This window comes from Cryptomeria japonica, chromosome 8 (genome assembly GCF_030272615.1).
Source record: "Cryptomeria japonica chromosome 8, Sugi_1.0, whole genome shotgun sequence".
In the NCBI taxonomy this organism is placed as follows: domain Eukaryota; kingdom Viridiplantae; phylum Streptophyta; class Pinopsida; order Cupressales; family Cupressaceae; genus Cryptomeria; species Cryptomeria japonica.
In genome coordinates, this window is record NC_081412.1 from 203267960 (window position 1) to 203340048 (window position 72089).

The window sequence follows — 72089 nt, forward strand, 5'->3', positions numbered from 1 at the left end:
AATTTTGTTTACTCTGGTCTTACTTCAAAATTTATCCTTAGCTAACTCAAGTAACCTTGCAATCTCCTCTTCAATAATCACAATGGATAAATTAACTAATACATATTCTTTCAATCTTTCATCATCTTTGCTTGCGATTAGCCTCCTTGCATCCAAAATTTCATACAAACTCTTCATAATCTTGGACATTAATTCTATCAAGGACTTAATCTGGTCTTACTTCGAAATTTATTCTTAGCTAACTTAAGTAACCTTGAAATCTCCTCTTCAGTAATCACAATGCATAAATTAACTAATACATATTCTTTCAATCTTTCATCAGCTTTGCTTGCGATTATCCTCCTTGCATCCAAAATTTCATACAAACTCTTCAAAATCTTGGACATTAATTCTATCAAGGACTTACTATATATGTTCATATATTCTACAATGACTTCTTCTAAGGCTCTCTTACCATTCTCATCACAATTGTCAAATCATTCAGTCAAAGGCTTCAAGTTTTCATTCTTGATAACCTCATCTATAATTTGATGCAGTGTTATAAGAGCTTTCAAAGTAAAATTTCCTTGCTTTATTATGTCATCAATTTCAGATTTTGATTTCTTATTGGATTTAGCTCTACCAAATGGTTTCTCCTTAAAGACTTTGGTGGTCTTTGTAGCTCTAGCCTTCACCTCCTTGACAACTTCATTTAATTCAGTTTCTTCATCATCTACCATCAAAAACATGTCTGTGTTCCTCTTCTTCTCACTACCATTGCATGACTTGACTCAAGATTTGGGCTTGCTTGTAGGCTTTGTAGGACTAGAGGAGGGAGTTGTGCTTCTGGTTTATCTAGGCTTAGGCCTAGATTCTTTCAGTTTAGTCTTTTTCTTCATAGTTAGCTCCTCAGAGAGAATGTTCTTCTCTCTATCTTTCCAAACCGATTCCTTTTTTATTTCCATGCTCTATGTAAGAGACTCCACCTCCTTCCTCACCTTCTTCTGAATCACTGGTTTCTTGAACTATTGATACAATTTCAATCTCTTCTATTTGTATGTTCCAAACCTCTCCTTAGATGGATTCACTAGTTTACTCAAGAAATGTTGTGCATATAGTTCCAAAATATGTTCTTCAACCTCATAACCCATAGGCATAATCCATACCGTCCTAGGTTCTACTACTTCCATTAAACATTGATCAGTATCCACCATAAAATAGATGGTGTCTAGATATTTCTCTACAATAGACTTAGGGATCCTTTCCCTCTCATGCATCTCCTTTTCAAAAATTTTGAAATAACCCCATAAATTCTTATTCTGAACCTTAGTGTCATCGAAATTATATAAGTATTCCAGGATCTGAACTCCTACTAGTCTACCAAATGCCTAGTGCACTTGCCCAACTCTTGAAACCTCACTCATGAAGTAGAAGAATATGCATAGAATCAGGGTTTCGTATTTGGACTGATGCTTCTTATTTTCCTCTATCTTATTCAAATTATTAATAAGCTCACTCTGGAAAAACTCACAAGGATAATATTTCTTATTTTCTCTCATCATTTCATAGGAAACATGTATAGCAATAATAGAAACATAATTTTCTCTGTTGGAATAGTAAATCTTGTAACCAATGACCATTGATGCAAACTTGATGTCATGCTCCCGGATGTCATTAATTTTAATTTCTCATTTGTCAAATTTTTACCCGGTTGCATTAGTAACAATGTGATTCTTGGCCTCTTTTAATGATGGTAGCTCATCGGATGCACACAATCCTGTCATAGCTTGAATAACTATCTTGGGGATCTTTTGGAGATTTTCCAACCACATGAATTCATCATGTACTCGGCTCAATATTTATCATATCCATTCCTGTTCATAGAGCATCGAAAACCTAACAAACTCCGTGAAACCTTTGTCTTCCAATCCTTGAATTTCTGGTTTTAATATCAAACTCTTATTGGATAACTAATTATTGTAAAGATTCAACATGTTAGAGCTTTCCAATTCCTTAATGGGTGTGTGTAAACCCTAATGTCTTCAATGTGGAATACTTCATAGGGAACCAATGAAAATGCACTCTTAGGATCATCTTCCGTCAAAATGAATGGATGATTCTTGAAGTTTGGTCATGCACGCTCAGTGATTTCAACAACCAAAGGGGTTGTAGTACCAGATGCAACCATCTTACCAATTTCAAATTTTAAAATTCAATCGAAAAGGGTTTCATAGGTAAATACATTTACCACCGGAATTTATTTTTGCTTTGGAAATCAGTTTAACACTTTGATCTCTCTTGTCAACCTTCTCGCAGAGCTCTCCAAAATTCTTCTCTTCAAACACAAAGTGAGAAATGAAGTAGTAAAATCACTTTTTATCCTCAATGAACCTAACTTTTCATTGCAATAAATGCACTTTTCCCTAATACTTTTGAATACTCTGTATCTCTCAGGAATTCTTACTCGGATCTTCAAATGTGCTCAAAATCTTCCAGAATTCCATCATAAAAATCTATGATTATCACATACTCCTCTACAACCTGCCATAATTAGGCATAGATCTCAAGCAGGGGGTTTGTAAGGTTTGCATGATAACTTCCCCCAAGGTCGGATGCCTTTGGCTTAGTTACTGGATGTAGTTCAAGCATCGGAATCAGGTGCAGACCCACTTCCTACCTCTGAATCACTCTTCTTAACCCATGTCTTCTTCATTTGATCTCTTCAAATTTTTCTTTTGTAGGTCTTAAATTCATCTGATTTCTTCTTGATATGCACTAATTATCAACATTTCCAAACATACCACATGCATAACATTTGACATTTCTTCTATTCGAAAAGTTATTCATCACACTTTTGCATACATTTGCCTTATGACAATAGTTGAATTTGAAACATTGATCGATAAAAGATGGAAAATTATTGATCATCCTATCTCTACATTGACTAGCCATATGACCAAATTTATTGCAAACAAAACAATTACCATTGAATTTATGAGCATTAGGCTTCCTTACCAGAGGCTTTCTCGAGTTGTTCTTCTGATATACCCATTTTGAGCTTTCACCCTTCTCAAATCCAAGACCTTGTGTGTCATTGGGATTCTTCTAACTTGCAAGCATCTCATCTAGTCTGACTGAGCTGATCCATAACTTCTCCTTGTTTTCATTTGCAACTTCAAGATCAAACTTAAGAAGTAGGATCTTCTTTCCAATATCTTCCTCATGTTCTCTAGCATCTTGAAGGTCACTCATCAACTATCCATTCTCATTCTCAAGTCTGCAACATTCTTTAGATTTGTCTTTCAAAGTTTGAGAAAGGTTTTCCTCATTATTCTTCCTTTCTTCTATATCCCTTGTCAATTTCATCACAGTGGCTTCCATCTCATTCTTCTGAACAACATTATATCTAGAAAGCTTCTCACATTCTTCTGTCTTTTCCTTTAGGGCTTCATCATCCATGTTTAGACTTTCTTTCTGCCTAAGCTGATGAACAAGCTCCTTTATTTTTTCCTTGGACTTATTTAGTTGCTCCTTCAATGACTGAATGGAATTTTCAGCATCCTTAAGATTTGTTTTCAATTCTTGGACTTTGGCTTTGGATTGATCAAGATCATCAAGTAAAACAAGTAGCTATTGTCTAAGACTACTGGAATCCATTAAAACACCTTCCTCGATCTTCTTCAAGCTGTTAGGCTCCTTCCAAGGAACTAGGATTTGATACCAATTGTTGGAATCAAGGAACACTGAGAGGGGGGTGAATTAGTGTTCTACAAACTTTAACATTATTAACCTGATTCTTCAACCATCTAATGCAAATCAATAAAAGAAAAATGTAAACACATGAGGCAAACATCCACAACACCTTAACACCAGATTTATATATGGAAAAACCAGTTAAGGGAAAAACCATGGTGGGAACCTACCCATAGTGAGACAATACCCTGTTAGGAATAAGTGTAAATATTACAATGGGGAATGCACATGCATTCAAGCACATTTCCTAGAGCTCATTGCTCAAATTACAAAAAGGGGTACAACCCAGAAGGCTCACTTTCTTACAAAATTATTAAAAAAGATACAAGAAGGTATGAACTATTGAATAGGATCAACAAATGTCAGAGTATAGTTCTGGTTAAACACAAAACACATAATCTTACTCTACTCTTCTATACTTCTTTATTATGATATTTCGTTGTATTTCAAAGCACAAATACTTCAATTGCACATGTGAAACTAGCACAATCACTCATACACACATCTTCACACATAACCATCGATATAAAAAATGATCAAATCAATCGGTCTTATATATCCCACAACATCAAATTAGATCTTTTTCATGTTGGCCCAAAAATGCATAACACACAAATGAAACGTGTTACCCAAGTCAGCTCAATCCGATCCAAAACAATGATGCAGACCAAAACAAATTGTCCACTCGCTTTCGACATGTTGGTTCACTAACCTCAAACACACAAACAACTGCCAAAATTGATCTGTAATATCTGCACAATGAAGCTTCACATAATACTATTGATGAACATTGTTCTACTGAAAAACCTTTCTATTGGATCTTTCAATTTACACAAGACTCTTCACTAGAGGCCACAAACCTAGAATAAGGTAATTTACACATCCACAATGCTTCTTCAAGATCCAGAACACAAAATACTCAACACAAAAGATCTGCCTACCATAACACTATACCCTCCGCCGGATTTCTCGTTCTTCTCATCGGACCTCGATCAATCTTTTAGTATGAACTATGAACTGTGGATGGAATATATGACATTAGTTGCCATAAATGACAATATTTGAACATCAATGTAGTGTCTCTTGCCAACAAAAAAGTCTTCAGTTTCACATTTAAGGGTCATTGGCTGTGTTGATTTTGTTCATGTGCCTCAAGGAAAGTGATCTAAATTGGATCCAACAGCCTAGAAATGCATCTTTGTAGGATATAGTGAGAATGTAAAAGGTTATAAGCATTGAAATCATCTAACCTGTAAAATGATTTTTTCAAAGAGAGGTGATTTTCAGGGAATTTAGAGCCAACTCAGTTGAAGAACAACCAAAGGAAGAGTAAAATATAGTGTATTTTAAAACTAAGCAAGGAGATGCAAACATGGAAGAATAAAGAGATTGACAAGAAGATGGAGAAGAAGTAGAGAGTTCAAGTGAAAGTTTTGAAGATTCAGTTGTGACAAAAGAAGTTGGAAATAATGAAAAAGAACATGGGAACGAACCTCTTACTCTAAATTTGGGAAGGCCCATAACATAGTGGATCCAGTTGACAGGTATATCACATCAAATTTTGTTGTAATTTTTTTATATTAAGTACAAATGATAAACCTAGATCTTATAGGGAATCACTCTTTTCAAAGGAAAGTGAGTCTTAGATGTAGGCCAGGAAGGAGGAGATGACAACTTTGGATAGTTGTGACACCTGGGATGTTTGTTAGTTTTTCCAAAGGAAGAAAGCCAATTTCATGCAAGTGGGTATTTAAGAAGAAATTTGGAGCAAATAGTTAGTTAGAGAGGTAAAATACCAAACTGGCGGTCTACTCCTAGAGAGAGGGGATTAATTTTGGTGAAATATTCTCTCTTGTTACTAAGATAACTCTTATTAGATTACTAGTATCTATTGCTATTGCTTGTAATTTTGAGATAGAGAAAATGAATGTTAAATTTAATTTCTCACATGGGGATTTGAAGAAGGGATTTATATGTGACAACCTGGCGGTTTTATTGAGAAAGGAAAAGAAAACGTGGTTTGCAAGCAGTCATTGTATGGTTTAAAACAATTAACCAAGATTTGGTACCAAAAGCTTGATGCATTTGCATTAAAAATGGGTTATGTTAGAAGTCAAGAGGATCACCATATTTAAGTGAAGGTTATTGATGATTGTCTTATATGTTGATGACATGTTGTTTATTGGTAACAACAAGGCAATGATTATAGAGCTCAAAACTCATCTTTCGGGCACATTTGATATGAAAGAATTTGGGGCTGCTAAATATATTCTTGGGATGGAAATCAGTAGGGATCAGGCTCATAGAAAAATTTGGTTAAGTCAATGTAAGTATGTTGATAGCATTTTGCAAAGATTTAAATGTTGGACTGTAAGCTAGTAAGTATTCCATTTATGGCTGGTACTAGGTTGAGTTTAGACATGTGTCCTAATTTTGATGATGATATTGAAGAAATGTCTAATGTCCCTTATGTTAGTGTCGTTGGTAGTTTAATGTATGAGATGGTTTGTACTAGACTAGATATAGCCAAAGAAGTGGGAGTTCTAAGAAGGTTTATTTCTAACCGAAGCATATACAAAAATACATGTATATATTTGAGTATACATGCATATGTATATAGTAGATAAAATGCTAAAAATCTTAAACGAGTGTTTATATATTTTTCTGCTTCTTAGTCCTGTTGGCTAATATTTTTATGTATCTTTTATTTCCTCCCTTTCTCATGTTGTCTTCTCATTTAGTATTTTAAATGTGCCTATCTATTTGTTATTTTTTCTAACTTATTTTCTATCCTCCCTTTCTCTTATTGGTTTCTTATTTAATATTTTAATTGTGGTTATTTATTTATCGAGCTTCCCTTTTATTTTTGTTGTTTAATCTTTTTATCATTTTATTTAGTATATACATATGCATGTATACTCAAATATATACATGTATTTTTGTATATATATATATATATATATTTGTATGTATGTATGTATGTATGTATACACACACACATTAACATACATACATACCTATTTATATATATGCTTTTTCTTTTTGTGTTAGGTTTTCTCTTTATTTTTATTTTTATTTATTTATTATTTTTAATATATATTTTTTCTTTTGTAATGTGCTTTGTATTTTGGGCAATATTTTGTCATTTATTTTACTTTTTAATGGTATTTAAAGCCTAGCCTTTTCATTTTATTTTATTATTATTATTTTTTATTATTTATTTATTTATCCTACTCCTCATTCTATGTGCTTGGGTCTTTCTCCTTCAAATACAATCTTGAGCTTGTCTTAGTCTACAATTGACCTTGTTTCATATCCTGACATTCTCTATACATCCTGATGATGAATCATAGTGTGTGATCCGAAATGTTGATGCAAAAAAAGTCACACAGTCATATCCAGAAGCAACTACATATACTCTCTCATAAAGTTCTCTAAAACATTTATCAACAGATGGCATACAACAACTCTTTAGCACCCGTGATAAATGACTAGAATATGATTTAAACAAATCTTTAGTAAAGTCCTAGTAGAGTCGTCAATCTTTTTGTTATTCCAACTGATTGTCCAAGATTTTCTATGGAATAGCCAAATTAAATTCTTAGAATCTTGGGTCAGTGGCCAACAAACAAGACTCAATTAAAATATCTATTTCTTCTACACTTTTGTCTTTACAAGACCAAGGTGGGTTCTCCTTACAATATCCTATGATCTACTCTAGATTTTACAAAGACATTGTACTATCCTAGATGGTTCTCAATGAAAATATACCAAGGAATATATAATTAAACCTTGAATTGGTTCCATTCTTGGTTATTTAACATCTATTCAACAATTTAGAATAATCTTTCTAACCTGGACTACATCTGAAAACATGAAAATAAAATGATTTAATAATTTTTGGTTGTTTTTTTAATCAAGTCCAAACAATTCATCACATCAGTGCCTACCCTAGGATATCAAGTCTAGATGTAGATATAAAATATATCTTTAGACAAATATAATTCGAATAAATAAAAATGATACATTAATGCCAAGTACATTAATGATTACCTTATGTGAATTTTCTAAAATTTTAATTTAAATCCTTGACATACATGCAAATTTACTATGAAATGTTTAAAGCACTTAGTTCTTTCCTGAAAAGAAATAAATAAATAGTACACATCACAATGAAACTATAAAGATGAATCCCAAAACACCCTTGATATTTGTATTCATATAAACTTTTGTGTACATCCATGGAGACAATGTTCCCAAAAATCATTGTCTTATCGAAACTTGATTTGATATTGACATTCAAACATACAATTGTTGTCTACACAAATATTTTATAATACTATTCTAGACACTATTCTATCCTATTCACCAAAAAAAAAACATTTAGAAGGCTTGAAAATGGCCTTGAAATCTCTTTTATAAGACAAGGGAGCAACAAGCATCAAGCCATGTACACATGTCACTTTCTCACTTGACAAACAATTGCAATAGGAGAATATGCCACAAGGCATCTTGGATGGCACATGAGACAAAAATATGGTTGTACTAACCTGAATGGAATGTTGAACTAAAGAGCAAAATTTTTTATGTAGATATCGCATTCATGAATTGATTGTAGTTTCAAAGCAACTGAAAGAACTATACAAAACTTGGTACATGAGCATTTAAACCTAAAAAATAAAGGAATAGGAATCTAATAACCCATTGAAATGAAAATCAAGTATATTTCAGTTTCATTTAAAATCATAGGGTACTCATGATCAGGTGATCTAGTAAGGTCCCATTTAAGATAACTTGAAATGTAACTTAATATTGAATTTATTTCATTTTCTACTCAAATATACTTAAGTATGAATGGATTTATATTGGCTATATGATTCACATACTCCTAGATAGCATGTGTAACTTTGGTAGAAGTGGTGTACACCATCCCATACTCAAGCATTGGCAACTTATCTAATTGAAAACTCAAATTATCCACAACTTTCTCCTCATTATTATCAATGGCAATAATAATTTGAGTATGAACTTGTGAAAACTCTTCTTTTAATTCTACATGATTTTTGTCTTTTCCATCTTCCTTCCAAAAGGATGACATATGAGACCCCTTAAGCTTGTCATAACATTTAAACTTCTTAACAACATCATATGATTTTTTTTATGTTACCTCAACATACTTTTAATCACCTTCAAATTATCACCAATCTTTACCAAATTTTTAGAGTCTTGATCAAAGCAATTCTTTTTCCACACTAGAATGATCAGAAGCTCCATTTTGGAAGACAAATTTTTCTCCATGCATTTCAATTTTATCTCACTTATCCTCTTCTCTACAAATATGTTCTTTGTTGCCATATGTTTTACCCATAATTTATCTATAAGTGTCATTAATTTCTCAAACTTTTTACTGATCAAACTTGAAGCCATATTAAACTTTGATAACTTCAACTCATCGACAAGAGCTTTTTCTTTCTTTCTCAGCTCTAGCAATTCCTTTTGCCATTTTATTTTCTCAATGGTCTCCTTCAACTCCTTTTCTAACTCAGTTTGTGATAGGGGAAGTGGTGGATGCATATCAACTATAGAAGAATTTAGCCTATCATTCAATTATAGGATTTTCTATATGTACTTCTCATTTTCAACATACATTATTTTCACAGTTGCTTCAATGAATTTGGTGCATGTGTAGTTAATTGAACAACTTCAATAGGACTTGTATCTTCTAACATGTGAACAACAAGATGTCCTACAATATTATTTGTATCATGAATGGTGATTGGTCTTTTATTTTGTGGATAAAATGACAAAATTGTAAGGATATTTGAATCCAAATCAAAATCTGATCCAAAATACAACTTGTCTTCTCCCTCAAGACTTAATTTTATCTTTATGTTTTTTTTATTTTTTCTCATATTATCAAAAGCAATGGAAAATCATATATTCTAACTTGATAGAATCATACATTCTTCTTTATTAATAAATTATCTTGCCTTTGTTATTGTCATTTCTTTCATTTCCTTTTAAACTTCTCCCCACAACTGTCAGATTACCTATTCATGCATATCAAGATTAATATCCTCTACTTGTTTCCTTATTTGTTCATCTTTGAATTGTAAAACAAATTCTTTAAATTCTTGACAAACTCATCATCAATCATAAACTTAGTACTAGCCTCTTCTTTGACATCATCAGACAACTAGTTTGATTGATCAAAGACAATTTCCATTCTTTCTTCAGGTCAGTCAACTACCATCGTTATCGGTTCTTTCAATGTCTCCTTTCCTGATGGGGCCTCCCATCCTTCACTTTCATCTATAGAGAAACTAGTCTTTGGAATATGAGGAGATACTTGACATAGAGGTATCACATTTTATGGGACTTCATACCTTGGGGCATGTCCTAACGATGAGAGGGCACTTGTAGATGGAGTTCTTATTCTCCTAGTTGGAAGATTTGACAATAATTGCCCTTGATTCACAATCATCAATTCCATCCTTTTTACTTCATCTTGAACATTTATGAAAGCACCCTGATATGAGGGATCTACCTCCATTCTTATTCTTTCTAGTCTTTGAATTTGTTTCCAAATTATTGATCTTATTTGCTCATGGTCAAAATCAAGACAACTTCTTATCAAATATTCTTCTCGAAAGAATTGGTGCTCATAACCACTAAGGCCTAGTGAAATCTTGGAATTATTGACAAAATGTTATGGATAAAATTTTCTTTTACATTCTACATATGACAGCTTGAAATAATCAAGCTTGGTATTAACAAATCCATATCCTTCTCTAGGAATAATTTTGAAATCACCAAAATGCAATTTGGCTACCAAGATATATTCTTTCCCTTTCTTCTCAACATGAAATGACCAGATTCGTTCATCTACCTCATAATATATAAGAAGGAATCTCTATTCAGAACCATTCTTGGAAATATATGGGGAGCACCTTCAAATCCCTACAATTTGATTATTGAGAAAGATCGGTATAGATATGAATCTCCTCAATTGTGCTCAATTTTAAATCTATCTTCATAGTCCGTATGCCTCAAGAAATTCATTGTTGTTCCTAAAAACCTCCAAGTGTAAGGATATCCAAGAGCCTTGTAGATATCTTTAACAAAAACCTATTCAAAGTACATGTAATGATCATGCTAGCGTCCATTGTCCCAAATGCTCATCCACTCCTGGACTAGACACAAATGACCATCTTTGTCACATGATACTAGTCTTAGGATGTTTCCAAATATGAATTTCTCTCCCTCAGTATAATAACATATGACATATAAGAGAATACCATTTAAATTGTATTATTTCATTATCTTTCTTTATTGTAGCCATGGTATTCTCATCTTCTCTTCTAAGTAATTTGCATATTCAAATGGCCCACTATTTTCATAACTTTGGACGTTTGTTGTAATTGCCATTAAAACAATTGGCATATACATGTGAGCATCATACCCAAGCACGCAATAAATCACATAGTATGTTTTTTCAAAATAAGAGTCAAACAATTTAGTAGAGAAAGGTGGCTTATCTACATTTGAGAATTTTTGTAATTGTTTATTCTTCTTGGTTTTTCAAGTAGGGATCCATTTCCTTTTATAATTTTACTCAAATATGTGATACTTTTTGTTGAATAAACCAAAATCAACCAGCATTTCAAATATAGTTACTATCCTGAACACATGGCAAATGTAATCCTTTTTTAATTCAAGCATCTCTTCACCTTGATGTGTGTAAATGGTCTTCTTCTTTGCTGCATAATTTATGGGCAAGGCTTTAATCAATTCCATATTTACAAAGACATTTGGTACCACTATTTTGGCTAACCCTAGTCTTCAAAGGTTGAGTACTAGGATCTTCCTAATAATTTTTCTATAATTATACCTAAATAGTGCATAGCCATCTGTTGACAAGATACCATCTTTGCAACCTATTTGGATGTCTTCTAATCTATCATGCTATATATTTACCTTTTGTTGGTGTCTAAATCTTTGTGCAAAGTCAGACAATTGGTCAATTAAATTGTTGCAAAATTCTCTATATTTCTTCTGCCTTTTTTCCTTAGGTCAACCTTTGATGGAACCTTTGGATGAACTAGCCATTTGATTTTAGGGTTTCTTACTTCAATACTTACACCTAATTCTTTCTTTGTAAAGAAGGCCCTAAATCTCTTTCTATTCAATTTGCAATTCTTAACAAAGTCTAATAAACTAGGGTTTGATTTTTGAATAGTAACAACCTTTCATAGTTTATCCTAATTTAAAAGCATAAAAGCCCTATTTGCAGGAGAGAAAGTTATAGTTTAGTTATTGATTTTTCACACCAAATTTCTTTAGAACTTTGAGAAATCTTTGTTTTCCTTCTTGAATCACCATGAGCTCTAAGTTTTCTTTGTAATCCAATTTATGATAAATAATCAAGAAAAATCCACTTATATCTCGCTTAGTTGCCACTATGAATGAAGAATAATGAGAAGTAACACTACTAGTAGGGCCATAGATAGTTTGAATCTCAACCATTGATAAAAATGATCAATGAATATTGACAAAGTTTAAAATTTCTTGAGTGATTTTACTCTTCAAAGTCACAACACATCGCTTTCTTATTGGAAAATTGGAACTATTTTCATGTTTTGACAATGCCTTTAGTTCCATTGATAACATTTTTATAACACTAGTTTCCTTGGTGGAATCTTCATTGGATTCCTCAAACTTTAGTAGAAATCTATCAAAGGCATAAGCTTCAGTAATGATCTTCTTCATACCACATTGCATCCATGCAAGCCTCTAGGTGTTATCACTGGAGGACTATGACATTTTACTTTTCTTAGAAATGAAAGAGACTTCATCACAAATCCAAGTCAACATCCACTTATCTCTTTTGTGTCTATCACCGGGTTGTTGGAATTTGCAAGGAGATAAATAACAACATCTTTTATTCCATTGACATGCTAAAGGGAGTTGCCCCATAATCCATGTAGACTTTTCCTTCCCTTATCAGTGGATCAATGAAGCTTGAGAAAGCCTTCCTTGATAGGTAAAGCTCCATCAATATTCATTATCCCTTGAGTGAGATCCACATCAACATCATTGGATTGCTGGGGTTTTGAGAGGGCTCCAATGAAGGATTGAGTTTCATTGATGAGCAAGCACATCACCTTCTTTGTTTAGTTGATGGATCAGTGAATCTTGAGAATTGTTTCATTGATCATAATACCTCTAACGATAGGCCAAATCACCATCCATCACTCCATATTTCTAGATCATTGAAAGGTAGAGAAAATTTCATTGATAACATAGGATTTGATTATATGGTGTGTCATAGGCCACATAAGATAGTTACTTCACATTGCTGGATCATTACAAATTGAAAGACACTTCAACAATAACAAATGTTCTAATGATAAATTAAAACACAAGGAATAGGGGCCCACTACTTAAAACCATTTGTAAAGCACATGTAGACTTAGTATGTACTAGGAACAAGGGGGATCGCCAAGGGCCATGGGCCATGAAGCTCAAAAACATTAAGCTTAGGACATAGAAAATAAAGAATTGACAAAAAAATATAAAACTTTCTAAGGCATGAGGCCAGTAATAAACATGATTGATAACCCTCAAGTCATGACTAACACAACCAATAACTAGGAGATGTTGTTAAATTTTGAAACATAATAAAAAGCCATGAAGAATAAAGGTTTTAGGGTTTATCATATTTAAAAGGACATAAATGACCCTAAAACCCTAAATATTTTAATAGTATTATTAGATCATTCTCTCCAAAATTTAGGCAAAAATTATTAGTCAAGTGTGAAAATTGACATAGTCTTATGGTTTTTTCCTATTCGAAGCCTGGAACTATATGTGTTGTTCTACTCTACATAAATATGCAACTTTTAGCTATCAGATTTGTAACTTGTAGATGAAAAAAAGAGAAAATATTGTGATGTATACGGGCTTGCCTAATTCAAACCCCATGTTGGTGTTTCCACTTCCACTACAATAATGTTGGATGAAAGAGAAATTACTCTTAGTAGAGAAGAGGTTGAAAACCTTAAGAAAATGACAGAATTGACAAATGATATCTCGATATAAAACTTGTTATGAATATGAGTTTGTGTCTATCATTGATGAATGTTTCCATCAATGACAAAGGGGGAGATTGTTCCAAATATGAAGTTGATGGTGTGTCAGTATGGTTGTCATTGATGTCAACATACCGATTCTCTATCTCAATGATTGGTTTGTGCTCCACATTTATCATATGTTGCAGTTGTAGTTATGAAGGTTTGGTATGTTGTTGGATGTTGCCATGGGATGTTATACTTATGATTTGGTGCTCAGGAAGTGTACTCAATGATGATGGTGTCTAATATTATTTGAAGTGCTCCACACTTCTTCGCATTTCCAGTTGTGATGATGATATTTTGGATTTATGCTATTTATCTCTTTATCTTTGTTATTATGATTTGGGACATGATGTTGTGCTCTAGAGACGTGGTTGCAGATAAGTTCATTTTAGGTCTAGTCGACCTTGAATGTTCTATTTTTTCTTTGGTGATTATGGCGTATGGATAATGTGTTGTTTTTGTTGATGAAGTGCATTATGGTGTGGTCCATTTCTCATTCCTTTCCACCATAGGAATGTTTATTGTAGACCTATTTCAAATTGTGTTCCTGTAAATTCTTTGGTCAACTTGGAAGACTCCTCATTCAAGAGATTTGTTTGTTATTTTATTTTTGCATAGACTCTTCATTTTCAAATATGTTGGATTACAAAGAGTATTGGAATTCCATGTGATGTTTAAAACTTAGTTTTGGATAATATTATGTGACTTTTGATGTATACAACTTTGGCTTTTCGAGTTCTTGCTATTGTCCATTTTATTGAACAATACTTGCAGGTTTTCGCTTACCTTGTATTGTTACGAATTCATCACCGAATTTAGATAATTGGTATAAGAGATGGTACACTCCTGTATGTCACATCGTACATGGTCTGGTTATCAGAGGTTGGGATTGGAAACACGTAATTCATCAATTTATCTTCCCTTAAGGTGTAATTGAGACCCAAATGCATATTCTATTAAGGACATGGTGGAAGAAGCCTTGAACAAGAAGAGAGAAGAAATGATGAGGTAATTCTCAAAGATTTTACAAAATCCCCAACAATCAAATGAACGAGGAAAATAATTCAGTGTTCATACCCCTTTCAAGCTGTAGGTAAATTTTGATATTCCAAAATTTGAAGGTAAAATTGATGTAGATACTGTGGAGGATTGGATAACAAAACTCGATACGTATTTTTTTGTGAATACCTTTTTGAATGCTGAAAAGATCCTTTGCTCTCCTAAAAGTTGAGGCATATGTGAAGCAATCATGGGAAAATAAAATCACTGCAAAGAATTTGGAGAATGGATTGAATGGAATAATAGATAACGATCCTACATGAAATGAATTTGTTGAGTTCATCAAAGAGGAGTATTTTCCTGAAGATAGGTATCGAAGAAAAATATATGGAGTGGCAATTACTGCGGCAAAAGAATGACCAAACTATATAGGATTATACCAATAAGTTTCATGCTTTATTGGTAAAGCTTGGTATTTAGGATTCAGAGAAGCACCGAGTTTTGAATATCGTAGTGGATTGCATAGATACATTCAAACAAAGATGTCTTTCTTGAATATTGAAACATTGGGGACTGCTTATAAGTATGATACAAAAATTGAGGAGAAGTTCAAGAAAAAGGGGAAGAAAGGTTTCTTTACAAATAATAAATTCAAAAGGAAGAATAAAAACAAGTTCATAGGAAAACAAGCTACCACTAGTAAGTCTGTTTCTCAATCACTAGTATGGAGCACGAGAACAAAAAAGACACCTAAAAATATTAGTATGTGGTGTGATATCCACAAAAGCTCTCGGCATGATACAAAGGATTGCAGTGTTGTAAAAATGTTGATGATAGATACACATGAAGTAGAATAAGGGGCTAACATGTTGCCCATAGACTCCTTCGATTATAAAAGTGGTGAAACAATTATTGAAGTAGATCCTTATGCTACTATTGCCACTACAAAAATTATACACTAGGAAGATGAGGAGCATTTATTTAATGTACAAATGTGGCTAAATGGGTGGGCCTTACATTTCATAGTTGATAGTGGGAGTTAGAAGAATCTAATCTCTACTGAAGTAGTAAAGACACTGAACTTGAAGACAAAACCTCATCCACAACCATAATTCATGGGTTGGGCGAGTCAAGGAAGGGACATCCAAGTAAACAAGCAGTGTTGCTTATCCTATTCCATCAAACCATTCAAAGATGAGGTTGTTTGTGATGTAGAACCATTGGATGCATGTGATGTGCTGCTAGGAAAACCATATATGTATCAATGCCATGGTTTTTATGAATCAAGGTCATATAGTATCATTTTCAGGGTGAATAAACAAAATTATCAGATTCTTGAGGTAAGCTCTGCAAAGTCTGCTTCTTTAATTAGTGCAAAATAATGTAGACGTTTGATTGCCCACACTGGTGCTTTTTTATTGCTAATGATAAGGCCAAAAGAGGATAAGAAAATCATAGGCAACAATAACACTAGAACTACAAGCACCTCTAACAAAATATCAGAATATATTTAATTTACCAGTAGGGGTTCCTGAGCACTGTCAAGTAAATCATTCAATTGACATTATTCCAAGAACACCCTTGCCAAATGGGCCAATATATAGGAGGTGGGTTTTAGAAAATGATGAGATCAAACACCAAATTAAGGAGTTGATTCAAAAGGGTCATATCTGGCAAAGTGTCATCTCTTTGTGGTAGCACAATAATTTTGGCTAAGAAGAAAGATGGCTCATTGAGACTATGCATAGACTACCGTGCTTTAAACAAGATCAATGTAAATAACTAATATCCAATTCCTTGAATTGATGATCTCATAGACTAGCTTCGTGGGGCTAAGTTCTTCACCAAAATTGATTTGAAGTTTGGATACCACCAAGTACCAGTTGATCCTGCAGATGTTTGGAAAACTGCTTTCAAGTCTAGAGAAGGGTTGTTTGAATGGTTGGTGATTCCTTTTGGGATAACTAATTCCCTTGCCACTTTCACTAGCATAATGAATGATATTCTCAGACCCTTCAATGATTATTTTGTGGTGGTCTACCTAGATGACATACTCATCTTTATTAAAACATGGGATACACACTTACAACATCTTGGGCAGGTACTTTGAATGGTGCAACAACACAAACTCTATGTCAATAGAGAAAAGTGTTCTTTTGGATTGGAGAACATTCAATATTTGGGTTATGTGGTGGACAATAGGGGTGTTCATGTAGATCCAGCAAAAAAAAGGATTGGCCATCTCCTACGAATATCCAAGAGCTACATAGCTTCTTGGGATTGGCAAATTTCTATCGTATATTTGTGCTTGGGTTCTCTCATTTGACATGGCCCATGAATCAAGTACTTAGAGGTGGGTCTAAGGCAAAAAAATTTTGGACAAAGGCACAAGAGCAAGGTTTTGAGGGATTGAAGAGTAGGTTATGTTTGGCACCAATTCTGGCACTTCTCAATTTGCAATAACCCTTTGAAATTGAGATAGATGCATCTGATTATTGTCTAGGGGCAGTCCCCATGCAACATGTTTACCTAGTGGCGTATCATACTCAGACATTTTTAGATACAATTCGTCATTATCTGACATATGATAAGGAGATGTATGAGATTGTGCAGGCCTGCAAACCATGGAAGCACTACATTCTAGGGAAAGAGACTGTCATTCACACATACAATAAACCCTTACAAATCTTGTAGACACAAGGGAAGTTGCAGATTGATAGACATCAGAGTTGTTCAACATACTTGCAACAAATCCACATTAATATTCATCACAAAATGGGTAGCAGTAATAAGGTTGCAGATTGCTTGAGTAGACCCCCAATTGCATCATTCCCCATAGTATTAGACTCTTATGGACATGAGACAACAACTTGGCCTAGTATTTATGTCATGGATGATAATTTATCGAAAAGTCTACACTCAGTTGACACAAGGTAAGAATGTTCCTAACTTTTACCTACAAAATGATATCCTTTTCTATATGGGCTATATATGTGTCCCTACAAAAGAGAGGGGGAAGATGATATGGGAGGCACATTATAGTCACACTGCAGGATATTTTGGCATTAGCAAAACTCTTTTTGTGCTTCAAAGGTATATATTTTGGCCAAATATGCAATATGATATTTCTTCTTATATTCAGTCATGTGTAGTCTGTGTAATTGAAAAGCCTACAAATCATAACAAGGATTATATATGCCCCTTCCCACTCTTGATAGACCTTGGTAGTCTGTTTCCATGGATTTCATGTCTAGTTTATGCACTACTAAGCGTATTCATGACTGTGGAAATGTAGTGGTGGATAGGTTTTCAAAGATAGTTATTATGGTAGCTTGCAAGAAAGGAATTTCTGCAGAAGACATTGCCAACCTATTCTTCACCCATGTTTGGGTTACAATAGAGCATCATCTTAAATAGGGATAGAAGGTTTGCTGGAAAATTTTGGTTAGGACTTTGGGCAATGATGGATACAAAACTCACAAAGTCTTCATCCTTTTCACCCACAGACAAATGAGCAAACAAAAGTAGTCAATCATCATCCTTGGAAGACTCCTCATTCAAGATATTACTTTAAATAAAAGATGATTGTAATGAAGAATGTATGAAATTGGATTGAAAAAGAAGCTATGTCTCCTGTTTGTGTGAATTTGTGTGAAGTTGTGTGAAGTTATGGTTGACAAGTATGGTAGTGTGTTGATGTTGTTAGGTACCAGAGGTCTCTTTTGACATTGCAAATTAGTGGCAGTTGTGCTACAATGGTGGATTCCTTCTTTTTCTTTCTTCTTCTTCTGAGAACTGAACCCTTATTTTTCTAGCAGTTTTAATTAGGTAGTAAGCCCACCTGTAGTGGGAATTCTAGTAGTGAGCCACCCTTTGTAAAAATCGCCTTAACCTAGTCACCCTAACAAGTATTTTATACTTGAGAATTAGCATTCTCGTGGTTTTCCCCCTCTTGGGTTTTCCACGTCAAATCTGGTGTTTCATGTGCATGTCTTATATGTTCTCTCTCTTATGCTTATATTAGTTTATGGTTAAGTAATTAAGAATTAGTTTACCAGATCTGTTTCTATGGAATGAGTAAAATATTGTAATTAACAACTGATTCACCCCCCTCTTAGTTGTTTGGGATGTTCAACAATTGGTATCAAAGCTTTGGTTCTTAGAAAGTGAGACTGACTGCTTGAGGAGATCTGATGGCACATAAATTGACTATTCCTCCTTTTGAAGGATCTAACTATAATATCTGAAGAGTGAAGATGGGAGGATATTTGATTTCCATGAGTTACAAGACTTGGAAAGTTATGGAGACTAAATATGTGAAGGCGACAAATGGACCTACTACCTCAGATGAGATTGAAGCCTTTGAAGAAAATGAGCAAGCAAGGTATGCTATCTTTAGTGCCCTATCTAAAAATAAATTGGCAAAGGTTGTTGCATTAGATATTTCTTATGAAGTCTAGAAAAGATTGAAAAACATCTATGAAGGACATGACAAAGTTTTAAACTAGCTAAGATGCAGACTGCTAAAGACAGGTATGAGAAATTAAGGATGGAAGAAGGTGAAGACATAACAAATTATTTTTGGAAGGTTGAAAGTGTAGTGAATGGAATCATAGATCTTTGTGGCACCTTGGATAATAAGGATGTGATAGAAAAGATTATAAGGACTTTACTAGATTGCTACAATGACAAGATTTTAGCCATTGAAGAAACTTAGGATCCATCCAAGTTCACCAAGGAACAATTGTATTGCACCTTGACTGCATTCAAGATGAGGAAGTTGGGTAAAGATAAAGAAAGAACTGAGATAAAATTTAAATCCACAAAAGCCATGGATGAAGATTCAGATGATAAGATCCTAGATGAAATGGAAGCAAACTTTGGAAGAAAGATGAAGCGAAGAACAAACAAGTATAAACGTATGTTACCTCTTAAATGTTTTAAGTGTGGAAAGATTGGTCATCATGCATATAAATGTTCGGAAAGAGGAAGAACACAAAATTTTAAAGAAAACAAAGGAAAGTTCAATAACAAAGCCTATTATTTTAAAGATGATGCTGGTATTTTAGACAATGAGTCGGATTATGAAGATGGTGACTGTTTATTCTTGGTAGAAAAAGATGAACCTAAACTTAGCAATAATAAAGAGATATAGATAAGAAAGGTAATACTAATATTTTAGAAATTGTTGCTTCAACCTTACATGTTAGAAGAGATAAAAATGAATGGTTGATTAAAAGTGGATGTTCAAATCATATGATTGGTGACAAAAGTGAGCTTGTAAAACTTGAAAAGTATGATGATGGTTATGTCAGATTTGGAGATGATCAGACTGCACAGATTGTTGGAATATGTTCTATTATTTTTGATGGAAAACATAACACTGACAATGTATACTATGAGAAAGGATTACATCATAATCTATTGAGTGTTGGACAAATGTGTGAAAATGGTTACATTGTTGTCTTTCAAGATGGTGGTTATGAGATCCAAAAGAGGTCCATGATTGTTATTTCTCAAGAAAAAAGGACAAGAGGAAACATGTATCAATTAAAGGCTACTACAGGGCATTGCCTGTTATCTCAGATCAATGAAAGATGGCTATGGCACTGGAGGATGTGGTACATCAACTTTGACAATTTGGTGAAGATTAGTTTGACAAGAGCTGTGAGAGATTTACCAATATTGATTAAACTGGATAACAATGTTTGTAGAGAATGTTATGTGGGAAATTAGACAAAGGGAATGTGTAGAGTAAAGGAACAATCTTCTACTAGACATTAGATTTGGTGCACACAGACTTATGCGGTCCTACCATAGCAAGGAGTCTACAAGGTGAGAGGTATTTCATTCTCTTAATTGATGATAATTCTAGAATGACTTGGGTTGCATTTTTAAGAGAGAAGTCAAAGGCATTAGAAAAATTTAAGATATTAAAAGCTAGAGTTGAAAATGAAGCTGAGAGAAGAATCAAATGCTTAATATTTGATAGAGGAGGAGAGTTTATTTCTGATGAATTTAACACTTCTTGTGAGGAATATGAGATTGGGAGACATATGTTTTCTCCTCGAACCCCACAACAGAATGTTGTAGTGGAAAGAATGAGTCAAACTATACAAGAGATAACAAGAACTATGATCAAAGAAGAAAATCTACCAGAAGTTTACTAGAAAGAAGCAATACATACTGCAATATACACTCTCAATAGAGTACTATTCCAAAATAAATTTGGGAAGGCATCGTATGAGTTATGGCATGGGAGGATTCCGTTAGAGAAATACTTTAAAGTTTTTGGAAGTAAATTGTACATCGAGAGAGATGAAGGAAATCTTGCAAAGTTTTACAATAGAATAGATGGAGGTATATTCCTAGGATATTCTACAAAGAGCAAGGCTTATTGGTGTTACAAAAAGAGATTGAATAAAATTGTTGAAAATGAAAATGTGAAGGTTGACAAAAATATTTCAAAAGACTCTGGTATACAAGAAGGATTTGAATATGATGAGTCCATAAGAAGAGAAGAAGAGGAGAAAAACAAATAAGAATATATGCCAAAAGAAACTTAGGTTTCTCTGGCAAGCGTATCAAAAAATCCAAGGTATGTACAAAATAATTACTTTGAGAACTGAATTATTGGAGACATGAACATTGGTGTTATTATAAGAAGCAAAGTTGTTGAAGAACAAGTTCTCCTATGTTTACTTTCTAAATCTAAACCTAAGACAATTGAAGAATCTTGTAGAGATCAAAATTGGATGAAGGCCATGAAGGAAGAGTTAGATCGGATTGAGAAATATCAGATTTGGGAACTAGTCCCTAGACCGATAGATAAGAATGTCATTGGAACAAAGTGGTATTTCAGGATAAGCTAGATGAAGATGGATGTGTTGTAAGAAGCAAGGAAATATTGGTTTGCAAAGGTTACACACAAGTTGAAGGAATTGATTTTGAAGAGACATATGCTCTTGTTGCCAGAATGGGAGCTATTAGAATGTTTTTGGCTTATGCAACATATAAAGATTTGAAAGTTTATCAAATGGATGCGAGTCAACATTTTTAAATGGGGAATTAAAATAAGAAGTTTACATTGAGAAACCAAAAGGATTTAAGTTGTCAGATGATCCAGATATTTGCTATGGATTGAAGAAGGCACTGTATGGGTTGAAGCAAGCTCCTCGACCTCATTATGGAAGGCTAGACTAGTATTTATCAATTAAGGTTTCCAAAATTGGTCTACCAACAACAATATTTATTATAAATTATAATCAAATAAGATCCTAATTATTGTAGTATATATGGATGACATAATATTTGGAGGAAATGATGGCATTTGCAATAATTTTGCTGGTGAAATACAAAATGAATTTGAAATTTCGATGATTGGTGACTTGAACTTCTTTCTTGGGTTGCAAGTTAATAAAAATAATAAAGGTATTTTTATTTTTCACTCAAAGTATGTTAGAGAGTTGTTGAAAAAAAATGGATAATGAGAATGCCATATTGGTATGCACTCCTACGACTACTAGATGTAAGCTGACAAAAGATGATAAATCTCCTAAGACTGATGCAAGCAATTATAGATCAATGATTGAAGGACTGTTATACCTGACTTCTACCAGACCAGATATCATGTATGTTGTCTGCCTTACAACTAGACTTTAACAAGATCCGAAAGAGTCACATGTTGTAGTAAAGAGGATTTTTAGATATTTGAAAGGAACAAAAGATTTTGGACTATGGTATCTCAGAGGATCAGACTTTACTCTAAAAGCTTATACCGATGTAGATTGGGTAGGAAGTGTTGATGATAGAAAGACTACCAGTGGAGGAGCATTTTTCCTTGGCTCCTAGTTAGTTGCATGATTAAGCAAAAAGTAAGACTCCACATCTTTATCAACTATAGAAGTTGAATACATTGTAGCCGCATCATGCTCTACATAGATACTTTGGATGAAACAAACATTGAAGGATATTGGTGTGATGTTTGATGAATCGATCTCAATCATTTTTTATAGTACAAGTGTGATAAATAGCTCTAATAATTTGGTACTACACTCTATAACAAATCATATCTCTATCTAGTATCACTTCTTAAGGGAGAAGGTGTTGGACAATGAAGTAAAACTTAAATATGTACCTACAAAAGAGAAAATTGCATATTTCTTTATGAAGGCTTTGTGCAAGGATACTTTTGAATTTCTTGAGCAGAAGTTGGGGGTAACACCATTTTCTAGTTTGAACTAAGTGTATTTAGCAGTGCATTAGTCTAGGTAACTTCATGTATATATTTATCCTGGACTAATGATTGGGGCTTCCTCCTAGAGGGTGTTGTGTGAGTTCTGAAGGTAATTAGAAATGCTGAGTTGTTGTCTGCCTTTATCCTTGATGTCAAAGGGGGAGAGCTTGGAGAGATACAAATATGTTCCCATAGATGTTTGTGGGAGAGATGTATAGATAAAGCAAAGTGTTAGATATCAAGAGAATAATTATATATTAGATAGCAAGAGAATAACTATCAATGGGGGAGTTATGAATTTGAGTTTATGTCTGTTGTTGATGAATTTTTCCATCAATGAAAAAGGAGGATATTGTTGCAAATATGGAGTTGATGGTGTGTCAATATCATTGTCATTAATGTCAACATACTGATTCTATGTATCAGTGATTGGTTTGTTCTCTGCATTTTTGATATGTTACAGTTGCAGTCATGAAGTTTTGGAATGTTGTTGGATTTTGCATTGGGATGTCATACTTATAATTTAGTGCTTTGGAAGTTGTACTTCAAAAGTGTATTCAGTGATGATGGTGTTCGATAGTTTTTGTAATGCTCAACACTTCTCCGCATTTCCGGTTTTGATGATGTTTTGGATTTATGCTATTTATGTCTTTATCTTCATTATTCTCATTCGGGACATGATGATGTGCTTTAGAGACATGTTTGCAAATATGTTCATTTTGGGTTTGATTGACCTTGAATGTCCTATTTTATCTTTATTGATTGTGGTGTATGGATAATGTGTTGTTTTGGTTGATGAAGTGCATTGTGGTATGGTCGAGCTCATTCTTTTCCACTGCAAGAATGTTTATGTGATGGTGAAAATGGGATTAGGTAGTTTAGGACCTAACCCCACTTTCAACCATACATTATAATATGAAATAGCCTAAGGAAGTGATTCACTTTGATTAACTCATGTACAAGAGAGTTAAGGAATACTCTTAGGGTTTCTATTCCTTCTCTGATATAAAAGGGAATGAGTCAAATGTAGGATCCAAACAAACTAAGCTAGTGGAAGTATGATAATAACTAAGATAATAGTAAATAATAGATAGGTACAAAACTTAAACTGAGGCACAAAGTAAAAAGCTGTAAAGATAATTCTGATGTGCATCTGTCATAGAAATCTGAGCCTGAACTGTTAGGACTAGGGCCTTGAGTGCCTTGGTCCCAGAGACTGTATTGAGCTGAAAACTAGGAATCTGTAGATTGAAGAACTCTGGATGAAAACTACCAAAATTTGTCACAAAATGAAGAGGACCAGGGTGTTAGTGCCATGGTCCTAGGGATTTGAGATCTGCTTTTGGATTTGGGACTATACCTATGAATTGTCCCAGAAGTTTGTAGCTTTGTCAAAAATCTGCACCTGCACCTACAATTTGAAAAATGGTGTTTGGGTGGCTATATAGGGTTTTTCCTTAATCAAACCCCTTATTTTGGTAATTTACACCTCCTCAAATAGCCAATAATGTATTGAGAAGTGCGTGTGCCCTAGAATCTCATGTGTTTGTAAGATCCTAATGAGGTAAAATGCAAACTAGAGTTCTACCCTATGTTTTGAGTAAAAACCCTAAATGAACATAATGTAAATGTAAATGCTTCAAATCACAAATTCAATATGGATCTAAAGCAATAATGTAATCTGAAAAAATGATGTGAAATTCACATAGAAATATGAAAATAACATGAAACCATACCAAACCCTAAATGAACATAATGTAAATGTAAATGCTTCAAATCACAAATTCAATATGGATCTAAAGCAATAATGTAATCTGAAAAAATGATGTGAAATTCACATAGAGATATGAAAATAACATGAAACCATACCAAACCCTAAGGGAGAGGTACAAGCCAATCAATAGTCAGTGATCTCCTTATTATTCTTCAACATCTCCTAATCTTCGATTGATGATAAAAGAGGTTGATGAAGACTTGATGAATGCTTGATTTTCTGATTGTAGAATCCAGATAAACCTTTTCTTTCACTTCATAAGAGGTCTCCTTCAATTTCTTGATAGATGGATACTTCAAATGAGGAAATGAAAGGTTATATATATGAAACCCTAACTTTATTTTTTGATCATAGGCCAACATATAAGTGATTGAATTTTGCACAAAGATGGATTTAAACATTATGATACCACCAAAACATGATCCCAACATTTGGGGAGAATATGTCAGGATCATGGTGTAGCATCATGGTTCGACCGACTTTTTTCCAAAATTTTAGGGATGCAAGGTATTGTAATTACAAAGTTAATCCTAGCTTGGTGTGACAATCCAAGGTGTTTAGATATGATAATTTGAGCCTTGAATGCCAAAATAGGACCTTATTAGGACTTCATTAATTAATTGAATAAAGAAGATAAAATAAAAATGGGCACACTTAGGGTTAAGGGTCCAATTTTATAATGTGTGGAATGATAAGGGAGGACTTTAGATTTAATTAAATGCCTAAAGAAATATTTAAAATGCACAATTCAACATACTAAGGTGGGTGCTAAGCTAATTGTGGTATTGTACAATCCTAATTAAGGGTGTACAATTTATGACAATACAGTTTAGTGTAGACCTATTTCAAACTGTGTTTCGGTAAATTCTTTGGCTGACTTGGGAGACTCCTCATTCAAGAGATTTATATAAATAAATGATGACTGTAATGAATAATGTATGAAAGTGGATTGAAAAAGAATACATGTCTCCTGTTGGTGCAAATTTGTGTGAGGTTGTGTGAAATTACAATTGAGAAGTGTGGTAGTGTGCTAATGTTGTTAGGTACTAGAGGTAGTGAGCCAAAGGTCTCTTCCAACATTGCAGCTTAGTGGCTTTGTGCTACAATGTTGGATTCTTTCTTTTTATTTGCAGCGAGCCCTTCTTTTCTGGTAGTTTTAGTCGGGTAGTGAGCCCACCTACAGTGAGCATTTTGGTAGTGATCCACTCTTTGTAAAAATCACCTTAATTGGTGTCACCCTAATAGGTGTTTTAGAATTTAGAATTAGTATTCTCTATGGTTTTTCCCCTCTTGGGTTTTCAACGTCAAATCTAGTGTTTCATGTGTGTGCTCTCTCATGATTATATCAATTTATGGTTAAGTAATTAATAATTAATTTACTGGATCAGTATCTGTGGAATGAGTAAAATATTTTAATTGACAATTGATTCACTCCCCCCTCTTAGTTGTCTAGGATATTCAACATAGGCACCATAGTATAGAAGGTCTATGAGACTTGGCACCATTGTCATAGTATTTTTGACTGAAGTTAGGGTTAGTGAGCAAAGACTTGTGTTGAGCTTCTAAAAAAGACCATAATATGAGCAAAATCAGGAATGAATTAGGGGCATGAGGAACAACCACCAAAGTGAACCTGAAATAAGTGTGGATTTATAGATGTATATAATTTATGACATTACATTTAGCCCCCAGCTTAGCGAGAGTATGACCTTACACTCATACTCTTAATAAAGTATAGGATAACATTTAAATACTTTTATCAAGACATTAAATAGACAAGACATCACCAAGACCCTTAGAGGCTATGCACACTACTCTAATATTGCTATTTTAAACTTCACCAAGGATTTTATTGTCAAATGTGATGTTTAGGTAGTGGTATTGGATCATTGATCATGCAAAAGTGTTGGCCCATTACTTTTGAGAGCTGTCAATTAAAGGGTAATAATAAACTCAAACCTCTAAATGAGATGGAAATGCTAGCTATTCTTCATGTAGTTAAATAATGGAGGCCATATCTAATGTAAAGAAAATTTAAAGAAAGATTATGATAGCCTAAAATATTTTTTGGAACAAACTATATCTTCTCAAGAGAAATAAAAAATGGGTGGGAGTATGAATTTTAATCGTATACAAAAAATACAGAAAAAATTGTGGTAGATGCATTATCCAGAAAGGATGAAAATGATGAAGCTCTATTGTATGCTATTTCAATATTACAAGTAGATTTGGTAGAAAAGGCAAAATAAAAGTAAAAAAATGTTGTTTCTACAAGTGATCTCTATTGGCATTGCACACTCCAATGAGAATTGTAGGTGATTGAAGGTATTGTCATTGATGGCAACCTTGCAATCTTATGGCACTGGCAGGCACTGACACTGGCAGACTCTACACTGGTAGTGACAATAAGGTTTACCGACATCCCGACTGACAGGATTTTTATTATTATTATTATTATATTTAATTTTAATATTTTTTTGTAAGCTGACATGGAATATTTTAATAAGACTCATATATAAGTATGAGATCTTGTAGATCATTTTGTAGAGAAGCAATAGGATGGATATGTAGAGTGAATATTAAGGCAGATTTTGGAGTAAGGTTTATGGTTGTTGTATGATCTTAAATCGGTACCGAACCTAGCAGAGCAAATGATTTTTGTAGCAGCACATCACATTGGATTTCTATAATCCATTTTGTAAGTCAGTGAGACTTCCTTTTATAATTGAACATGAGCTCTAGGCAGTTGGCCTTCCTGCATGTGCAGACACCACCTATTGTAAGTAATATCCATTCATTGGCCAGTGAGTGAATATTGTGGGTCACAAATCCCACCGAGTTTTTTCCCACACCGGGTTTCCTTGCCAAAAATCTTGTGTTATGGTGTGCTTTCTATGTTGTGTTTATTGTTCATATTTACTGCATTAATTCTTGTTTACCTGTACACTATTTTGGAATGCAATTTATTTAATAAAATCAGAAAAATTGTAAACCAGTTAGATATTGATTCACCCCCCCTCTTAGTATCTTAGGGAATCCTAACAATTGGTATCAGACCTTGGTCCTCTATTTTCAAAAGCCTAACAACTTGAGGGAGATTTTGACATCAGTACAGATGGAAAACTTCAGAAGGCAATTGGAAACAACTCTTTTGGATTATGATGTAGAAAATTTGAAGAATATAAAACTTGAAAATGATCTGAAGACTGCACAAGAATTCATTCAAGGACTTCAAGAGAATCTCCCTATTTCTAGAAACAAAAGAAGAGAACTTCATCAGAAGATGCAGAGTGATGATGATGAAAAGGAAACTCTTAATGACCCTGTGAAAAAATTGAGACAAGAAAATAGTGCTATGAGGAATGAGATGCAAGATATGACTATGAGGTTTTGTAAAGACATTGAAGACAGAAAGAAGAATGAAGATGACTTGAGTAGGAGACTCAATGATACAGGAACTAAAAATCTAAGACTCAGTCATGAAAATGATATGTTGAAGATAGATCTAATCCACATGGAACATGATAAAACTAAACTTATGAGACAGAAGGGAATCCTGGAAAATGAGCTGGCTACTACAAATCAACACAAAGAGAAATTCAAGAAAAGTTCAGAGGAACTTGATAACATTGTGAAAAATTGGAGACCTGATGGAGATACTAATGGACTTGGCTTTGAAGTTGGTGAAAGCTCCAGTACTGCAAATAATCATGATCACAGCAAACCTGTAAGACAACCTAACGGTTACAAATTTAATGGGACATACTTTAACTGTAACAAGTATGGTCATAGAGAAAATCAATGTAGATCTAGACACTATTAGAACACTAATACACCCACCGGTCAATGTTCCAAATGCAACAAAATTGGTCATAATTAAGAAAATTGCAGAATGAATGTAAGATGTTATGTTTCTGGAAGATTTGGACACTTATCTAATCAATGCAGAACACACACCGGCATAGGATATGGAAAGGCTATTCAGAAAAACAATGTGACTTGTTCTGCTTGTAACAAGATTGGACATATTGCAAAATTTTGTAGAAGCAAGGCATCGTTGATAAATAACAAAGGAACTAGTTTGAAAGGAAAAAAGAGGGTTGAAGAGGTAAAATATTTTTTTTCAAAACAATGGATTAGAAAGAAAGAAAGATTAAAATGTTAATGAGACTATTCCTTCACCGGTAGAACAAAGTATCACTCTACCGGTAGGAGATTCTTCATCCAACTGAACTAAAACCTTTTGGTCCCATACGACAACTAATTGAAAATCATGCTATTTTACCCTCGATTGATGGTAAGAAGATGAAGTGCTTCTTTACCGGTAGATGTGTTAAGTTTCACTTAACCGACATACATTTATTGTGGTAGTTGAAGGAAAAGACATTATAAAGCAAGTGTTTTTCACTCTTTTTCACTCACCGAGAATTCAAATTTCCTAAGAGTGTGAAAAACCTGAGCGAAGGCATCCACAACGAGAAGTGAAGAAAAATGTTCCAAGCATCCAAACCTAAAGGCAAATTAAGGTATTTATCAATGCCTTCCTCCTCTGCTCCTGAATTCGTTGCAAACCCTACTGTTATTGAAGTGGTTAAATGCCCTAGGCCCGTATTCATGATCATACCTGAAGTAGCGAAGCAGGATGATACCCTAGGTGTATTCTCTAAAATACCTAAAGGAGTTGCATATGTAGAAGACCCTAGGATATACATACATTGCCCTATTGAGGAACTAGGTGTAGATGAAATCATGAATATGTACAAGACTGTCATTTGTGATGAGAATGGAGTTGTAAAACCAGAACACAAGATTATAGAAACCCTAGGTTTTGTGGAAATACTTGATATTCCAGATTTCCCTAAGGAAGTTGTGAGGATTGTACTAAGTAGAGTGCATGGAGAATTCTTTTGGCTTGACTCCATCCACAAGATCACAAGAGAAGTAGTTAGGGTAGTGACTGGCTTACCTTCCACCGGTAGCAGGCCTGACAAAACTAAGAAAGTTCCAAACAACACTATGATGACATTAACTGGTGCACCACATGACAACAGATCCTTAAGAGTCAATGATGTGAAAGAGATAAATGTCAGATTCATTAGCATGATACTAGGATACAAAACTACACATGCTAACAGATTGAACTCTGTTTCTAGTTTATATATCAAGAGTGCTTATGATATGGTGTATAGTAATGATAAAATAGATATATGTGAATGGATGAAGGATGAATTAATTGATAATTTAAAGAAAATCAAAGGAGAAAAGAAAGGTACTTTCAAATTTGGTAATCTTCTTGTGTGCCTAATGCTATGTATTTCAAAGGAAGTTCCCGGTATAGGCAGGAAAGAATTTGGCTTTGACATACCGGTAGGAAAACAACTATTGGATATCTTTACCGGCATGGGAACTAACAAGGAAAACAATATAATTGAATATTTCCAATCATTTAAGGCTAGAATGAAGACTAGGGAAAGGCTACCTCAGAACATTGTTGACATATATCAGTAAGAAATTTGTTTTGTTATTATGAAAGATGAAATTTGGATGGAGGTAGTGGTTCCTAGAATTGAGTGGGTGACAAAAATGCGTTATGAGGCTGATGTAAACATAATTGAGACATATGCCAAAGCCCTACTTGAAACCACTAGAGAACCTGAAGAGAAAATATTTGGTAATGCTGAAACCATTGAGAGAAAAGTAAAAACACTTAAATGAAAGAAGAAAAGAGAGAAATATATCAGGAAAGCAACTAAACAGGTGAAAGAGATCAAGGAAAATGTATTGAATCATCGGTATTAAGGAAAGTGACTTGGAAGGGTTACAACCGGAAGGTCATCTCTCACCGGTTGGAACTTCATCTGACAATGACATCCTAGATGAGTTTAAGAGAGTAGAAAGGAAAAGAAAACCTTCACCGACACCCTCTCCTACACCAAAGAAAGCAAGAAAGAAACAACAAGCAGTAAGGCCCCCAATAAAGAAAATGACACCAAGGAAGAAAAAGGAAAAACACGTTATCTCTCCTCTTGACAATCTTCTGAATGAAATAACAGAGGATGGAAAGTTATCTAATGTCAGTAAATTATATGATACTTTTTCAAATGAGGAAAAAGAAAGCATAGAAAATAGTATCATTCTACATCTAGATATCTATAAGAAATTTTTGATAGAAGTTGTAGATGATTTACCTAGTGAGTTGTATAGGCGGCTAGATGCCAAGCGGCTAGCTATTATGGAATTGGATAAGAAAATAAAGATTGAAAAGTTGCTTGCTGTACATCCAGTGAAATTAGTAGAAGAAATTGATGAGTTAATAAGTGAAGTTGACAGGACAATATTTTCTAGTGGTCACTGGCATGTAAGCCTAATGGCCAACAGAGTTAATGAGATCACTGAAGAAACAACAAATAAATGGGATATCTTCTTTGTGGAAAAAGAAAAACAAGAAGAGCTCAAAACGTCCAAAACCTTCAAAGTTTACCAAAAAGATAAGGATAAGGGAAAAGGCAAGGTAGGTGGACTACTTAACATCAAAGTGACAGACAATTTGCCCCCACCGGCTCAGACTGTTAATACACCACCGGTTACTGGAAATGTTGAGATGGAGACTCCACATGAGGATACAAATCCTGATTCTGAAGTCTTATACACAATGAATATTGATACACATGAGGATACAAGGAAGATGTGGCTATTGAGCCATTGATTGACAATATTGTAGGTGAAACACATGTAGAGCATAAAGTAGAAAATATTAAGATTGGGGTTGAGACACAAACCGAACAATCAGTTGATCCCCTTGCTACTGGAATGATGACTGATAACATTGATGCTAACATAGAAAAACCCACACAATTAGAACAACTGACTATAGAAAATAATGTGAAACCTATTGAAACACCGGCAGTGGATAGTGCACAGGTGTAGACAGAAAAACCGGCAAAGAAACAAACTGAGAAACCCACTGAGAAATAGGAAGAGAAAAAGGTTGAGTCATAGGTTCATATAGAGTCAGTGCCACTGACAACTGCTGAGAAACTAAAACCCTTGCTGATAGAAATGCAAACACAAACTGACCCTCCAGACGTTGAGGCAAGCAAAGTGGTTACTTACATAGGTGAATTGCAGATTGTGAAGGCAGTTGGACAGACATCTGGTACTTCAATGACATAATTCAATCCGATTAATGTGACAGAGGTATTATTGGATTCAATTAGGAAAATCACATATTGTAATTCACTAGCATATAAGGCTATTGATGATACCATTCCTATTCTAAAATTGATAACACCCAAGTGCAATGTGGAAAGTAAAGATTCTTTAAGTCAATTAGACACATTGTATAAGTATATCACCGGTAACATGTTGAAAATTGATCAAATAAATGAGACAGTTAAAGAGAAAATGCATAAGGAAAAGGAGAAATTCTTTGATGAGACAATAAAGAAGTGCATGGGACACATTGATACCCTCTTACCAACACTAAGCAAAACAATAATGGAGTTTAAGAAGTTGTACAAAGATACATGTAAAACTAATATTTTGACAGTGGATATTGACAAGGAGATCAACAAAGTACAAAAATAAATAAATGATATAGCTGGCAATCTCATTGGTTCATCAGAACCATTATCTATTATAGAACAAGAGATAGCTGGTTTTGAGGAGAAAATTGAGAAATTTGAAAAAGAGAAGGAAAGAATAAATGCAAAGGCAAAAGAGCTTAAATGTAGACTCGGTCCCAAATTGGATTGCCTCATCTCTTTGAGAAAAGAGATCTCAGAGGCACTTTTTCAGGGACTGAAGACACCGGAAGAGCAAATGTATCACCTCACCGGTACCATTCAAAGAACGGAGGCAGCATTGAAGGACAGTGACAGGTTCACTGTGAGTCTGAATTTTGTATTAGCAGACCTTTTTCAGATTGTAACCAACCGGTTACAGGGTTGTAGCTGATAAATACACTCAGTTGAAATTTTGACAGCCTTTGTCATTGATGCCAAAGGGGGAGTAGTAGAGAAGACAAACATGATTAACATAAGAGATCATCTACTCAGGGGGAGCACACAGTTTTGGTAAGAATTTTGTACTTCAATTTTTGGATACAATTTTGGATTTTTCTCATAGGTGTTGCCATCAATGCCAAAGGGGGATATTGTTAGCATTGCACACTCCAATGAGAATTGTTGGTGATTGAAGGTATTGTCATTGATGGCAACCTTGTAATCTTATGGCACCAACACTAATAGACTCTACACCGACAGCGACAATAAGGTTTACTCACATCCCAACCGACATGATTTTTACTATTATTGTATTTAATTGTAATATCTATTTGTAGGACAACATGGCATATTGTAATAAGACTCATGTATAAGTATGAGATCTTATAGATCATTTTGTAGAGAAGTGATAGGATGGATATGTAGAGCAAATATTAAGGTAGATTTTGGAGTAAGGTTTATGGTTTTTGCACGAGCTTAAATCGGTACTGAACCTGGCATATCAGATGCTTTTTGTAGCAGTACGTCACATTATATTTCCATAATCCATTTTGCAAGTAAGTGAGACTTCCTTTTGTAATCGAGTAGTGAGCTCTAGGCAGTTGGCCTCCTTGCATGTGCAGGCACCACCTATTGTAAGTAATATCCATTCATTGGCCAGTGAGTGAATATTGTGGGTCACAAATCCCACCGAGGTTTTTCCCACACCGGGTTTCCTCGCCAAAAATCTTGTGCTATGGTGTGCTTTCTATGTTGTGTTTATTGTTCATATTTACTGCATTAATTCTTGTTTACTAGTACACTATTTTGGAATGTAATTTATTTAATAAAATTAGAAAAACTATAAATGGGTTAGATACTGATTCACCCCCTCCCGCTCAGTATCTTAGGGAATCCTAACAATTGGTATCAAGGCCTGGTCCTCTATTTTCAAAAGCCTAACAACTTGAGGGAAATTCTGACACCGGTATAGATGGAAAACTTGAGAAAGCAATTGGAAACAACTCTTTCATATTATGATGTAGAAAAGTTGAAGAATATGAAACTTGAACATGAAATGAAGACTGTAAATGAATTCATTCAAGGACTTCAAGAGAATCTCACTATTGCTAGAAACAAAAGAAGAGAACTTCATGAGAAGATGCAGAGTGATGGTGATGAAAAGGAAACTCTTAATGACCTTGTGAACAAATTGAGAGAAGAAAACAGTGCTATGAGGAATGAGATGCAAGATATGAATTTGAGGTTTTGTAAAGACATTGAAGACAAAAAGAAGAATGAGGATGACTTGACTAGGAGACTACTAAAAATCTAAGACTTAGTCATGAAAATGATATGTTGAAGACAAATCTAATCCACATGGAATATGATAAAACTGAACTTATGAGACAGAAGGGAATCTTGGAAAATGAGTTGGCTACTGCAAATCAACACAAAGAGAAATTCAAGAAAAGTTCAGAGGAACTTGATAACATTGTGAAAAATCAGAGACTTGATGGAGATACTAATGGACTTGGCTTTGAAGTTGGTGAAAGCTCTTGTACTGCAAACAATCATGATCACATGAAACTGATAAGACAACCTAATGCTTACAAATTTAATGGAAAATGCTTTAACTGTAACAAGTATGGTCATAGAGATAATCAGTGTAGATCTAGAAACTATAAGAATACTAATACACCCACCAGTCAATGTTCCAAATGCAACAAAATTGGTCATAATTTAGAAAATTGCAGAAAGAATGTAAGATGTTATGTTTGTGGAAGATTTGGAAACTTATCTAATCAATGCAGAACACATACCGGCATAGGATATGGAAAGGTTATTCGGAAAAACAATGTGACTTGTTATGCTTGTAACAAGATTGGACATTGTATATGGTGAAAATGGATACAACAATAATAATGATATTGAAAGGCTAAATGAATTCAACCACAAAACCCTAACCTAACAACAACAAAGATCCACCATAACATATGAAGATTACCTAAGACAATGCAAATCAAATGAAATCACAAAGATTATACCATCACATGTCCAATAGGGTTTGGATCTCCATTCTTCCTATCTCCATTGATCTTGCTTGATATATTTGCTCTCAGATTTTATGTGCACAAGAGCTCAACAAAGAATGAAATGTGGTTGCAAGTAGGATCGCCTATGTTCAAAAGCGTAGTGTAGTCAAGTAGTCAATGGGGGGTTTGATAATAAAGGAAGCATCTCCTTATATAGAAGACACTATATGAAATGGAGGGATAAGATTGAGAGGTGTAAAAGGAGGTCGGCTATGATTAGAGGGTAGGTAAAAGAAATAATAAAATAATGAAAGGGGTAGGTAGTAAATGAATTAAGAGATGAATGACATGTGTCATGGGTAGAAAAGGCTAATGAATTAATTAAATAAATAAAGATTTATTTAATTAATAGAAGGAGTGAGATCAATTAAATAAATAAGATATTTATTTATTTTAGGAAAATGATAATTTAAATAAATAAATGTATTTATTTAAATGAGAAATAAGGCTAGAAGAGGATAAATGAATTAATTAAATAAATAAAGATTTATTTAATTAATAGAAGAATTAAGCTTAGATAATTAAATAAATAAAATTAGACTGGACAATTTTGGGTGTCTACATTTTGCCCCTCTTTGAGACAATGCGGCCTGTCGCGTTGTTTCAAAGAAGATAATATGAACTGATACAAAGTTGCCCCAAGATGGGAATGATATGCCCCCTCGAGAGATTGGATGAAAAAATATTTGAAAAGATCGCAGACAATCTCTCGATAAGAAAGATGGGATAGAATGGACTGACTGGATAAAGTGACAAAGTCACGGAATAATGAAGACTGGCTCGGGAAATGAGGGCTAGGGCAGTCTATAAGATAGACCACGAGGGAAATACATCCTCATTGTCATCTACACCTCCAAGAGATTAGAGTGCAGAGAGAGAAAAGAGTAGCAGCAGTCAGCAGCGATGGCTTTGGTTCACAGATTCGACCGCGTTCGCCAATTCCAGAGGCCAACAGAGGTAAGAGAGCCAATAAGTACCACAAAACCTCCTTGTACTTTGATGCATTTATTTTTGTCATTAATGCATGCTAGGTAATGTAATAAATACGTGTTTATGTCAGGAAAGTGCGTTTGTGTCCAAAAATGTGAATTTGTGTCTTCTAGGTCAAATCGACAGTTCTGTGATGAACATACACTGTCGATTGGATAAGCTGCTGAGAGGATACACTCAAGCAAGTCCTCTAGGGAAAAATAGGATAGCAAATAGGGCTAGGATTGACAAATCTGTGATAGAACATACGTTGCCAATTAGGAAACTACTCAAGAGGATTCACGAGAGAGATTCCCATCGAATCAGAGGTTGCGACCTGAGTTGATAGCCGAGGACCGAGCTGTGATTGAGGCTATGGGATTGAGACATATTCTGTATGTGCCTGAGTTTCGGGTGAACATGGGATTGCTAACTGCACTGGCGGAGAGGTGGCACTCTGAGACTTGCACTTTTCATTTGCCGATGAGGGAGATGATAGTCACCCTGGAGGATGTATACAGGATTCTACGGATACCGATTGATGGGGAGCTGATTTCATATGATCGAGACGAAGACAGGGATGCCTTGAGATGAGTGTTCTAGGATCTGGGATTGGAGATGAGGGCAGGACACGTGGCATGAGATACCATGACATGGACAGGATTAGCACTACCAACAGTGTTGGCAGGAGTTATCAGTGGGTTCCTCTGTCTGGATAAGGTGATACGAGGGGTGGCTACAGAGGACACAGGGGCCAGGAGAGATGATCTTGGGGCACGTCCTTCTAGGGCTCAGACTCCGTTGAGGCCAGCCGGCTCTGAGGGACAGAATTCATCATAGCCGTAGAGGGCTCCCTATGTATCAATATTGTACCATTTTTGTATGATAATGTAGACACTTGCGGGTGATTGTAGCCATATGACTTTGACATCATTGTATCATGACACTTTATATATATATATGAGATGATTCATCTTTGTGGCAGCTATATGCATGTGTACCTATGTGATGAGATGTTCTTATGTGATGCTTATGATATGGATGCAAATATGTATGTGATGCAATGCAATATTTTTTTTTGTTCTTTTATGTTTTATATGTGCATGCATGATGCAAATGTGAATGTATATAATGCAGATGAATATGATAATGCAAATGTAAATTGTGCTAATAGGTGTTGTGTGCAGGATGTGATGCAGTTGTGATATCTATATGTATGTATGAAATGCTTATATGTGGTAATGTAGGTGCAACTACATGAAATGCAAATGTTTTTGGTGTGTCATTATACTCAGTCATGTGATAGCAGGCTACACGGACTCGAGAAGGATGATGGAAGTCAATCAAGAAAGGGGGATGAAAGATAGAAGATATGAAAGTGAAAGAGCTTCTTGTGTGTTATCATCATTGAGCTTTATTATGGCAAGTAGGTTATGACAATCGAGACATATGTTCGACCCAAAAAGTCATTGTACCCGTTTGCATGGAGATAAGACAGTCACAAACAAAGAATGCCCCAGTTCATACTAGACTCATAGTGTCCTCATATCATTGGACAAGTCATAGCATTACTAAAAGACAATCCACAGACAACAAATACAAATAGGTGACGATACCCCATCCTCGCCTTTCTAGTCAAAGACATCCTGGAGATAAAATCTCTAGTCAGAGATATCCTGAAAAAGCTAAAAGATATGTCACCAAAAGATAAAATCAAAAGAAAACCAAGACTCGACACCAACATCCACTGTAGTCCTCAAGTTTAGTGTCTCTTGTCACTTGTATAAGTCTTATTTGGCTGTGGTCACAATCTTTACTTTCACAAAAAGGATAGATAGCATTGAACCATATGTTGTCTGAGTCTGTTGAAATATTTGATTTGTTGAAGCCTATTGTTGCTGCTGTGTCTCATCTGAAACTGACTGAATCCATGAAATTGATACTTTATTGCAGAGAAGATGAAACTTTATTACGGATCTGTGATGCAAATGTTGCTTTATTGCGGGTTGTTCGCGGAGAGATTGAAGAAAACTGGAAGAAACTGTAATCCTCGAAACATGTGATGCTCTCAGTTCCACACCCATCACTAGATGTAGGATTTGCCTTAGCCACAGATAGGAGCTGATTTATTATGGATGGAAAAGGGTAAAAAGGGAGGTTTATTATGATTGGCTGATCAATCTTGGGTAGATCAATAAGAAGCCATGATGGAAATGGGTAAGTTTATTATGAACAAATAGGTTGTGAGTGTGTGCAAAGTGAAAGGATGAAAGTGAATCCTGAAGGAGGGAGGAGCAGTGTCTCTATGCATGGCGCTGGTGACCCAGTTTTCACCATGGTACTTACCCAGGGCGCCACCGAAGTGGTTTTCACCGTTGGACGAAATGTTTTTCTGTTTTTTCAAATTTTTTTTTTTGTGTCACAAGGCACCTATTTGCCAAGTTTTCACCAAGTAACGATTTTTTTATTTTATGATTTTTTTTGTATTTTGAATTTTTTTATTTTTTGTATCTTTGAATTTTTTTATTTTTTATTTATTTTTGATAATTTTTTGATTTTTTTTGTATTTTTTTGAATTAGGATACTCTGAAGAGCTATGTGTAAAACCTGTGAAGGTGCATGCTATTGATGGGATCCTCCAAAGGTTCACCCTCTGTGGTTGAGTGCTGATATGCACCAGATCCATAGGCTGTTGTAATGATGTAAGGACCAAGCCAATTTGGTTCAAACTTGCCCTTGTTCTCTCTATCTTGCTGATTTTTGGGATTTTCTCTGAGAACCAAGTCACCTACCTCAAATGTGTGAGGCTTTACCTTATGATTGTAGCTGCATTGTTCCTTGACTGAATGATGTGTAGCTCAAGTGTTTGTCTTCCTTGATAAATGAACTGAGATAGAATTAGTAGTGTGTGGACTACACAGGCCCGTATGCTTGTCACCTAAAGAAGTTTGGGCATCACTGATAACAAAGTCCTTTGAGGAAGTTCCATTAAAGATCCATGATCTATCGCCAGAAGGGAATGGATGTGTGAAACAAGTGGATGAGTTATGAAGGCTTATGATTGTGAAAAGAAGTGAAAGTAGGATAGCATGATGGAGACTTAGGATCAACAAGTATTCTTTTTTATTTAAAATTGTAGAACTTTTGCCCCCAGTTATTTTGATATTAGGGGAGATCATCTCTTGCTCTTTTTCTTTCATAGGATTTTTATCCTTGACTTTGATTTTTGCAGAGTCCAATAGCTTTTGATTTTGATTTGGACTAAAGCACTTTTCTTTATTTTTGACTTTTAGATTTTTCTTTTCAAAGCTTGATTCTTGATCCCCAATGACTTAGGGCTTTTATGATTCTTGTTGATCCAAGTCTGGAAGTGGAGTGGAAATGGAATGAGTGGATGATATGGCAAAGCTATGTGATTTCTTAAGAGGGTTGGCAATAAGCTCAATAGATTCTTTGTTGGAACCACTCTTAGGACTATTGATATCAAGAGTTGCTTGCACCGCTAGAGGAGATTTGCATTCAGACTTAGTAGTGACAACACTAGGTGGTTCACACCCAATTCCTTGGCATTGCAAATTGTTTGTAGATTGTTCTTGTTGACTGAATACCTTAGGAGATAGTGGGAGTTGATCAACATGAAAGATATACTCACCACATCCCATGTCTTTAAACTTGAACATTTCTTTGAGCTCTGATTGTTTGGATGTAGAAGCTTTTAATGATTCAGGATCCACATATGCTGATGAAGGAATAGATTCTCTATTAACTGGAATTATTATTTCTGATCTAGGTCACAGATTGTTGCAATATATGAATGATTTAGGTCAGCTTTGACGGTCACTTCAACTCCATTGTGTGGAAACTTGATACATCAATGATATGTAGATGGTACTGCGCTCATCTCATGAATCCATGGACGTCCTAACAATATATTGTATGTGAGATCTAGGTCTAGGACTTGACAAACCACATCCTTTGTAACTGGCCCAACTCTGAGAGGTAAGGTGACTGTGCCTTTGGATGAATGTTCTTCATCATCATATGCTTTGATGGTAATTTTGTTTGTAGAATTCATAGCTTTATCTGAATATCCCAATTGTTTAATAGTGCTCAATGTACAAATGTTCAGACCAGCTCCTCCATCTATTAGGACTCGTTTGATTCTATGTTTGTGTATGAAGGCTTCAACGTGTAATGGTGCATTATGTGGTGACTTACGGAGGCATCATCGGCTTCTGTGAATGTAAGGGAGTGTGGAATGGAAAGGTATCCCACCATGGCTTGAAATTGGTCCACGTTCATATCAGTAGGAATGACAGTTTCTCTCAAGATTTTGTCAAGAATGGACTTATGTCAAGAGCTCAAGAATGGAGATGAGCGCGGGTGTCTTCCTTAATTGTTCTACAAGGTCATACTCAGGTTTGGTTGATGAGGAAGCAGTGTTCTTGGCTGGAACACCTTGCAAAGTGATTTTACCTCGACGGGTTGTAACATGACATTCAGAGGTAGGTTTGGAAGAAGATCCAATGCCTTTCAGAATGATCTTGGGTCTCTGGGTAGAATTCTCAGGGGTTTTGTCCTTGATGATAATGGTAGAGACGTAACTGTCCATTGAGATGTGATTGATAGTTGAATCATAGTTGTAGGATGCTCTAGTATAGTTGGTTTGATCATCTGTGACGTTAGCTTTTCCTTTGTCATGTTTTGGGAATGGTTCCTTAAACATCTCATGTTCTTGATTGGATGAGTGCCCTTCAATCTCAATGTCACCCCTATCAATGAGATCTTTTATGATGTTCTTCAGTCGATGGCAATTTCCTATCTTATGACCCTTGCTCTTATGAAATTCACAATATTCATCATCATTCCACCAATTTGTTTAACCTTTGGTTCATATGGAGGAAAATCTGGAATAGTGATTACCTTGTTTGCCACTAGCTTTTTGAAAACTGACTGAAGTGGTTCTCCCATTGGAGTGTACTTCCTTCGTGATTTAGAAGTTGTTTGAGTATTCACCTGATTTGATCTAGAAAAAATGAATTTGGGTCACACTGTATTGGCATCAACAACACCATCATTGACTGTGTTCTTGTTTTTATTCCAAAATCTTGGCTTGTCTTTTCCTTTAAAGTCATCTTTGTTTTCCTTGAATATCTTAATGACTCCTTGTTCAGTTAGGCCCTTTTCTGTCGTTAAGCCTTTTTCAATGACGTCCTTGAAGGTGGACAAACAAGCTTTCCTTAGATCATAGCCAATTTCTTTGATAACATTTTGGGTGAACATCTCTACCATTTATTTTTGTGGAATTTCACAAGAGCATCTGCTAGCTAGATTTCTCCATCTTTGTAAAAATGATGCAAAAGACTCTCCCTCTTTTTGCTTGGTGTTGGATAAAGTAGTGACTGAAATGTCTGTCTCTATGTTGTAGGAGAAATGTTGAATAAATGCCTCTGCTAAGTCACGCCATGACTTAATTCTAGGTGGAAGTTGGGAGAACCATTCCATAGCTTGATCACCTAAGCTCTGTGGGAATAATCTCATCAAATATGTCTCTTCTGAAGCTACCTCAATGCAAGCTATGAAAAAATGTCTTATGTGTGCGTTAGGATCCCCTTTTCCTCTATACTTATCAAATTTAGGCATCACAAAGTGTGTAGGAAAAGGAGGCATTGGAATGCTCTTGTCAAATGGATAAGGACATATGTCTCTCATTGTGTATGTTGGCTTCGGTGTATTTATGTCCTCCATTTTCTTTTGTAAGTCCTTGATTTGTTGCTCCAAATTGTTCTTAGGTGGAGATCGACTTCTTGGACCATACCTTATGCTTGAGGCACCAATTGGAGGAGGAGCATGTTGCATAAATGGATGATATTGATCATACACATGTTCATATGGAGGAGGTCTATAGTGATGCTGCATATATGGACCACTTGGTATAGATTCATGTTGAGGAACGAAATATCTATTTTGTCCATTTATACCATACTCTATAGGCATGTCATGTTCTAATGTGTTGCCCCCAAATTTGACACAGGGTTTCCTTGTGTCCAAATTTTGGCATGCCTTTGAATATCCAATTGTTTTGGTGGTTGATCCTTAGCATTGATATGTGATTGAGCATATTTCTCTGCATAAGACTTCCATAATGGTTTGTGAAGGTGAGTATCATATGCTTGACCATGTGTATGTGGGACCTCTGGTTTTTGAAACAAAGATGATGGTGATTCAGGCACAAGATGTGGTCTTCTATTGCCTCCACTATTAGGCCTCCTTTGATCCATGTTGGAGTGAGGTTGTTGCAAAGGTCGATTTTCCATTATTTGAGACATGTCAAAATCATGAGGTATCTTGGCTCCACTTTGTGCCATCATTTGTAAGAAGTATTGTCTATCCCTCCTCATTATTTCCTCAACCAATCGATTGAAACGGGGATCCATTATGGATTCTTCCACATCTGCTAAATGTATTGAAAAGTTGTCCATATCATCATTGTGTGTATCATTGTTGTTTGTAGTGTCCATGTTCTCAACATTTGGAATATTTCTATAGGCATCCATGTCAGGTAATGTAGTATGATCAGAATTGAAAAATATATCATTGTCATACTCATAAGAACTCATGTTTGCAGACTCTTGAGCCTCTTTAGTTTCTCTCCTAGATTTTTGAAGACGGGTTTCAACCATGAACTAGGTATTGACCGAGATGTGTGAGACTAGATGAAAATGGAAAAAGTATGGTAGACCAAGAGTTGGATGGAATGTAAATGAATCTGAGGTTTACTTGCAATGTCCAAAGTGTAAGACCAAGTATGTATGTAGTAGAGTAGGTGTGACTTCCAAAGAGAGGATAGTTTCTCTTGATGAGGTAAGTTGACCTTGACTCTAAGTAAGACCAAATGAGACCCAAAGGTGATAGACCTTGATGAGGGACCACTTAGCAAAATGTTGTTGTATTTAGTGTGTTGACAAAATAAGATGAGGACAAGCAAGTGACCTTTTGACTCAAGTTTAGACAAATGTGAATGTAATGTAAGGTGTAAAGCAATGATGGACTTTGTAAGACCCAAAGATAGGTTGAATGCTCAATGAAAACCTGAAGAGATAGCTTAGGAAGCTTAAGAATTCTGAAACTGATTGCTCTTGTTTGCTGGACTATAAAATTTTTCCAATTTGTGAAGTTGTTGGTTGTGACCAAATCTGAATGTTTGACTATTTTTCGTGACAAGAGGGCACAATGTTGATGAGGACTCAATGTTTGCAAGTGTTTAGACTCAAAATGACTCCCAGAAAAGTGTGTTGTTTGATGTAAAAATGTTTTGCATACACTTGAAGACACAAAAGACACAATGTTTTGTTGTTTGGTCTTGAATGTTTTGAATGTTTAAAATAAGTCAAGCACAATTCTTATGGCTGGCCAAGACAATAGTTGTTGATCCCACATGAGGTTTTACCCTCGAGGCTACGCTATTCAGAGCGGATACTTAGATGCTTGATCTCACTGGCTCCACCCTTGGCACTCACTTCTCGGGTCAGCCAAGCATCAGTCCCCATGAAAACTCCCCATGGCGAACTTTGTATCTCTACTGAGAACCGTATGTGTGTGGGCCGCTACTAGAGGTCCGACCTCCTGCCTCAACAACTAGAATGATTTTGGCTTCTAAAACAAAAAGGTGCTAGTAAGGGCATCCGCTCGTGTGGCCATACATGTGACACTTTCAGCTCTGTAAATACAGAAGGCTCCTAGCCAGTAGGGGTTACGCCCTACAACTGATCAAATAAATTTGATCAAACGGGTTTATGGGGAGACATAGTGTCGGTATGAACTAATCAGCACACATTATCCATAGTTTTCACCATGAATATAGTTGTTTATAGTGGTTCGGAAGAGGTGGGTTTTCCTTGCTACCACTTGGGTCATTCTCTTCTCACTAGTAGTCCTAATGACCACATGGGAAGATAGGCCCTCTAAAGATTAAACAAAAAGAGCCTATTGTTCAAGACACAAAAGACAATGATTCAATTTTAGTGCACCAATTGAAGTGTTTGCTAGTGTATGAAAACAAGGCACACAATAAAAATCCAAAAACCCTTGCCAAGGACCTACAACAAAGATTTATTAGTAGTTTGGATTGTTTGAAATAATCACCGCTTCCTGCAAGCACACAAGTTAGGTAAATTTTAGATCCAAAAGACTGTGAAATAGGGGCCTTCAACAATGCATTTTGTTGACCAATTCAAAGATTTGATTCATCATAAAAAAAAGACCACTTGTAAAATTTCAAGAGATTTCCAGAAATGTAAGAAAATCCAAAAAATTTGCTAATTTGCTCCAAAAATTATTTTTTTATGAAAAATCATAAAAAATTCATATAAAATGAAAAAGCGATCCAAAAAATCTGAAATTTTTACTGGAGAGTCCTGATGGTCTTCCAAACCTGCATAAAACAATTTCTGCAACAAATCCAAGCAATTTGTGAGATATGATTAAAATAATGCAAAACCCTAATTTTCAAAGATCTGATTTTTGAGAAATGATTTTCCATCAAATTTAAAATCACAAAGAACACATCCTGTGTATAATTATGAGATATTTCCAAAAATGTAAGAAAATCCGAAAAATTCGCTAATTTGCTCTCAAAATTAATTTTTTATGAAAACTCATAAAAAATTCATATAAATTGAACAAGTGATCCAAAAAATCTAAAATTTTTACTAAATCCTTTTGATACTTTTCCTGACCTACACAAAAATTTGATGCCAAAATTCAAAGCCGTTTATGATATCTGATATAAATAAGGAAAAACCCTAATTTTTAAAGATCTGATTTTTAGGGAAATATTTTGCATCAAAATTAAAATCACAAAGAACAGATCCCGTGTATAATTGTGAGAGATTTCCAAAAATGTAAGAAAATTTGAAAAATTCTCTCTTTTTCTCTCAAAATTATTTTTTTATGAAAAATCATAAAAAATTCATAGAAAATGAAAATGTGCTCCAAAAATTCTGAATTTTGGATTGAGAGCTCCTGATAGTTTCTTCAATTTGCAAAAAACATTTGGTGCAAAATTTCCAAGCCGTTTGTGAGATATGATCAAATCTCTCCAAGATCTTGATTTTGTGTCCAAAACTCTAGCTGCACAAGATTATTCTCCAAATTGTTTTACAAAACAACAATATAGGGTTAGAAAAATCTACAAAAAACATAGATCTAACAAAAATACATGTCCCACGGGGCATGCCAAAATGTATATGGTGAAAATGGATAACAATATTGAAAGACTAAATGAATACAACCACAAAACCCTAGCCTAACAACAACAAAGATCCACCATAACATATGGAGATTACCTAAGACAATGCAAATCAAATGAAATCACAAAGATTATACCATCACATGTCCAATAGGGTTTGGATCTCCATTCTTCCTATCTCCATTGATCTTGCTTGATATATTTGCTCTCAGATTTTATGTGTGCACAAGAGCACAACAAAGAATGGAATGTGGTTGCAAGTAGGATCGCCTATGTTCAAAAGCGTAGTGTAGTCAAGTAGTCAACAGGGGGTTTGATAATGAAGGAAGCATCTCCTTATATAGAAGACACTATATGAAATGGAGGGATAAGATTGAGAGGTGTAAAAGGAGGTCGGCTATGATTAGAGGGTAGGTAAAAGAAATAATAAAATAATGAAAGGGGTAGGTAGTGTATGAATTAAGAGATGAATGACATGTGTCATGGGTAGAAAAGGTTAATGAATTAATTAAATAAATAAAGATTTATTTAATTAATAGAAGGAGTGAGATCAATTAAATAAATAAGATATTTATTTAATTTAGGAAAATGATAATTTAAATAAATAAATGTATTTATTTAAATGAGAAATAAGGCCAGAAGAGGATAAATGAATTAATTAAATAAATAAAGATTTATTTAATTAATAGAAGAATTAAGCTTAGATAATTAAATAAATAAAATATTTATTTAATTAGACTGGACGATTTTGGGTGTCTACAGACATATTGTAAAATTTTGTAGAAACAAGGCATCACCGACAAATAACAAAGGACCCAGTTTGAAAGGCAAAGAGAAGGTTGAAGAGGTAAAGCAATAATTTTCAAAACAATGGATTAGAAAGAAAGATCAGAATGTTGATGAGACTATTCCTTCATCGGTAGAACAGAGTATCACTCCACTAGTAGGAGATTCTTCATCCAACTGAACTAAAACCTTTTGGGGGTATGACAACTAATTGAAAATCATGCTAGTTTACCCTCAGTTGATGGTAAGAAGATGAATTGCTTCTTTACCGGTAGATGTGTTATGTTTCACTTAACCAATAGACATTTATTGTGGTAGTTGAAGGAAAAGACATTATAAAGCAAGTATTTTTCAGTCTTTTTCACTCATCAAGCATTCAAATTTCCTAAGAGCGTGAAAAACCCGAGCGAAGGCATCCACAACAAGAAGTGAACGAAAATATTTCAAGCATCCAAACCTAAAGGCAGATTAAGGTATTTATCAATGGCTTCCTCCTCTACTCCTGAATTCATTACAAACCCTATTGTTATTGAAGTGGTTAAATGCCCTATGCCCGTATTCAAGATCATACCCAAAGTTGTGAAGCAGGATGATACCCTAGGTGCATTCTCTAAAATACCTAAAGGAGTTGCATATGTAGAAGACCCTAGGATATACATACATTTCCATATTGAGGAACTAGGTGCAGATGAAATCATGAATATATACAAGACTATCATTTGTGATGAGAATGGAGTTGTAAAACCAGAACAAAAGATTATAGAAACCCTAGGTTTTATGGAAATACTTGATATTTCGGATTTCCCTAAGGAAGTTGTGAGGATTGTACTGAGTAGAGTGCATAGAGAATTATTTTGGCTTGACTCTATCCACAAGATCACAAGAGAAGCAGTTAGGATAGTGACTGGCTTACCTTCCACTGGTAGCAGGCCTAACAAAACTAAGAAATTTCCAAACAACACTATGATGACATTAACTGGTGCAACACATGACAACAGATCCTTAAGAGTCAATGATGTGAAAGAGATAAATGTCAGATTCATTAGCATGATACTAGGATAGAAAACTACACATGCTAACTGATTGAACTTTGTTTCTAGTTTATGTATAAAGAGTGCTTATGATATGGTGAATAGTAATGCTAAAATAGATATATGTGAATGGCTGAAGGATGAATTGATTGATAATTTAAAGAAAATCAAAGGAGAAAATAAAGGTACTTTCAGATTGGGTAATCTTTGTATGTGCCTAATGCTATATATTACAAAGGAATTTCTCGGTATAGGCAGGAAAGAATTTGGCTTTGACATACCCGTAGGTAAACAACTATTGGATATCTTTACCAGCATGGGAACTCACAGGGAAAACAATATAATTGAATATTTCCAAGAATTTAAGGCTAGAATGAAGACTAGGGAAAGGCTACCTCAGAACATTGTTGACAAATATCAGAAAGAAATTTGTTTTTTTATTAAGAAAGATGAAATTTAGATGGAGGCAGTGGTTCCTAGAATTGTTTGGGTGATAGAAATGGGTTATGAGGCTGATGTAAACATAATTGAGACATATGCCAAAGCCATACTTGAAGCCCCTAGAGAACCCGAAGAGAAAATATTTGGTAATGCTCAAACCATTGAGAGAAAAGTACAGACACTTAAATGAAGGAAGAAAAGAGAGCAATATATCAGGAAAGAAACTAAACAAGCGAAAGAGATCAAGAAAAATGTATTGAATATCACCGGTATTAAGGAAAGTGACTTGGAAGGGTTACAGCCGGAAGCTCATCTCTCACTAGTTGGAACTTCATCTGACAGTGAAATCCCAACCGAGTTTAAGAGAGTAGAAAGGAAAAGAAAACCTTCACTGACACCCTCTCCTACACCAAATAAAGAAAGAAAGAAACAACAAGTAGTAAGGCCCCCAACAAAGAAAGTGACACCAAGGAAGAAAAAAGGAAAAACAAGTTTTCTCTCCTCTTGATAATCTTCTAAATGAAATAACAGACAATGGAAACTTATCTAATTTCAGTAAATTATATGATACTTTTTTCAAATGAGGAAAAAGAAAGCATAGAAAATAGTATCATTATACATCTAGATATCTATAAGAAATTTTTGATAGAAGCTGTAGATGATTTACCTATTGAGTTGTATAGGCGGCCAGATGCCAAGAGGCTAGATATTATGGAATTAGATAAGAAAATAAAGATTGAAAAGTTGCTTGCTATACATCTAGTGAAATCAGTAGAAGAAATTGATGAGTTAATAAGTGAAGCTAATAGGACAGGTTTTTCTAGTGGTCACCGTCATGTAAGCCTAATGGCTGGTAGAGTTAATGAGATCACTGAAGAAACAACAGATAAATGGGATATCTTCTTTGTAGAAAAAGAAAAACAAGAAGAGCTCAAAAGACCCAAAACCTTCAAAGTTTACCAAAAGGATAAGGATAATGGAACAAACAAGGTAGGTGGACTACCTAACATCAAAGGGAAAGATAATTTACCCCCACTATCTCAGACTGTTGATACACCACCGGTTATTGGAAATGTTGAGATAGAGACTCCACATGAGGATACAAATCCTGATTTTGAAGTCTTATACACAATGAATATTGATACACAGGAGCTAAATATCGTGGTTGATAAGGAGACCACTGGTGAGAAGGAAGATGTGGCTACTAAGCCACCGGCTGATAATATTGCAGGTGAAACACATGTAGAGTATTCAGTTGAAAATATTGTGATTGGGGTTGTGACACAAACTAAACAATCAGTTGATCCTCTTGCTACTGGAATGGTGACTGATAACATTGATGCTTACATAGAAAAACCCACGGAGCCAGAACAACTGACTACAGAAAATAATGTGAAACCTATTGAAACACCGACAGTGGACAGTGCACAAGTGGAGACAGAAAAACCGGTAGTAACCAGCACAGAGAAACCAACAAAGAAACAAACTGAGAAACCCACTGAGAAATAGGAAGAAAAAAAGGTTGAGTCACAGGTTCATATAGAGTCAGTGCCACCGACAACTCCTGAGAAACCAAAACCCTTGCTGATAGAAATGCAAACACAAACTGACCCTCTAGAGGTCGAGGCAAGCAAAGTGGTTACTTAAACCGATAGATTGCAGATTGTGAAGGCAGTTGGACAGATGTCTGGTACTTCAATGACATAATTTAGACCAACTAATGTGACAGAGCTATTATTGGATTCAATTAAGAAAATCACCGATTGTAATTCAATAGCATATAAGGCTATTGATGATACCATTCCTATTCTAAAATTGATAGCACCCAAGTGCAATGTGGAAAGTAAAGATTCTTTAAGTCAATTAGACACATTGTCTAAGTATATCACCAGTAACATATTGACACATTGTCTATCCACAAGAGGATCACCAACGAAGATGTTGGCAATTGACACTCAATTGATTGATTTCAATATGTTGTCATTCATGGAAACATGTTCCAGCTTCATATTTTGGTTTAGTAGTGTACTGATAGACACTCCATCGGCATTGGTACGGGCATGTATCTTCATCAGTTAGATGGATTTATTTGTTTACCGACATTGCAGGCCGACATAGTTTATATTCAGGTTATCGGTATTCAAGGCCAACATCATTTGGGAGATCCGACTTCGACAATTGATTTTGATATTCATGTATTTATGTTATTGAGCTGACATTTATATTCATATTATAATTATCTTTGTAAGCTGACATAAGACATGATGGATTGTACAGGGTATATAGGTCAGTTGATTAGATCATTTTGTAATAGATGAAATGTAAGGTTATGAAATGTAATGGATATGTGAAATATATGAGAGAGATCATGTATGTGAGGATATTTATGTAAGAGGGTATTCTAGTAAGGGTTTAGGGTTTCAGATTGGAACATACAGAGCTTAACTGGAACTGTATTCAGGCATAGAAGATGCTATCATTGCAGTTAAATCATTTCTTCAGATTGTAGTCTGGTTGTGTATGTTGTCAATGAGGCTCCTTTTGTGATTGAGCAGTGTGCTCTAGGCTATAAGCCTTCCTGCAAGTGCACGCCCCTATATTTTGTAATATCTCTTCATATGACCAGTGGATTGATATTGTGGGTCACAAATCCCACCGTGGTTTTTCCTCTTTGAGGTTTTCTAAGTATTAATTCTTTGTGTTTTGGTATTCATTTGTGTGATTGGCTTATTGGTTGTTTGAGTTCTTTCAATCTTATATGTACCAGTATACCAGTTGGTGAATTCGTGGTTTAATAAGGCTAAAATTGATCATTCTGGTAGAACACTAATTGATCCCCCCTCTCAGTGTTCTTGGATTCTAACAATTGGTATGAAAGCCTTGTGTGTCAGAGGAAGTTTAATAGCTTGAGAGAGATCTGAAATCCGGAATCCATGGATATGGGTTTGGAGAAGCAACTTGAGGTGGCACTTGAAGATTACGATGCTGAAAGGATGAAGAAATTGAAGTTACAAAACGAATTAAATTCTGCTTAGGAATTCTTTTTTGTCCTACAAGAGAGACTGTCATCTATTCAATCTAGGATGAAGGAACTTTTGCAGAATAAGGATAATGAAGAGAAAGATGTCCTTAATGAGAGATATCAGAAGATGAGTTAGGAGAATATGGTCATGAGGAATGAAATGCAAGCTTTGACTATGAGGATGTCTAAAGAGATTGAGGACCAGAAGAAAAAGGAAGAAAATCTTGTTGTATCTCTGAAAAACAAATTTGAAGAATGTGGTAGGTTGGTTCATGAAAATGATATGTTGAAAACTGATTTAGTACAATCCCAGAGCAATGAACAAGAACTTGAGAGACAAATGATAATTATGAGAGATGATCTGACTATTGCAAGTGAGTATAAAGAAAAATTCAAGGTTAGTTCAGCACAACTTGATGAGTTATTGAAGAGTTAGAGACAAAATGGAGATTCCAATGGACTTGGATTTGAACAAGGACATAGTTCCAGTACTGCAAATGAAGATCAAAACCACAAGGTATCGGTAAGGCAATTTAATGCTTATAAATTTAATGGTAGATTCTTTGTTTGTAATAAATTTGGTCACATGGCTAGGCAATATAGAAATAGAGCAAATTAGAACTTTGATTCTGCTCTTGGTCAGTGTTCTAAATGCAATAATTATGGTCATAAGACAAAATATTGTAGAATGAATGTTAAGTGTTATGCATGTGGAAAATTTGGACATATGACTAATCAGTGCAGGTCAAGCAATTATACCAGTTTTAGTAAAGCAATTCAAAAGAACAATGCTACATGCTATGCATGCAATGAGATTGGATATATTGCTAAATTTTGTAGAATCAGAAATCCACCGATTGGTAATGATGGATAGAATGATGAAGGAAAAGAGAAGGTAAATGAAATCCGACAAGAACATATCAAGAAATGGGTCAAGAAGACAAAAGATCAATCAATAGATGGAAATGCACCAGTTAATCAATCGACAGAGGAGGTTGCTTCTGCACTGGTAGGAAGCTCACCCGGTAACTGAGGTAGATGCCTTAGGGGTAGGAATATTCATTAAGACATTTCTTATGCCCTGGGAAGAGGTTCTGGAAGATGTTCCAGACATTGGAAATGCTTATCCGGCATGGAGATGTTTGATCGAGATCCGGTATCTTTCACCGGAATTCATTCATATCAATGATCGATTATGGTTTCTTGGAGGTTAAAAGGTTGAATTCACTTCATTTTTTATCACTTTGCATTTAGAGCGATTCAGAGAAAGTCTAAGGCGATTCAGTGCGATCGATATCATCTTGAGCTATTTCACCAACGATCGGAACGGTTCTTTAGGGTTTTTCACCAACAACTATTTCATAGGTATTTATCTTTCATCATGGAAGCAAGATCATCATCTGTACCTACTTTTATTGAAAATCCAACTGTAGATGAGGTCAAGGACCGTCCTAGGCCAATTTTCAAGCGATATCCGCATATTACTAGTTCGGATGATTCGGTTGGCGCATTTTCCCGTGTCCCGGAAGGAGTTGTATATGTCAAAGATGTTAGAGCTTACATTCACTACCATATAGAGGATTTGAGAATGAGTGATATTAAGAGAATGTACATGAACAAGTTAATGGGAGACTCTGGAAAGATTAAGCCCAAGTATCAACATCTCAAGGATCTAGGGTTTATCAGTATTCTGGATATTTTGGAATTTGAAGATGAGATTGTCAGATATTTTTTGAGCAGAGTGGATAGAGAATTTATCTGGTTGGACAAACTGTATAAGATCTCAAAGGAGGACATCAAGGCCATCACTAGTTTACCACAGGTTGGACAACATCCCGAGAAGAAGGTTTCTAATGACCAGGTTAACAAGATCACCGATGGAACATCGGGAAAGTGATCAATGAGGTTTATTACTATCACCGACAGAGATATCGGATTCATAAGCATGGTCATTGGTCAGAAGGTAACTCAGTCAAGCTATCTGAATTCTGTTTCTAGCTCTTGCATCTACATTTATACAACACATAAGATAATGAGAGAAAATAAGAAGTTAGATCTTTATGGATTGATGTTGGATGAATTGTTAATTAACCTAGGGAAGATCAAAGGAGAGAATAAGGGAATATTTTGACATGGTAATCTTATTGTCTGTTTAATGCTATTTTTCATAAATGAAACTCTTGGATTTGGGAAGAGACAATGGGCGTTTGATATCCCAGTAGGAAGGCAACTGAAACAATCTATTGCAACATTGGGTAGTCAGCTAGATGACAAAGTATTGGGCTAATTTAAAGCATTCTAGAATGCTATGAATTATAGGGAGAGGATTCCAAAGCACATTTTTTGAGAAGTACTCAACCGAGATATGCTTCATGGTTAAGAAAGATGAAACTTTGATGGAGGCAGTCAGGCCCCAAAAGATTTGGATTGAAGATATGGGTTATGAAGTTGATGCACATATTCTAGATGCTTACGCATAGTTTCTAATTGATGCACCTATTGATGAAACTGTACAAACCTTTGGTACTGCTAAGAAGAAGAAGCAAGAGGTTGAAACTGAGTTTAACTGGAAGAAGAGGGAGAAGTAGCAGGGCAAGGCAATCAAGTTTATGGAACAAGTTTCATGTTACATCAAGGCATTAATTGATGTTGTTCCGGAAAAAGGAAGGAAGAGAAAAGATCCAAAAATATTTATTGAGTCTACTCCATCAGAATCTGGATCTGATGATGACACACCCTTAGCATTTAAAAGGGTGTTAAGGAAGAAAAGTGAATAGACTAAGGTGGAGGAAAATAAGAAAATGGTTAGGAAAGTTACAATCAGGGTACCGACACAACAAAGACCTCCTAAGGAAACACCTTCTATTGGCTATTTGGTGGAGTTGATTATGTGTTGTATTGATGTTTTATCATTGATGATAGCACTAGATTTTTGGATGCTTTACCAACACCCTTCTAGTTCCGATAGGTTGAGTGGTTTCTGATTGATTTGGATCGGACATGATCTGGTAGGCTCTAGTATATTTTGGTGATGGAATTGGCTTGTTCATGATACTCATGCTCATATTCGGTCAGTTGGTTTTGGTAAGGTGATCAGATGTTATCCTACTTGCTTAGAAGCTTGGTTTCTGGTTTTGATGAGGGTTTCATCGGTAGAGCTTTTGATGAAGATCTTTGATGAATTGCATAAGTGGTGTTGGTACAACTTCTGGTGGAGTTTCAGGATGTTGTTGGTGATCATGTTCGAGACTTGGCAGATGGAGATCATTGTTGTAGCGTGTGGACCTATACTAGGTCTTGATTGATCTAGGTTATGGACCAACTTTAATGTAATGTGTGGATTGGACCTCTTCATGTATTTCTAGGATGTCTTATGTGTTGGATATTATTTGTTTGGTGTAAGGCCAACATGGTTTGTAATTATGTAATTAGTTTATTATCTGGTGGCCGAGCTAACTGTTTATGGTCGAGGGTTTGTATATATAGATGTAAGATCTCATTGTAGATCATCATGGATATGTTAGAGGTCATGAAAAAGGAATGTAATATGATTTAGGTAGAGGATTTGGTCGATCATTGGAGATCGAATTGGGTTTATGTAAGAGGATTTAGTCCTCTAGTATTGAGCTTAACCAGAACTATACTCAGGCATAAGAGATGCTATATTTTGCGGTTCAACACTTTTTTGGATTGTAGTTTGGATTTCTATGTAGTCAGTGAGACTCCTTTTGTGATGAGAAGTGCGCTCTAGGCTATTGGCCTTCCTGCAAGTGCAGCAAGTGCAGGCCCCTCAAATGTAATTCACATAGTTATTGTAGAAGTATTACTTGACTGTGGGTAGGCTTGCCACCGTGGTTTTTCCCTTTACTGGGTTTTCCACATACAAATCTTTGTGTCATGTGGATGGTATTTATTCTATAATTATTGTTTATGCTTAATTGTTTAACTGCTATTTCGGTATTAATGTTTTGGGTTTTGGTCTTTAAGTTTTCATTGCTAATAGTTCTAGTAATCTGTGACAACTGATTCACCCCCTCCTCTTAGTTGTCTTTCGGTTATTTGAACTGTCTAACAATTGGTATTAGAGCATTGGTCCTCTTTGCAGAAAGCTTAACTGCTTGAGGAAGATCCCATGGCGACTAACAGTTCAAGTTTATCCAGTTCTTCTGGAGCTATCTTTCGAAGGGATATTCTAAGGCTTGATGGAACAAATTACACAGTATGGAAGATTCAGATGGAGACTCATCTGAGATGTCTTGGCAAGGATATTTGGGAGATCATAGAAAATGTTTTCACACCTTATAATTCAAGATCTAGCAATCCTCCTCCAGAAAACTTGGACAAGAATCTTGAGAATGATTGTAGAGAAAGAGAAACCCTCTTGTGTGCACTTTCTTATCAGCAAATAATGGGATTAACTAACAAATCATCTAGAAAGGCTATATGGGATAAGTTGGAGACTCTTAATGAAACTGACCATACAGTGAAGATTGCTAAACTTGATGGTTATCGGGTGAGATATAAAAACCTGAAGATGGAAGAAGATGAAAGGATTACTGCATTCATGGAAAGGGTAAATGAGATTGTTATGGGAATTCAATGTTGTGGTGGAACTTTGAGAAAAGATGAAATTATTTCTAAAGTCCAGAGAGCCCTACCACCGGCTTACAAAATGAAGGATACTTCTATTAATGAGTTGAGAACAATGGATAATACATTTGTCAATAGAGATACTTTGGTTGGGAAACTATCTACTTTTGAGCTTGAAGAATTTGGACCTTCTAGAGTTGTAGAGTATGAACCTTCTTTTTATGCATCTACATTTGCAACTGGTAAGCAAGATTGGAAAAATTTATATGCAAAGGAATAATAAGATATGAAGAGAGAAGGTGATGAGTTTGAGAAACTTGAAGCACTATTTGCTAGAAGAGTACCTAAAGGACCGGTAGGAAGTAAGTATGAAGGAAAATCACCTTTTAAATGTTTTGCATGTAATAAGATTGGTTATTTTGCATCTAGATGTCCTGAAAGGAATTCAAGATTTGAAGAAAGAGTTAGAAGATCATTTAAGCCTAACCTTGGATATCAAAACAAGTATAAGTACAAGAAAAATAGAGACAAATCATGCTACATCGTGGATGAGGAAGGCATTACTGATTGTGATGATGAACCTACAAAAGATTCTGCTAGTAGTTTTGGCAATGTGAAGGAATAGGTGCTCTTGGCTATCAAAGAAGATGATCTGGTACTAGAAGAGAATGTACCTAAAGAGAAGGAACTTTCTTGTAAAATTTAGGACAAGGATGAATGGGTAATTGATAGTGGTTATTTACATCATATGACCGGAGATAAAGGGAAGTTTCTATCTTTGCAAGAATTTGATGGTGGTCTAGTTAGATTTGGAGATGACAAAGCATGTATGATCAAAGGAAAAGGAACTTATGTTGAAGGTTTAAGGCATAATATTTTGAGTGTAGGACAATTGGTAGATAAGGGATTTCAACTAAAGTTCAAGGATGGAAAATGCAAAATCTTTACCAGATCTGGTTTGGAGATTGCAACCGATACACAGACAAAAGGTAATATATTTCATTTGAACTTTGGTGAGAAGACATGTTTGATTACATAGATTGATGAGAGTTGACTATGGCATAAAAGGCCATGTTATGTGAATTTTGATTGCATTGTGAGGATCAGTTCAACTAAGGCAGTTAGAGATATACCTAAGATTATGAAGCCCTACAATCCAGTATGTAAAGAATGTCAAATGGGTAAATAGGTCAGAACTAGTTTTAGGAGTATACAAGATAAATCTAATGATGTCCTTGATCTTATTCATATTGATTTGTGTGGCCCTACTAGATTTAAAAGTTTTCAAGGTGATTGATATTTCATGCTAATTATTGATGATTACTCTAGAATGATGTGGGTTACCTTTCTAAAAGAGAAATATGAAGCATCTGAAAAGTTTAAAATCTTTAAGGCTAAAGTGGAAATTGAGACAACATTGAAGATTAAATGTTTGAGGTCAGATCATGGTGGAGCATTCACATTTGGTGAGTTTAATAAATTTTGTGAGAAGCATGGTTTAAGAGGACAATTTTCTGCTCCCCGGACACCTGAGTAGAATGGAGTTATGGAAAGGAAGAACATAACTATCTTGGATGATGCTAGAAGATTGATGATGGAAGCTAGTCTACCTCATATCTACTGGAGAGAAGCAATGAGAACAATGGTTTATAGATTCAACAAAGTACATATCAAAGGAGAAATCGGTAAGACACCTTATGAATTATGGTTTGGCAATACACCTATAGTTAAGTATTTCAGAATTTTTGGTAGAAAACGTTATATCAGGAGAGATAATATCATTGGGAAATTTGATCCTAGATGTGATGAAGGCATATTTCTTGATTATTCTAATGAAAACAAAGCATATGGATGTTATAACAAGAGATTGCAGAGAATTGTGGAGAGTGCTAAAGTCAAAGTAGATGAGCTGAACAAAAGTCAAATCAAAGTTTATGAGAAGGAACCAATAGTGGAAATGATTATATCTGAACCGACAACACCTTTACCAAAACAAAGTGTTGAACCAGTTACACTGGCAGTATCAGAGAATTCTATAGTAATTGAAGAAGAAGGAAAAGGAACAAAAAGTCAAAAGACTCCTAGGTATGTGAGATTGAATCATTCAAAAGATCCGATCATTGGGAATAAGAGCAATGGAGAGATGACAAGAAGAAGACTGACAAGTAATGAGGTATTCTTAATTTCACAAGTTGAACTAGTATTAGTAATTGAGGCATGCAAAGATGAATATTGGATGAAATCTATGGAAGAAGAATTAGATCAGATTGAGAAAAATAACATATGGACCTTGGTTCACCGGCCTAAAAAATAAAAATGTTATTGGAACTAAATGGGTTTTTAGGAATAAATTGAATGAGGATGGTCAAGTTATAAGGAATAAGGCTAGATTGGTTTGTAAAAGATATTCTCAGAAGGAAGGAATTTATTATGGAGAGACTTTTGTACATGTTGCTAGGATTGAAGCTATAAGGTTATTTCTTGCCCAAGTTGCTTATAAAAACTACAAGGTTTATCAAATGGATGTTAAATGTATATTTTAGAATGGGGATCTTGATGAGGAATTTTATATTGAGAAACTTAATGGTTTTTTACTATCAGATGATACAAATATGGTTTGCAGGTTAAGGAAAGCTTTATATGGATTGAAACAAGCACCTAGAGCTTGGTATGCAAGATTGGATAAATATCTATTGCAGCCTGGTTTTACTAAGGGTAGTGCTAACAATAATTTATATTATAAGATCACTGATGATGATATACTGATTATTGAAGTATTTGTTGATGACATTATTTTTGGAGGTGAAGATAAGTTATGCATAGAATTCTCTAAGAACATGGAGAATTTTTTTTTCAATGTCTATGATTGGTGAGAAGAAATGTTTCTTAGGTTTGTAGATTAATCAAACTGACAAATGTATTTTCATTTGTCAACCTAAATATGCTAGGGAATTGTTGAAGAAATTTGGTATGGGAGATTCTAAAATAGTAAGTACTCCTATGGCTACAAGTGAGAAATTGACAACAAAAGATGTTTCTGCACCGATAAATCCTACAAGATACAAATCTATGATTGGAGGCTTGATTTTATTTGACTCAGACTAGGCTCAAGACTATGAATGGTTTTTGTATTGTTTCAAGATTTTAGAGTGATCCTAGAGAAAATCACAAGATTGCGGTGAAAAGGATTTTTAGATACTTACAAGGTACATCAAAATATGGTTTGTGGTACCCTAAGGATGACAACTTTAGTTTATGTGCATATATAGATGTTGATTGGGCTGGAGATATTGATGACCGGAAAGCACTTTTGGTGGAGCTTTCTTTCTTGGAAAGAAGTTGGTTTCATGGATCAGCAAGAAACAATCATGTACTTCTTTATCTACTGCTGAAGTTGAGTATGTTGCTGCTACTACTAACTATACACAAGTTTTATGGATGAAGCAAATGTTGAAGGATATAAAGGTGGATTGTGATGCACCAGTTCTTATTCACTATGATAACTCTGCTGCTATTGATATATCAAAGAATCCAATATTTCATTCTAAAACAAAGTACATATCTATAAAGTATAAATTTTTGAAGGAATAGGTGGAAGAAAATGAAGTTAGACTAGTTTATGTGAACACTAAAGAGAAGATTGCTAATATTTTCACTAAACCTTTTCCCAAGGAATCATTTGAGTACATGAGAGACAGATTGGGAGTTTCTGCCCCTCCGGTAGAGAATTGATTAATGTGGTTTGGCATCAGTCTGACATGCATTATCAGATATACCATTCATTCCAGCATTGATGTGGGATGCCACTGCCCAGGGGGAGTAGTTAGCTTTGTGATTCAGTGGTTTATGTTTTTTCTTTGATATTTTTGTCAGATTTCTGGCATTGATGTCAAAGGGGGAGAGATATTTATGTGAAAAAAAGACAAAGAAAGAAAAAGAAAAAGTCACAGGGGGAGAGATATGAATAAGAAAATTAAAGGGGAGAGATATTGACATTTAGAGTTGTATGTGGGATTTTTTTGGTTGTCTTCCATTGGGGAAGACTTGTTTGGAATTTCTTGGTACTTAGATGTTTTTCACATCTAGTGTTTCCATCAATGCCAAAGGGGGAGATTGTTGGCCATTTGGTGGAATTGATTATGTGTTGCATTGATGTTTTGTCATTGATGCCAACACTAGATATTTGGATGCTTTACCGACATCCTTCTGGTCTTGGTAGGCTGATTGGTTTTTGGTTGATTTGGGTCTGGCATGATCTGGTAGGCTCTGGTATAGTTTGGTGATGGAATTGGATGTTTCATGATACTCGTCCTCATATTCAGTCAGTTGGTTTTGGTCTGGTGATCGAATGCTATCCTACTTGCTTATAAGCTTGGTTTCTAGTTCCGGCGAGGGTTTCATCGACAAAGCTTTTGATGAAGATCTTTGATGAATTGCATAAGTGGTGTTGGTGCAGCTTCTGGTGGAGTTTCAAGATGTTGTTGGTGATCATGTTCGAGATTTAGCGGATGGAGATCATTGATGTAGCGTGTGGACCTATACTAGGTCCTAGTTGATCTAGGTTATGGACTAACTTTAATGTAATGTATGGATTGGATGTCTTGATCTATTTCCAGGATGTCTTATGTGTTGGATATATTTGTTTGGTCTAAGGCGAACATGGTTTGTAATTATGTAATTGGTATATTATCTGGTGGCCGACCTAATTGTTTATGGTCAAGGGTTTGTATATAGATGTAAGATCTCATTGTTGATGATGATGGATATGTTAGAGGTCATGGTCAAGGAATGTAATGTGCGAATAATGTAATATAATTCAGGTAGAGGATTTGGTCAATTATTGGAGATCAAATTGGGTTTATGTAAGAGGATTTACTCCTCTGATATTGAGCTTAACCAGAACTATACTCAGGCATAGGAGTTGCTATCTTTTGTAGTTCAATGCTTCTCCGGATTGTAGCATGGATTTCTATGTAGTCAGTGAGGCTCCTTTTGTGATGAGCAGTGTGCTCTAGGTTGTTGGCCTTCCTGCAAGTGTAGGTCCCTTAATTGTAATTCACATACTGCAAAAGTATTATTTGACTGTGGGTAGGCTTTCCACCGTGGTTTTTCTGTTTACTGAGTTTTCCACGTATAAATCTTGTCTCATGTGGATGGTATTTATTTTGTGATTATTCTTTATGCTTAATTGGTTTAACTGCTATTCTGGTATTAATGTTTTGGGTTATGGTCTTAAAGTTTAAATTGCTAATAGTTCTGGTAATCTGTGACAACTGATTCACCCCCCCCCCCTCTCAGTTGTCTTCCAGTTATTTGAATTGTCTAACACCTTTTACCCCATCTGGTACTGGGAGAAGAAAGAAGAATGATGACACCGATCTTGCACTTGTATCTGGTAATGTAGCTATTATTCCACCCAAGACTTGTGTAGAATTGGCTGATGAAATAACTAAGGATGGTATGTTGAAGAATGTGCAATTTATTATGAACATTTGGATGATGATGAAGAGAGAGAAGTTTAGGAAGCGGTTTTACTATATTTGGATATTTATAAGAAAGCCTTGTTAGAAATTGAAAATCATATACCAGCATGGTTATATGACAAATTAGATGCTAGAAAATTATCAGCAATGGAGGAGGACGAGCATATAAAGATTCAAGAGTTGTTAACTACTTCTACAACTATTACTCTAGAGGAGTTGGATAGGACTCTTGAGATTGCAGATATGAATATTTTTTATAGCAAGCACAAGATAGTGATTCTTATTCTAGGTAGGGTTAATAAGATAGTCAAGGAGACCCACAAGGCATGGGTTCAATTCTTTGTAGGAAACCTTAGTTTTTATGCTTCACTGAAAGCTAAAACAGATACTATAGATATCTCGGTTGAAGGGAAAGGTAAAGGTATAATGGGTCCCACATCTACAATTTTGAAAAATATTAAGATATTAGTATTGATCCCTTGGTAGAAACTAATGTACAACCAAATGTTTAGATACCAGCAGAATCAGAGAGTGTAAAGGTTGCAAGTGTACATGTTATTAATGTTGAGGACAATAGTCCTTCGGATCAGAATGTACATGTTGAGGACACAGTTCCTAAGGAGGAACCGACAGTAACTGATACTACACCAAGTGGTGAAGCCACTGATGCAAGTGAGGTAGATATAAACGTTAAACCATCTGAAGAGAAGAAAAAGTAATCCGACAAGGAATAGGTAGTTAGCCCATCATTGTTGTCATTTGACACCTCGTAGGTTGAAAATAAAAGCATAACTAAGATGAGTTCTATTGAGCTCATGATGATGGTTGCACAGAAAATGATGAAGGAAGGATCTATGGATAAAGGAGTTAGTGACCAGTCTGCATTGACTTGTCCCAGAGTGAAAATTTGACAAAGAGGCTAGCCCATCTGGCAAGCTTAAGATAATCACAAAGCATATTTCAAAGGACTTTCAGTCTTTACATCAGATATCAAACCGATAGGTATTGGAGAGGTTTACTCAGGCTAAGAGAGTTACATTTGATCAGATGATTGAGTCAGAGAAGAAGAAGATTAATGATAAGTTGAAATTGATTGATAATGCATCGAGGCAATGCACTAATATTTATAGAGTATGTCATAACATAGGTTTACTTACTGTAGAGATAGATAAAGGGATCAAGGATATTCAGGAGAAGATTGGAGGTATAGTCAATTCTTTTGATGGTTCACATTCATTGAATACGTCTATTGGTGGTCAGATTTTGGTTTTGGAAGCTCAAGTTTTATCTCTTGAGAGGGAAAGAGATAAAATCATAAGGAGAGCCATAAGTATTAGAGGACTAGTGAGTCCTCGGTTGGATTCATTAAGTGTACATAAGAAGGAGTGTATAGATATGGTTGATAGGTCCACACCAACAGAGCTTAATGAGAAAGAGTCATATGCCCATATGCTAAATGGACTTGTATCTATTTCTGACACTTTCAAATCTGGTTGGGATACTTATCTAGAGATTTTGGAGAAGGCCTATCTAGAAATTTTCAAGTATATTCAGCTCTGGTAAGGTATTTTAGGGACATATTCATTGTATAGTCTTTCATAATTTCATCCCGATTTTTGGTTTTTGGTATTTTTGGCATTGATGTCAAAGGGGGAGGTATAGGCAAAAAATATCCAGGAGATATGGAGGTATGGAGTATTTTGTTCAGATGGATATTCAATTCAAGGGGAGCAGGCTCAGGATGAAACTGGCAGATGGAAACCATGATCATTTTTCACATGAGTGTTGATATCAATGCCAAAGGGGGAGATTGTTGGTAATTGACACTCAATTGATTGGTTTCAATATGTTTTAATTCATGGCAACATGTTATGGCTTCATATTTTAGTTTATTAGTGTACCAACAAACACTTCACTGACATCAACACCGACATGTATCTTCACTAGTTGGATGAATTTCTTTGGTTACTCACATTGCAGGCTAACATAGTTTATATTCAAGTTATCGGTATTGGAGGCCAACATCATTTAGGAGATCCGACATCGACAATTGATTTTGATATTCATGTATTTATGTTATTGAGATGACATTTATATTCATATTATAATTATCTTTGTAAGTCGACATAAGGCATGATGGATTGTAAAGGGTATATAGGTCAGTTGATTGGATCATTTTGTAATAGATGAAATCTAAGGTTATGAAATATAATGGAGATGCAAAATATATGAGAGAGATCATGTATGTGAGGATATTCATGTAAGAGGGTATTCCAGTAAGGGTTTAGGGTTTCAGACCAGAACAAATAGAGCTTAATCAGAACTGTATTCAGGCATATACGATGCTATCATTGCAGTTCAATCATTTCTCCATATTGTAGTCTAGATTTGTATATAGTTATTGAGGCTCCTTTTGTGATTGAGCAGTGTGCTCTAGGCTATAAGCTTTCCTGCAAGTGTAGGCCCTTGTATTTTGTAATATCTCTTGATATGGCTAGTGGATTGATATTGTGGGTCACAAATCCCACCATGGTTTTTCCTCTTTGAGGTTTTCCATGTATAATTCTCTATGTTATGGTATTCATTTGTGTGATTAGCTTATTGGTTGCTTTACTTCTTTCAATCTTATATATACCGGTATACCGGTTGGTGAATGCATCGTTTAATAAGGTTAAAATTGATCATTTCGGTAGAACACTGATTCACCCCCCCTCTCAATGTTCTTGGATTCAAACAGAAGATCCCAATGCAACTCAATAACTATCAAAGTCTCACAATACCTGAAGATACATATGCATAATACAATACCCTCATAAAATAGGGTTTCCTTCTAGGGAAAGCAAATAAAGCATAATATGCACCATTATATCTATGACCTAATGATAAATGGTCAAAATTTATAATGATATATTATACATTAAATGTGGCTTTTAGGGAGATAATTGCACCAAGACAGGGGACCAAAAGAGGGTCTTAAGATGCCTCTCTTTAAAAAAAAAAAAACAAAGTCTAATCTTCAATGAGAATTGAAGATAACTACACTCAAAATTTGAAGAGACAACAAGAACAAGATTTATATTGCTTTGAATATACTTTCAAAAGTACTATTTTAAAAAAAAATTGTGGAGATTAAGGGTTTAAAAAATGGGTGCCACACAAAGTGGTCCTATTTTTAACAAAAAAATATAACATACTGTTTGTTGTGCCCGCGTAAAAATTTTACCTTTTTTTGTAATTAAAAAAATGCTCTTGTAAAAAATTAGCTAACAACATGTAGTTTATGCTAGATTCTTTGGCTAATTTTTTAATGAAAATTTGATTTTTAACTAGATTTTGAAGTGGACACATCTTGAAAAAACATAAATTTGAGCATGCTTTCCCCTAATTTTCTTGAAAACTAATAAAAATAAAAATAAAAATTCATTACATGTAGAATGCAGTCTAGTTTCTAAACGTGTAATTTGTTTCAAAATTCAATGGAGTAAAAAACTATACCGAAAATACTAGATCTTGATTTTTGATAAAAACAAACAAACATGGTAATAAGAGAAACTCAAGATGAAAACCTTGGCATACTTAAAATGTGAAAAAAAAAAGGTTAGATAGCTAAGAGAGAGCTTAAACTCATCGTGGCATTTTTTAAAATTTGCATTGAAACATGTGCAAACTTGATTGAGAGAATGCTTTAAAAATGTGTGATTTTTTTAACCTTTTAAAAAATAGACATCTTTGGCATGAAATATACATCCAACTTTTTGGGTTGGATGCCTATTGAAACCCAACTGCATTGTAGATAAACATTCTAGCATCAAATATGATGCCCATGTTATTTTAATATATTTTCAAAATGGATAGTGCTAAATAATGCTACTACCATATGAAAATGCACTAACATAATGCTAGTTCCAAATAATACTAGTGTCAAATAATGCTAGCATAATATCATTTGCATTAGATCAATTTTGTTTCTCCCATTTTAATTAAGGATTAGATTTTAGGATTTATGATTGATAATGTATAGTTGAGGTTTTACCTTTCACTCTCCCTTTGCCTCCTTCCCTCTCTATTGATACATCTCTCTCTCACACTCTCTTCTCTTTGTGCCACCTCTCTCTCCCTTCTCTATGTCTGTCCCACCCTCGCTCCCTCACTTATTATTTCTCTCTCTTCTCTCCATTCTCTCGATCACTACTTCTCTCTCCCATACTCTATCTCTCTCACCTCTCTAGGTCTCTCCCTCCCTCTCTCCCACCCTCCCTCCCTTTTTATCTCTCTACCTATCCCTTCCTATCTCATTTCCCATATGTCTCTCACCCTATATCTCTCTCACCTCTATCTCTCTTCTAGGTCTTTCACCTCTATCTCCTTAGGCTCTAGGTTTCTCACCTCTACATCTCTCCCCTCTCTTGTTCTTCCCTCCCTCTCCAAATAACTCCTTACCTCTTAAATCCTCTCTCTCTTTTTTAACCTCTATATCTCTATACCCCTCCCCTCTCCAGGTATCTCAATCACTTCCTATCTACCTCTCCCTCCTTCTCTCCTTATCGCTCTATTTTTCTCCTCTTATTTCTCCTTCTCATCCCTAGATCATCACCTCTCCCTCTTTTATATAAGGTTTAGTTAATAAGGTGTATAATACAAGGTTTAGGGTTGAGGGTATTGTTATAGGATTTAGGGTACAAGATTGATGGTATAGGATTTAGGGTACACAAGATTGAAGGTATTACCCATGTTGATACTTTCCTCTATCTCTCCCTCTCCCTCTCTCTCTCTCTCCCCTCTCTAGGTCTCTCCCTCTTGTTGGTTCCCAAATCAACAGATTCTAAGTCCTAGAGGAATAGCCACTAACTCATCAATAGGATCAGAATAGGATTTGGCCAACAAATGATATTCTAGTCACATTACTGAGATCTCCTACACTTTAGGCTCTGCAAAACCAAGGTGGGTCTCCCTTACAATGTCCTAATTACCTATTAATCTTTTATTCTTAGACATTGTATATTTAATAAAATTTATCAATGAAAATATACCAACGAAAGATGAATAAACTCTTGGTTATGGTGACAACCATAATTTATATCATTCATGCAGACATTGAGAATGGTTCTCTATACGAACAACTAATCCTATTACAAAATATAAAAGGTGAAATAAGAATTATCCTAAACATGAAGATATGATCAGTGGCTATCCTAGGAAAATAGAGTCTGACCACAAATTAGTTATGAATAGTAAATGCAGTAACTCAACATTACATTCAATCGGTGAATCCTATATGCCTTTCATACAACATTAAGAAGAAATCACAAAATGTTTCATGACACCAACCTATCTATATGATGCAATATTCTTAAGACAAAATTTAATTCATTTACTTGAAATGAAACCCATCATCAAGAACATACATTCTCCATTAGAGAAGACAAACTATAGCATTATTGATACTACAATCCATACAACATATACACGAGAAGTAGAAGCAAACAAAATTGATCTCTTTTTTTGATATTCAGAAAAGTATGAGATACATCACATGAAACTGTTCTCATAAAACATGCAGAGAAAAATATTACTTTCTATTGCTTGCATCTCCTAATACATACTACTTCAAAGTTTTTAAGAATGGACCTGTCTTACTAGCCTTGAATTCTCTTTTATAGGACAAGGGAGAAAAACAAGCTTCAGGTCGAGTAAGATACTTGTCAAAACATGATTTCTACATACAATAGAATATGCCATAGTCATCTTTCATAGGTACATTAAAAAACCACCCTGGGAATAGGGACTGGAGGCAATTGCCATAACTAACTCCTTGAAAGTTGAGCGACAGGCCTGAAGGAGTGCAGTTGGGACACTTTCTAGATGTATCACCTGTCACTGTCAAACTTTGATGCTAGAAACTGTACTTGTCTGGACCGTGTTCATGTTGGTTGTGTGATCACAACTCCTTCAAAAAATGTAACTTGTCAAAAAGAATGATGGGAGATTAAAAAAAGGCACATAATTTAATCCTCTTCTTCTTCTAGCTTCTCTTCCCCCAATGAGTAGTATTTATTGTGCCACCCATCTACTTTATCTATCAGCCAAGCAAAAGATTTCAAACTTTGTAATTTGTTCATGGCCTCTTTAGTTTTTAGGGCGGGTACAACTACAACCTCTACAACAAACTTATCATACAATAAGTCTACATAAAAAATCTTGTCAATAATTAAATGATATGAATCTTGCTTATTATGGTCTCCAACAAGCAATTTTAAAACTGCATCTACTGACTCTTGGAAGTCCATTCGCCACCTATCAAGCTCTTTCATCTATCCTCCACTTGTCAAAATTGAAGGAATGTCATCCTTTTACAGACCCTTGGAGGAGTCGAATTTCCCCTCCAATTTTTTATTTTCCTCTTCAACGCGAGGCAACTCTTTGATCAATAAATTATTTTATTTCCATGTGGTGCTGACAGTTGGAGGAGCATTTGGCATTTTTTTACTCCCAAAAGAATTTCCTTAATAATTGGGCCTTTAGAGAACCATGTGACCCTCAAAGAGAAAAAGAAAGAAAGAATCTCATCCAAATGGGACTTGAATTGAAGCACAAAAGAATATGAAGAATGCACCTCATCCAATTTGGAGAGAACTTTATTTTCTACCTGCAAGATTGTTGGTTTCTTTATCTCTAGATATCTATTTGTTGACTCATCCTTGAGATTTTGCAACTCATCTTGCATCCTCTGCATTTCTTCCAGTTGCTGCTTTGTTAATTTTGTGGCTTCTCTAGTAGCTATTTCCTTCTCCAGTTTGACATTTTCAATGTATATTTTGTCATGATTGGCCTGTAAATCTATATGCATCCTCTTAAGCTTTTCATGCTTCTTTTCCAAATATTCTGTTGTCTTCCTTTTGAATTGTGTACTACACATAGTTATGGTGGCAACCTCTAATGTCATTGTATTTGTGAGTGTCCTGACAATGACATCTCCAACCTTTTTCTCTACCCCATACAAAACAATAGGCTTATCAATATTTTTGGCCTTGGTCCACAAAGAAAATTCCTTCACATTGGGGTTGAATCCGGACCCATTATCCCCAAATTTTTGTGCATAAATAGGGTCTTTTTGCCTCATCACCTGATCTAACACAAAAATTCTCTCTAAGTCCCATCCCGAGATAAGCATAATGTCACTATTCTTTATAATTTATTTGGCTTTCTGAGGGGTACAATGGATGCTACCCTTATCAAAATTTTGGATTTCCTCTTCAGATAAATCCTTTAGCTTCTCTCTCATCTAAAAAGATTTAAACTCTGGGGTATTTACAAAATTATCCTCTGCCATGAATTGAATGGATGCAATTATCCTTTCATCATTAGCTTCCTCTTCCGGGATGACATCTAGAAGAGTAGTCTAGTCCAATTCCATAAGGACTTTAGTAGCTTCATCATCTCTAAATGTTTCTCTAGGAGGAGAAGGGTGCCACACACTTGTATCAATCTCAGTACCAATTACATCTTTAAAATATGAGTTTTTGGCCTTACATTTTTTAATTCTCCTTGTGTAAACTACTACAGAGCGCTCCTCTTGGGTAGGAGTCTGTGAGGGGACATCTTGAGAAGATCCCTCTGTTAGAATTTGTCTTTCCCTTTGTCCTTGAGGAGGTGGGAGGCTCATATGTGGGTCTTTCTTCAAGGATCTCACCAGGCTGCCCTGTTTCCTTTCTCTTCTACTTCGAGGTAATGATTTCTTCAAAAGACCTCATTTTACATAGCATCCCAACAAAGTCATTTTGTATGTTATACCAAAATCCTTGTAATTTGGGATCTTTGTCTCTTCTTTCCCTTTCCAACTTTTGTAGATACTCCCATTTCTTCCTCCTTTGCATATCTTGAGAGGGACTATCATTTATAATTAAATCTTCCCGCTCATCAAAATGGTGGGAATAGCCTCTTACTTTGAGTTTTTGAGTTCTCAACTCATTTATGAATCCCTCAGGGTCAAAATTTATTGCTTGGCTCACCTTGAGTCAGTAATTTCTAACCAAGAATCGCTGCACTTTCTACAGGGTGTCACTCCCCACATGGAAATATTCAAAAGTAATCATCCTACGACGATGTTGTCCCTTATTTTCTGTCCTAACTATCTCCTTTTTTATCCACATCAACTGCCACATGAATTCAATGAAGGCAAGCCTTGATGAGACTGTAATTAGAAATATATGGGGTGGTTGAGGACACCCATACACTCTGATTATTGTGCAATTTGAATAGAAAAAGAAGTAACCAAAATTGTGGGAGAAAGCTCCCTCAGGATATTCCACATTTTTTTTTACCTTGGTTTATTCTCAGGACTTTTATGATATGCATTGGCAGCCTTGGTAAAGTTGTTCCCAACATTCCAAGAACTTTTACCACAAAATGATCAAATAATTTTGTATAATCAGAGCATTTTGGTCCTTTATCCCATATCTGTGTCCATTTTTGAACTGGCCACTTCTGCCCTATTTTTGGATCACATTTCTTTATTTGCAAAGCCTCATCCCACACTACCCTATTTTGAAAAATAATTAGATGACAAATCAAAGAATAGTGTTTGAATTTCAAGTCTTCTTTTTCATTTTTGGCCTCAATCAGGTTCTCATGCAACTTATCTTGAAGAAGTGTGACAAAATCATATAATTCATTAGTTTCTGAAAGCTGGATTTTGCTCACCATCATTATATATTCAATGGGGATCTGAGTTAGCCCACAGTTCTCCCTCAAAATTTGGCATAAGGCATAGTATGTCCTCACAAAATAGTCTTCAAGGAGTGCTATGTCGAAAGATTCAGCATCCATTAGGTAACTCTGCCTCCCCTTATACATTCTCTTCAAAAAATGTGGCAATATTTTCTCTCTTATAACCCTTTTCTTAGAGGCATACTATGCCTATAGTCTCCTTTTATCAATTCTCCTAAGAGCACTCTTGTCTAATTCAAAACATTAAATTATTGATTCCTTTGTAACATCCAACAAATAGTACCCACCGCCCATCCCGATTGGCATGCTCAAGGCGTGGTAGTGCTTTCCTAGCTCCCTGATTAGTATAGGCTCCACAAAAACATTCAAGACAACTAGCTTCCCCAATTTCAGATTCCAGGTATTGGAGACTAGAATGGCCTTATCTCAGTTCCCATAAAAGTAGAAAAATATATCCCAACCCTTGTCAGTGGTATGGGCATCCTTGTAGTTGGAATTGTAGTCTGTGAAGACTGTCTTGCATGACTCATGCATATTTGATCTAGGGAACAATTCCAAGATGTCTTGATTCAGGCCTCTAGATTCCTTCTTCTTTCTTTTTTCTGCCTTCTCCAACTTCTCCTCTACTTCTTTTGATTTTTTCTCTATAGTCTTAGCTAGAACATAAGAGGATGGAGTCTCTGCAGGATCTTCTTATTGGGCAGGAGATGGCCCTTTTGCAGCAGGGGCTTGTTCTGATGATGTAGCAGCTACAGGTGTGACCTTTTTGGTTGGGGCCCTCCTCCTTTTGGGTTTGGGAGTGCCCTCTTGTGGATTGGATGCCTCACCTTAAGGGTTTTTAGTAGAGGGAGGGGTTTGCACAGATGATTCTACAGATGTTTTCCTTGGGTCAACCTTTCTCCTTTTTGGTGTGGGTTTTCTGGCCTTAGGAGGAGGATTTGGCTCATCAGATTCCTCACTGTCTGACGATACTACAACAAATTTCTTGGGAACCCTCTTTCACTTTGGCTTTGCAGGCTCATTTGAAGGAGGAGGCACATCTATTTCAACACTAGGAGAGGCCTGTGAGGTATTGGCAAGAGTAGATGGGATTAAATCTATTGCCGCATTATCTATAATTACATGAACTGACAAGATAGCAGTAAGAAGGATTATGTGGGTAATTTCTAGTTGAGCAGAGCTTGCTCCCACTTTGGGAGTCTTTTTAGTAGTTGGGGAAGCGAAATCCTTGATGGGGGTAGCCATTTCTTCACCTTAAACTAGCAGGAGTTATGAAATTCAGAAAGAAAGAAATCCTTCTCTTACTCCTAAGGCACAACTATGCAAGTTTCTTACTAAAACCCCCTCACAATTCTTGCAATTTTATTACTAAAACACAGAACGAGATTGGACTTACTATTTTTTTGTTGTTCATTGCAATTCTGGGTCGAAGTTGCTTTTGGTCGCCTTTGGATGCTTGGAACTTGCTCTGGGGTTGCTTTGAAATTGCAAGGTGAGCAATGATGCTTTGAATTTTTCTTTTATTGCTCATAGCAGGACTGCCTTTACTCCATACGTGCATGCCTTGGCAAGTTGGTGGCTCAAGATTTGAACTCCATCCTTGTTTTTGAAATGGGTGACTAAGATCGTGCTTTGACTCCTTTGACTATTGACATGGAATCCTTTTATTTACTCTTCCCTGCCTTTGATATCATTATGATTTCATTAAGTTTCAATTTTAGTGAAACCATGTCGTCTTCCCTTTAAATCATCCCCTTCAGGGATAGCGGGGTCCTGTCATCTTCTTGTTAATCTTCATCCCACAAGGTCTATAACCTGCCATTCTGCAGCATGCGGGATAGTGAGATCCCATGATCCCTTAGCACAAACTAGAAACATTTAAGTGATTTTTTAAAGCACGTGACTGCTAACTAAAGGTTAGGGGGTTGTGACTCCTAGGATCACTAGGGGACTTAAACTTAAGGTCCAAGGTTACGATAAAGGATTAATTTAAAATTTTAAAAACACTCAACACAGAATTATCTAAAGACTTCAAGACTAGGACGCGGGGTTGATAATCATACGATATAATACCCTTTGAGTAATAACTAAAAAGACCACCACCTGCTGCAACCGGTCAATGAGGAAACATAACAACGCTGAAGATTTTTAAGGCAACATTCAAACCTTTCTACCATGGCTGCCAAAACCCAAAAGCTAGGGGCTATAAAAAATAGAAAAAGGAGACAGACTCAGCAAAATTTGACACTCCCAACACCTTCCTTCCTCTCTCTCTCTTTATCTCCCCATCCCTCCTTACCCCCATATCTATCTCCTTCCCTCACTCTCTTATTCTCTCTCCCTCTCTTATTGTCTCTCCATCATCTAGTTTGTCAACTTTCCCTCCCAACCTCTTTAGGTTTCTCCCTCCCTCCCTGTCCACCTCTCTACCTCTACATCCATGTCTCATTACCATATCTCTCTATTCCCCTATGTATATAACCCCTCTCCCCCAATATAGGTCTTTCAACTCTCTTTACCCTCTAGGTCTCTCATATGTCTATCTATCTATCTATCTATCTATCTATCTATCTATCTATCTATCTATCTTGTCTTTAGTTATCTCCCTCTATCTCCACTTATCTCTCACTCCCCCTTACCCCTCTGCCTTTATGAACTATCTCCCTCTCTTCTCTCTCTCCCCTCAACTCTCTATCACTTCTTATTCCTCTCTCTCTCTCTTTGTTCTTTTGTCTCTCATATTCTCCCTTTGTCCCTCTCTAGGTAATTATCTCTCTCTTCTTTATATAGTATAGTGTTTAGGGTATGTAAACTATTTAACATATAGGTTTTAAG